This window comes from Lynx canadensis, chromosome A2 (assembly GCF_007474595.2).
Source record: "Lynx canadensis isolate LIC74 chromosome A2, mLynCan4.pri.v2, whole genome shotgun sequence".
Lineage (NCBI taxonomy): Eukaryota > Metazoa > Chordata > Mammalia > Carnivora > Felidae > Lynx > Lynx canadensis.
This window is the reverse complement of record NC_044304.2, coordinates 61,439,725-61,510,212: the sequence shown is the minus strand read 5'-3', so window position 1 is coordinate 61,510,212 and position 70,488 is coordinate 61,439,725. Positions and strand designations below refer to the sequence as shown.

The window sequence follows — 70,488 nt, the reverse complement described above, 5'->3', positions numbered from 1 at the left end:
AGCCCCTTGTCAGGCTCTGGGCTGATGGCTCAGAGCCTGGAGCCTGCTTCTGATTCTGTGTCTCCCTCTCTCTCTGCCCCTCCCCCGTTCATGCTCTGTCTCTCTGTCTCAAAAATAAATAAACGTTAAAAAAAAAATTTTTTTTAAATAAATAAAACATTCCCCTCCCGTAACCCTCTTGTGTCATCCACTCCGCCCCACGTGGAGATACACTGGTCACACGGCCACCAAGATGAGCCACGTGAGTTCCCTTGCTTCTTAGTCCTGCCACCCACCAGTCTGCAGCGGCACCTCTGTCCTTGGTCTGCACAAGTTCTCAATGCCCAACCCACAGGGATGCCTCCCCTTTCCGGATGGGCGATGCCCCTTGTGGTTTCAGTTCGCATCGCCTCCGCCCCGCTAATCCTCGTCAGGAAACCGTATCCTCTGCCCATTTCGTGATGGGATCGCTTATTTCCTTGCTGTGAACTTGTACGATTTGATCCATTCCGGAGACTAGCCCTCTTCGGAACATACAGTTTGCAAATATTTTCTCCCAGCCTGTCATCATTTTCTCCGGTTTACATGGTCCTTCCCAGAGCTCGAAGTTTTAATTCCGACGAGGTCCAATGTATCAACATTTTATGGACTGTGCTTTCAGGGTCAAGTCTAAGCACACTGCTTGGCCCTAGTCCTCAAGATTTTCTTTTTTTTTCCCCAAAAAAGTTGTTGTTTTACCCTTTACACTTAAGTCCAGGGCCGATTTAGGGTTCATCTTATGGTGTAAAATGTAGGTCAGGTTCGTCTTATATGTGTGCCGTGACGGTTCCAGACCCATTTGTTGCTAAGACGGATCTTCTTCCAGGGCGCCTGGGTGGCTCAGTCGGTTAATCATCTGACTTCGGCTAGGTCATGATCTCCTGGTTTGTGAGTTCAAGCCCCGCGTCGGGCTCTGTGCTGACAGCTCAGAGCCCGGAACCTGCTTTGGATTCTGTGTCTTCCTCTCTCTCTGCCCCTCCCTCTCTCATGCTCTGTCTCTCTCTCTCTCTCTCTCTCTCTCTCTCTCTGAAAAATGAATAAATGTTAAAAAAAATTTTTTAAATAAAAAAAATTTTTTAAAAAGACAGATCTTCCTCCACTGAGGGGTTTTTGCACGTTTGTTAAGAGTCAGCTGGGCTCGTTTGTGTGGGTGTGTGTCTGGCTTCTCTATTTTGTTCACCGACCTGTGCCCATCACCCCCCAATACCACACTGTCTGGATTACAGCGGGTATATGTACTCAGGGCTCGTTAAGGCTTACGTGTCCTCCTGTGTACACATGAGACGCTCCCCAGGATCCCTGGGCGGAGGAAGGAGCCTCGGTCCCGCCTCGACAGAGGGGCTTCCCAGCCCAGCGCCACCCGGACCAGGACTCTTCCCACCCAGCTGCTCAGTGGTCCCTGGAGTCTGGGGCCCACTGGCCACTTTTGCTGAGTGGGGTCCCCGGTCAGGGCCTGTGCCCTGCTTTGATGGGAAAGCTCCCTGACGGTCTGAGGGAGGCGTGTGTCACCTGAGACACCTTCTGCTGCCAGCCTCAGGGCTGGGGCCACCTTCCTCTGTTGGGCAAGGAGGTGTTAGACCCCCCTGCTGCTGGACTGCTGTCCGGTCCTCGGGTCCCAAACTGGCCCACCTTGTTCGGGCCGCCTCTTGCCGTATTCCCAGGCGGAGAGGAGCAGGGAGAAACAGGTGTCCGCCATCGTGCCCCGGCTCGAGGTCTCACTCGTACTATTTTTACGTGGCAGAACTTTGGTGAAAACTCACACCTTTTACCCTACTTCTCCCCCTGCGCCCTGTGCCGTGATGACTCTTAAAGGCAAGTTTTCGAGCAAACGGGCGGCCTGACAATTCAGACGGTTAAGGGCTTCCGACACCATGAGCCCCCAGTGTTGTCTCAGAACTTGCGAACGGATCCGTGATACTCGAATGGGCTGCGCTCCCCACAACACCCCGGGTGTCCGCGTGGACCGACCTGCCCACATTGTTGTGAGGTTCGAAAACACGAAAAATCTGCCTTCTCTCAAGAGAAGATGGAATGTGACTTAAAGCCCTTGACAAACGTTCATTATGTAAATCTATTGTCACACCCAGTGTAGAAATAATAAAAATAAAAGAACTCAAGTCAATCTCACGTAGACCAGCATCGTAACCATGACGCCAGGGCTCCAAGCCCCCCCCCAGAGCCCTATAATTAGTGTTCTCACCCCGCTACACCCCCACAGCCAAATGCTCGGTTCTCAGGGTGTGGCTGGAGGATGGGCCCGCGGTGTGTGAGCTGCTATCAAAAACCTTGACCCCAGCTCCCTCCTCCCGACACGCTTCCCAGAAAGGCGGCAGCATATGCCGTGCCTCCCTCTCCTCACAGAGTGTCCAAATGCCACGGATGGAGTGACGGGCCGAGGGTGTCACCAGCAGGCCACAGCGGCACACACAGCTCACTCCTCCCGCTGGTCCGGGAAAGCTCGAGGAGCTTCTCGGAGCCACACACACTGTTGAGGGCGCGCCAGGAGCCTTAGAACCTACAGGAAGACCCACACTGAAGAAGTACTTAGAGATCATTAAACAAGAGTAAACGCTAGCAGCACAATTGCCCCGTGCAGGGGAACAGATGACCAGGCCCCATCTTGGTCTGGGAGTCAGAGAAGCCCAGGCTGAGGGGCGGAAGCTGGACAAGACACACAGTCTGCGAGTGACCAGCAGCCTGAAGGCACCTGTGACTGTCCCTACTCTAGGCCACGGGGCCATCACAGAGTCACCCAGAGCCAGCCTTCTCAGGGTCCCTCCAGGACTGTCCAGACTGGCGTCCCCAAACTAGTCCTTCCCTGATACATCCAGACCAGTTTTCCTACAACTTACCTCAGAAAAGCATAAGCCGACAGATTAAAGAGGCCCAGTGAACCCCAACCTCAAGAATCGTGATGAAAACTACACGAAGTCATGTCATAACGTCTTGCCCAAAACCACCGACAAAGACAAAATCTTAAAAGCAGCAGAGAAATGAGACATCTACACAGAGAGGGAGGGAGGTGAGGGTGACAGCTGGCCTCTCGTGAAGCCCGAGCACAGTGAAGAGACTTGTTGCACATTCGAAGAAGAACGACTGTCAGCCTAGAATTCTTTACCCAAAGAGAGTATCTTTAAAAATGAAAGTAGAATAAAAACTTTCCCAGCCACACCCTAGCCAGAAGAATTTACCTCCAGCAAATAGAAGAAGAATTACACCAGATGGGAATCTGGACCAAAGCAAAGGACAGCAAAGTGACAGAAATGGCAACTCCATGGGAAATTAGAAAGACTTTCAAAATGAATTACCCTTCATAAAAGATGGCTGAATGTGTACACCAATAATACCCATGTATCGTGGGATCTGTGATGTGTGGAAAAGTAAAATAATTATAAGAAGCCACAAAGAATGGAAAGGAAGAAGTAGGAGCATGTTTTGTAAATTCCCATTCACGCCCTGAAGGGTACGGTCCGCTCAGAGGTGAACTGAGATCAAGAACAGGTCATAAACCCTGAAGAAACTAGATAACCCACTAAAGTATCACGACAAAAAATAGCGAATAACCTAACAAAATAAATGCTATGGAATTAGAAAAAGAAATGATGAATCCAAGAGAAGGTAAAGAAACAAGGAAAAGAGAACAAAAGACAGATAGGACATAAGTTTCAAGGTGACAGATTTAGACCCAGTCATGTCCAGCATCAACCTTCAATGTAAATGGTCCAAAACCCATTTAAAAGGTAGAGATGGTCAGATCCAGGGAAAAACACAGCCCAGACACATACCACCTACCAGAAAACTACTTTTTTAAATGGTTTTTTTTAATTTTTATTTATTTATTTTGAGAGAGAGAACAAGAGACAGACGAGCGGGGAGGGGCAGAGGGAGAGAGAGAGATCATGACCTGAGCCAAAATCAGGAGTCAGATGCTCAACTGACCGAGCCCCCAGGCACCCACTACTTTAAATATAAAGTCACAAGGGACACCTGGGTGGCTCAGTTGGTTGAGCATCTGACTTCGGCTCAGGTCACGATCTCACGGTTAGTGAGCTGGAGCCCTGCGTCAGGCTCTGTGCTAACAGCTCAGAGCCTGGAGCCTGCTTCGGATGCTGTGTCTCCCTCTCTCTCTGCCCCTCCCCTGCTCATGCTCTGTCTCTCTTTCTTATTTTTTGGAAATGAAATTTTACAAAAAGGAGAAACACTGGATTGATAGCAGCTACTTTTTGGGTGGGAGAAAAAGAAAGGTTGGGAAGGCTGGGGGGCTCAGTCGGTTAAGCATCCAACTTCAGCTCAAGTCACGATCTCACGGTTCGTGAGTTCAAGCCCCGCGTCGGGCTCGGTGCTGACAGCTCAGAGCCTGGAGCCTGCTTCGGATTCCGTGTCTCCCTCTTTCTCTCTGCACCTCCCCAGCTCATGCTCGCACTCTGTCTCTGTCAAAAATAAATAAACTTTTAAAAAAATTAAAAGTTTATTTATAAAATTAGAATCTCAGGGTACCTGGATGGCTCAGGTGGTTAAGCATCAGACTCTTGGTTTTGGCTCAGGTCATGATCTCATGGTTCGTGAGTTCAAACCCCGCTGACTCTCTCTACCCCCTTCCTCCCCTGCTCATGTTCTCTCTGTCTCTCTCTGTCTCTCTCTCTCAAAATAAATATATACACTTCTAAAAAAATTAAAAACTTAAGTTAACCACAGTCCCAAATGTAAAGCCTAAAACTATCACACTTCCACAAGAAAATACAAGAAATTTCTTTTTTATTTTGTGTTAGACAAAGATTTCTCAGATACAACATAAGTATGAGCCATGACAGCACAAAATGGTAAATTAATCTTCATGAAAATGTACAGCTTCTGCTCTTACAAAGAATAAAAAGACAAGCCACAGATGGGAAGAAAATATTTTCAAAATATGTCTCAGGAAACCACAAAACTAAGGGAAGAAACCAAGAAAGAGAAAGACGGGCACCCTACCAGTCAGAGAGCAAGCAGGAGGGAGCTGAGGTATCTCCCAGGATGCTGGAAGGAAGAAGTCCCCAGGTGGCATTCTGGGGCGTTTAGGGGGTTTGTCGGGGGGCCAAACAGGAGAGATGCCTCCAGGATCAGCAGTATTTGCCACAATGGCCACTGTCTTTAAATGTGTTGAGAAGATTTTTCCACTCGGGATGAATTATTGATGGTGTGGTGGTTAATTTTATGTATCAGGTTGGCTGAGGTATGGTGCTCAGATATCTGGTCAAACACTTTTCTGGATGTTTCTGTCAGGGTGGTTTTGGATGAGATTAACTTTTATTTTTTTTATATTTGTTTATTATTTTTGAGAGAGAGAGAGAGACAGACAGAGCATGAGCAGAGGAGGGGCAGAGAGAGAGGGAGACACAGAATCCGAAGCAGGCTCAAGGCTCCAAGCTGTCAGCACAGAGCCCGACGTGGGGCTTGAACCCCCAAACCATGAGACCATGACCTGAGCCAAAAGTCGGATGCTTAACCGACTGAGCCCCCCAGGTACCCCAGGATAAAATTAGCTTTTAAATCAGTCAACTTCAAGGAAAGCAGATTACCCTCCATAATGTGGTGGGCCTCGTCCAATCAGGTGAAGGCCTGCATAGAACAAAGTCAGACTCCCCCACCCCCCCCCCCGAGCAAGAGGGAATTCTGCTCTTCCTGGGTCTCCAGCGGCCAGCCTTCTCTAGCAGATTTTGGAGTCACCAAGTCTCCACCATCGTGGGGGCCAACCCCTTAAGGTAAATTTATTTACACATACCCACCCCGTATTGGTTCTGTTTTTCCGCTCACACAGACGCTGTCCAGACCGCCACATGCTTGGTCACCACCAATGGCCAGATTTCTAAGCCAAAGTCACACATGAACCACTGTAGCTATGGCAGCATCCTGCCTCAGGAACCCAATGAGTTTGTGTCAAGTAAGCGGCTCTAACAGAAAGCTGTCCGGATGCAGCGGCCTGAAAAATAAAGAGGCCCAGCCCCCCGACGCAGTGGCACACTACGAGCGTTCAGGTGGCTGGGCTGGAACCAGCACAGCACAGCTTCCCCCCGAGTTCTGTGCCCCTGTCCACATGGGCTTTGTCGTTGCCGAAACAGGACACTGGCTTCGTGGAGCTTGTTGTGGGGCTGGGAACAGTCCGAGGTCGCTGTGGCCACTCTGAAGGCCTTGGCCGGCGAGCTCGCTGCTGTGCTCGGATTCCAGCCGAAAGGAGCCGGTCAATGGCCACACTTCCCCGAGAAGAAGGCCAGGAAACGCCATGCGGCCCCAGAGCCCAGAAGACAGGACAGGTGTTACTGAAGTATAACATGTATAATTTATTTTTTTTTCAACGTTTTTATTTTATTTTTGGGACAGAGAGAGACAGAGCATGAACGGGGGAGGGGCAGAGAGAGAGGGAGACACAGAATCGGAAGCAGGCTCCAGGCTCTGAGCCATCAGCCCAGAGCCCGACGCGGGGCTCGAACTCGCGGACCGCGAGATCGTGACCTGGTTGAAGTCAGACACTTAACCGACTGCGCCACCCAGGCGCCCCTAACATGTATAATTTAAAGAAATGAATGGAGCAAGAAGAACCTGAGTGAGAGCCAAGAGAACTTGGGTCCAGCTGTGAGTTTGGGTCGAGGCGCTGCTGGGCTAATCGGGGGCAGGACCGACACTACCCGCCTTCGAGACTTCCCGAAAATCTGCGGCCATCAGTATGACATGTCCTAGGGAAAGGACAGACAGACACAGAACAGGGCACAGAACAGGGAGCCCAGAAACAGACCTACCCAAATACAGTCCGCTCCTTGACAGAGGCAAGGGGGCAAACATGGTCTCTTCCAGAGGCGCTGCAGAAGCAGCCAGACATCTGCGCGAAACTGTGACTCAAGACCTACACAGACCTCAGACCTGCACATCAAATACAGAACCATAACTCCTGGAAGGCACAGCAGAAATCCAGTCCACCTGGGTCTGGGGATGACTTTTCAGATGCAGCCCAAAAGGCACACAATCCACCAAAGAAAGCACCCATCATCGGGATTTCGCCAACGCTAAAGCCTTCCCCATTCCAGAGGCTGCCTTTCTGCCTTGTCAATGGTTTCCCTTGTTGGTCGCCAGCTTTCTGTTTGGGGATCGTCCCAACAGCTGCCCATCAGAGAGGGTGTGATAGGAGATCAATGAAGTACAGAATTTTATAAAATGACTTTCTAGCTTATATTTAATTTCTAGGGTAACCGTAAATAAAACTCAAGACTGAAACAGAAACTGGGGCACCTGCGTGGCTCAGTGGGTTGAGTGTCCAACTCCGGCTAGAATTTAAAAATTCTTAAAACTCAAGGAAACAAACTGATTTAAAAATGGGCCAAAGACCCTAACAGACACCTCCCAAAGAAGGTATCCAGGTAGCAAGGACGCACATGAAAAGATTCTCCATATCATATGCTATGAGAGAAATGCGAACTAAAAGAATGAGAAGGCAGCACTACATACCGATGAGAAGGGCCCAAATCCAGAACATGACGATGCCCAGCTCGGGCAAGGACGTGGAGCGGCAGGAACAATCACTCACGCCGGTGGGAGCACAGAATGGGGCGGTCGCTGTGAGGGACGGTCTGGGGGTTTCTCACAGAACTAATCACACGGGGCACCTGGGTGGCTCAGTCAGTTAAGCATCTGACTCTTGGTTTCGGCTCAGGTCATGATCTCACGGTTCGTGGGTTCGAGTCCCGTGTCAGGCTCTGAACAGGTAAATAGGTGTGGTCCAACCAGACGATAGAGTATTACTGAGCACTACAAAAGAAGTGAGCTGTCGAGCCATGAAAAGACATGAAGGAGATTTACACCGTGTCACTAAGTGACAGAACCAACGGGAGAAGGCCATCTGTGGGACCCCAACCCTGCAACATTGTGGAAAAGACACAGCCATGGAGACGGTAATGAGATGGCCAGCGGTTGGGGGAACAGGAGAAAAGGGATGAGTAGGCAGAGCACAGAGGGTTTTTAGGGCGGTGAAAATACGCCACATGATGCCACAAGGGCGGACACGTGTGGTTATTTGCCGGAACCCACAGAACACACAACACCGGGAGTGAGCCTGTGTAGACCACGTGTTCTGAAGGATGATGATGTGTTCATATAGGTGCACGGACCACAGCAAGTGCACCGTTGAGGGCAGGGGGATGTTGATGACAGAGAGACGGCATGAGGAGCAGGGGGTGATGGGAAACGCCTGTACCCCCCTCTAAACTTTGCCGGGATATAAAACTGCCCTAAAAAGGTAAATGAAGTCTTTCCTAACCAAAAACAAAAACGATGAGCTACTGGCACAGGTAGCAACCTGGCTGTGGGAAAAATCATCTCCCAAGGTTCCATATTGTATTATTCCCTTAAAGTCATGGGGGAAGTTGGATTTAAAGAGAATGAGATACCACTTTCTGTCCATCAAACTGAGGGAAAAAATGTATGAAACTCTTCCTCCAGTTGAGCAGCAATGTTGGGAAAATGGTGCCCTCACACACCCCTGTGACAATGCCCCACAGACAGCCTTTGGGGGGGGGCACTGGCACATACATTTAGGGGTGCCTGGGAGGCTCGGTCAGTGGAGTAATTGACTCTTGATCTTGGCTCAAGTCATGGTCTCACGGTTTGTGAGTTCGAGCCCCACGTCGGGCTGTGTGCTGACAGCTGGGAGCATGGAGCCTGCCTCATATTCTGTGTCTCCCTCTCACTCTGCCCCTCCCCTGCTCATGTTCTCTCTCTCTCTCTCTCCCAAAAATAAATAAACATTTTTTAAAGTAATTTTAAAACTTGAATGCGTGAAAATCCCCAGCCTCTTCTTCCGACCAAGGGCGGGCCAGCTGGCCGTCCAGTCCGTGCTCCATCCTGGGCTCCCTTCTCTCCCCGGGCACGACCCCCACCACCTCGCAGCCCTGCCGGCCCTTCCCGGCCCCCTTCCCCAGCCTTACCCCTCACCCCTGAGTTACATCCTGGACACAGGTGGGTCCCTCTGCTGCCAGCTGGCCGGGCAGAGCCCACCCTTGACGCACCCCCACCTTGCCCTCTGTGCCTCGCTGTCCCAATGGGAAGAAGAGGATTCGGGCAGCTCTGTTCACAGTGGGAGCACGGGGGTCCACAGGTGGTGGCCCAGGGAGGGTGCCCCCATGTCCCTGAGCTACAACCACCGTCAGAGTGCCTGCCCTACCACAGCCCCCCACCAGCAGACCCTCCCGCTGTCCTGGAGCCCTAACGTCCACCGGGCTGTGCTATGGGCTCGGGGCCTGGGCCCCTCCCGGTGCTGCCCACCCTGGCGGGGAGACTCCAGTCCCCAGTGGCCTGCCTTAGCCCCTCGGCCCCTCGGCCCGAGATGCGTGAGATGTGTGAGCCGGGGCTTCCAGAATGTACTGATCACCGGCAACCCCTCCCCCACATCTTCAGAACGGTTAGCACATCGTCCGCAGTGACGTGCACTCAAGAGTTTCCAGGCTCGCTGTTAATAACTTGGAGTCTTGCCTTCAGCATCTGCATTTTAATAAGGGGCATGCTCTTGGCCCCGAGAACCACCACGTTCCCCGAGCGCAGTGAGGACTCCGGGGCATGGTTGTGGCAGAGCCGGGACCCAAACCCAGCAAGACAGCGAGTCCAGCTCAGGGACACGGCCACACACACGGGCCACGCAGGCCCACGTTCTCCCGCCCTGGTCTCCTCCCCAGGCCTCCCAGCAACCGAACCAGACCCTCGGGGTTTCTGAGGATACGTGGGGTGTTGGGGGTCCCTGCCTGGCCTGGCCCCGACCCGAAGGCTCACCTCCTGCTCTGGTCTCACCCTGCTGGTCTGTAAGGCAAGTGTGCGGAGGGCGCCAGGTCCACCCATCCCTGTGGCCACTGGCGCCCTGGTCTCTGCGGCCCAGTGTCACCAAGATGTGTCCATGAAAACAGACGTCAGGAGATCTGGCACAGAAGTCCTCTTAAGGGCAAGACCCCCTTCTCTCCTACAGGGTCGAAGACGGCAGCCTTTTTGTCACCACACCTGGGACTTGAAAAGCAGCAGGCGGGGCTGGCATCCTCCCCCACCCCCAACCCCACTCCCGCTGGAGGGGAAAAAGGATCCAGTGCTGGCTCAGCAGCAGGCCACCACCAGAGGGCAGCAGAGGCCAGGCCAGGCCAGGGCCCGGTGCATCAGGCCACTCTCTGTCTGGGATGCTGGGTCCAGGGTGCTGGGTCCAGGGTGCTCTCTCTAGGATGCTGGTCCGGGATGCTCTCTCTGGGATGCTGGTCCGGAATGCTCTCTCTAGGATGCTGGTCCAGGGTGCTGGTCCTGGATGCTCTCTTGAGGATGCTGGTCCGGGATGCTCTCTCTAGGATGCTGGTCCGGGATGCTCTCTCTGGGATGCTGGTCCGGGATGCTCTCTCTAGGATGCTGGTCCGGGATGCTCTCTCTAGGATGCTGGTCCGGGATGCTCTCTCTGGGATGCTGGTCCGGAATGCTCTCTCTGGGATGCTGGTCCAGGGTGCTGGTCCTGGATGCTCTCTTGAGGATGCTGGTCCGGGATGCTCTCTCTAGGATGCTGGTCCGGGATGCTCTCTCTAGGATGCTGGTCCGGGATGCTCTCTCTAGGATGCTGGTCCGGGATGCTCTCTCTAGGATGCTGGTCCGGGATGCTCTCTCTGGGATGCTGGTCCGGGATGCTCTCTCTGGGATGCTGGTCCGGGATGCTCTCTCTAGGATGCTGGTCCGGGATGCTCTCTCTGGGATGCTGGTCCGGAATGCTCTCTCTGGGATGCTGGTCCAGGGTGCTGGTCCTGGATGCTCTCTTGAGGATGCTGGTCCGGGATGCTCTCTCTAGGATGCTGGTCCGGGATGCTCTCTCTAGGATGCTGGTCCGGGATGCTCTCTCTGGGATGCTGGTCCGGAATGCTCTCTCTAGGATGCTGGTCCGGGATGCTCTCTCTAGGATGCTGGTCCGGGATGCTCTCTCTGGGATGCTGGTCCAGGGTGCTGGTCCTGGATGCTCTCTTGAGGATGCTGGTCCGGGATGCTCTCTCTAGGATGCTGGTCCGGGATGCTCTCTCTGGGATGCTGGTCCGGGATGCTCTCTCTAGGATGCTGGTCCGGGATGCTCTCTCTAGGATGCTGGTCCGGGATGCTCTCTCTGGGATGCTGGTCCGGAATGCTCTCTCTGGGATGCTGGTCCAGGGTGCTGGTCCTGGATGCTCTCTTGAGGATGCTGGTCCGGGATGCTCTCTCTAGGATGCTGGTCCGGGATGCTCTCTCTGGGATGCTGGTCCGGGATGCTCTCTCTGGGATGCTGGTCCGGGATGCTCTCTCTGGGATGCTGGTCCGGAATGCTCTCTCTGGGATGCTGGTCCGGGATGCTCTCTCTGGGATGCTGGTCCAGGGTGCTGGTCCTGGATGCTCTCTTGAGGATGCTGGTCCGGGATGCTCTCTCTAGGATGCTGGTCCGGGATGCTCTCTCGAGGATGCTGGTCCAGGGTGCTGGTCTTGGATGCTCTCTCGAGGATGCTGGTCCTGGATGTTCTCTCGAGGATGCTGGTCTGGGGAGCTCTCTCTAGGATGCTGGTCGGGGTGTTCTCTCTAAGATGCTGGTCCGAGCGTGTCTTCCCTCCACTAAATGCCTCGGGGCCCCGCCCAAGTCCTCACCTCTAGCACAGCCCCGTCCTACGACCTCGTGAGCAATGACCAGGCTTGTGGCAGAATGCTCACGAGACACTGCTGAGCAACAGCCTGTGGAAGGGTGTGTGTGGGATGAACCCACCTCGCTGGGCAGCAGGAGCTTGCATCTGAGAACGGTTCTCACACCCCGAGCCCTCCTGACGGCAGAGGACAGGGCCGCTTAGCGTGTCCTTCTGCCCCGGAAGAGCTGGCCGGATCCAGAGGCCAGTCACATCTGCGACCTCTCAGAGGCTGCTGGCCTTATTTGCAGAACAATGAGGTTCTAGTCTATCCTGTCTCACTGATCAGCTGGAAATTTCCGTAAAAAGGAGCTTTGCATGTAACCCCTCCTCCTTCCTCTGCTGGTTGTCAGTGGCCCTGTGGCTTTCCGCTGGGATGGGACGTCCCTGGCTCATACCCCACTTTCCTGTCTCTCCCCGGAGCCCCTGCCCCGCGTAACGGGACATGGCTTCGGGAGACCGCAGGCCGGGCACAGAGGCAGTTAACGGGTCAGGATTTGGTTTCCGGGCCTTCGTGCAGACAGAGTGAGGAAATAGGTGTATTTTTAAAGGCAGTCCGTGTTCTTGTAGGGAATGGTCAGTGGGGTGAGCACAAGAGGAGCAAAGAGTCAGGAAGCAAAGGTTATTGTGCAGCAGATCCTGTGAAGGGGAGACACGGCACTGGGGCCACAGAGAGGCGCGCCAGCGTGATCAGGAGGAGGGGAGAGCCGAGCCAGCCATCTTTATCGGGGTTTCCACGGGGAAGGCAAGGCAGAGCAGGGGGAGTGGCTTAGGTTTGGCTCCCTTGAATAATTCCAACGGGTTGTAGGCTGTAGGGTGTCCCCAGTTGCCTGGGGGCCCTGGGGTGACGAAGGCAGGGGAGAATTATCCCCTGGGCTGCACGTCCAGACGGAGGAGGAGGTGTGGCTCCAGGATGCTTAGTTCCAGCATTGAAGACAAGCTCCCAGATGAACTTTTGCTGTCCCTAAGAACCTGCTTACCCCGAGGGTCGGTCTCTCCCCAGCCAGAAAGGGGTTTTAAGTTGCCAAAACATCACCATATCCAGAACAGACATTTTAGTATGTGCACGACAAAGGCCCAGCGCATGTGAGTTCATACCGATATTTTGAAATCCAATGCAGGGCCTTGGGGTCTCTGTATTGTGTTACAACTTACCCAGTATGGTGTTTACAACGCCTTTGTCTGCTGTTTAAAAAAAATGTTATTTACTTTATCCAACATTCCACGCACTGGGTTAAATTTGGACTCCAAATGGGTTCAGGACACAAAAACATAAACAGATGTAAGATAGAATATATAATGTATCCTGTTCATCATTTCCTACGTAATATTTAGCCTTCAATAAATAAACATAATGCCTCACACTCTGTCTCTCTCTCTTTCGAAAATAAATAAACATTAAAAATTTTTTTTAAGAAAAGGGGCGCCTGGGGCGGCTCAGTCGGCTAAACGTCCAACTTAGGCTCAGGTCAAGATCTCACGGTTCATGAGTTCAAGCCCCGAGATGGGCTCTGTGCGGACAGCTCAGAGCCTGGAACCTGCTTCGGATTCTGTGTCTCCCTCTCTCTCTGCCCCTCCCCTGTGCATGCTCTGTCTCAAAATTAAACATTAAAAAAAAATTTTAATAAAATAAAATAAATAATCATAATGCATAAAATATAGTCTACGAGGACTTTAGGAAAACACAACAAACAGAATGATTGTCTCTGGATGATCATATACAGGCAATTTTAGTTTTTTTATGCTTTTCTGAAATTCCCAGCACAATATTTAATATGTACAGTTTAATAAGCACTGATCAATGCTCTCCCAAATTGTAATTTGCACCCACGAAATAATGCTGCAAAAGAAAGATGAAACCAAGCCATCGTGAGTAAGTAAAGACCCTGTTGACGCTAAGAGACGTGTTCTGGTTTTAGTTAAACGTGTGGTGTGTGTAAGCGGAACTCACAGGTGCGGCTGTCACGGTGGGCGTCCCCGAGGGTCAGGGTGCCCCCACCCATGAGAATGCCACGGACACCGGGGGGCTCCGGGCTGCGTCCCCTTCCCTCCAGCCCAGAAGGCAGAGCCCCAGGATGCGGGGGGTGCAGGGCCCAGGGTCCCAGCCCCGCTTTACACCATCAACAGCCCACGCCTCCCAGAACACTGAACGGACGTCCTCGCCATTGCCGCGACACACAGGCTTCCTGACCTCGGACCATCCCCTCCTGGTCCCGTCTCCCCAGACGCCCCGCTGTGTCCAGATCCTGTGCATCCTGCAGGGTCCAGATCACACGCCAGGCTCTCCATAGGTGGCCCATCTGTGGGCCCTCCTGCCTGATGGCGCTGGACGCCTGAGAGCCCCTCCCCGTCGGGCTGTGGCTCATTCACCCCTGCATCTCTCAGCACTGAATGCACCATGGGCACGAAACGCACATCCACTAAAGAAACAGAGAACATCCTTCAGGAGCGGCGCACCGGGCTCCCAGTGCGAGATGGGGTGTCCTGGCCCAGAAAGTTCACCATGTGTGGCAGTGTCCACATGGAGCCTGAGGCATGATGGGGTCCGGAGCAGACCCAGCGGCCCAGGCTGGGAGACCTGGTCATCTCGGCTCCTTGCGTCCAAGTCCATGTTGTGACTATTGTCATCAGTTACAAGGTACGGACCACATTAGACAATGGCCCGGTGACCTTCACTAAGAACCACGGAGCTCGAACTGGTTCCACAGAACCTTCTTGTTACCGTGAACACGTGAAGCTGCTGCTTTGAGAGCCTCTAGAGTTCACATCTTCGAGCCAGAACAATCCCTGGCGCCCACGCACCTGCCGGCTCCATGGTGCTCAAGGCCCTCACGGGGGATGAGAACGGCTGGTCACCGAGGGCAGGTCCTCCGCAGGCCCTGAGGTGACACCTGTGTGACCAGGAGGCCAGAGCTGCACCATGTTCGGGGCTGAGCCGGGAGCAGCCATCCTGAGCTCGGCCAGCTGGGCCTGGGAGCCGAGCCTTGGGACAGAGGGCTCGGCCCCTGAAGTGCAGCCCACCAGAAGGAGGCCAGAGTGGAGGGGTGACCCCTCACCCAGCAGGTGCTCCAGGGGCTCCTGGGAAGCCTTGCAGCCACAACCCCAGCACACTGGCGAGTCTGGTTAACATTCTTAGTTAGAATGTAGCACGTAGGGGGCAAAGCACTGCTCACCAGCGCCCTGCTGGCTGGATTCGCACAGGTGCACCCCGGGGGTGTGCTGACACGGGGGGGGGGGGTGGCAGCACCCGAGGATGGACAAGGCGCAGAACCGTGTGTATAAATAAATGCACAAACACGACCGTTAGGACTTCAGCGACAGTATAGTGAGGGTGCCGCAGACGTGAGCCTCCATCCGCGCATTAAATAAAGCAAGACCCACACCGCGCACAAGGCCTGTCACCTTCATTAGTGATGGAAATCAAGCGTACTGAGGTTGTCTGACCCAGCTGTAGCGGGACGTGGAACCGCGTGCGATCTCTCTTGGCGACAAAGTCACGGGTGCCCCTAACAGTACCAGAGACGCCCCTTGCGGGTGCTGACGGCATGAGTCACACCTCTCCTGCCACCTCGTCTGGAACCGACTCAAACACAGAAGCCAGAGTGGTAGAAAACAGGTGTGCGTGTGTGTGCATGTGTGTGTCCACGCACACGTGTCGTGTTGTGTGGGTGTTGGACATATGTCAAGTTCACCACTGGTAAGGGGCTCTGGGGACTCCAGAGCTGGGCCTGCGGCCTCAGCTGGGCTCCTTCTGGTCCCTGACCCCCCCACCTGTCACCCCAAGAACGTGGGACCTTCAAGCACAGAGAGGCTCCCTGACCTGCTGGCCTCGGGGCACCACGTGCCCCAGGCAAGTCTGCAGGGGCAGGCCCAGGGGCTCACGCCCAACCCTCTTTTGTGTCAGAGCAGGGGAAGGGAGGCCTTCCCAGGTACTCCACCAGCCCCCCGCCCCCCCGGAAGCTCGGGTCTGCACGGCGCGCTGGAGTCCTGACTCCTGACTCTGCTCCCAGAGCCCCACCCCACACCCCTGCCCTGGGCACCTGCCGCTGCTTCTGCACCACTCACTGGAGCCTCTGTCCTGGGAAGAGAGGGGACAAGAAGTGAGCATCACCTCCCATCCCCTAAACAAAAACTTCATGTCAATCTCAGATCATGCCTGTGAAGGCACATTTCATGTGTCTGCTGGGCTAGAACTTCACGCTCAGTGTTTGGTCAAACGCCAGTCTCGATGTTGCCAGGAAGGTATTTTTAAGATGACATTAACCTTTACATCAGTGCACCCTAATTATAGCATAACATGGGTGGGCCTCATCCAATCAGTTGAAGATCTTAAGAGAAAAAGGCCGAGGTCCCCCAAGAAGAAGGGAATTCTGCCTCCAGGTGGCTTCAGACTCAAGATGCACGATCAGCTGCTTCCTGCGTCTCCACCTCCCCACTGTCCTGCAGACTGGTCTTGTCAGCCCCATGATTAGGGGAACAGCTCGAAGATAGAGAGAGATGATAGATAGATGATAGATAGATAGATAGATAGATAGATAGATAGATAATAGATAGATGATAGGTGATAAATAGATGATATAGATAGATAGATAGGCAGATAGACAGATGATAGATGGACAGATAGATGATAGATAGATGATAAATAGACAGATAGACAGATAGATGGATAGACAGATGATAGATGATAGGTGATAGATGATAGATAGATAGGTGACAGATACAAACACACACAGAGTGACAGAAAGATGGAGACACGAAGCAAGGGAAAGACTGACAGAGAGACTCACACAGAGAACGGGAGATACAGAAAGGGGAGGAAAGGCGGACAGCATAGTCCTTCCTGGAGGTCAAGGAAGCAAAATGCAGAGAAGGGGCAGGAGCCAGGTGGTCAGGTCCACGAGGGCCAAGCCACGCTTCTGTGTCCCTGGCGCCTTGAAGGGCCCTCAGGCTGGACCCAAAGAGCAGCTCCTGGTTCCCCAGGCCCCACACCCCCGCGGTCCCCCCTGCTGTTCAGGGCAACTTCACCCCAGAGCGGGGCAGAGTTGGGCGCGTCTGCTCCTCTGGGCCGGACCCAGGACTACATGTGATGAGATCAGAAGACTCCCTTCCTCTGTGTGTCACTTTGTCCCGCCCCCCCCCCACCCTGTCCCCGGCCAGCTCCGTTCCCTGTGACACCAGAGGCTGTCCCTGACAAGACCCTAGAGCTGGCTCCTGCTGTGCTAGGAGATGAGGCCGCCAGGCCCCACACCTGCGCTGTGGACACCGGTCTGCACACACTCCCCACCCAGAGACGCTACGCTGACGTCTGTCTCGAGGGTGCCCCCCCGACCCCAAGGCCGTGGCAAGTCCCCTGTTTTCCAGACACAGTTCGTACCCAGCAAACAAACACAGCGTCCTGGAACCCACTCGCCTCCCGCTGGAACCCGCCACGGCCACGGAAAGAAAGGAAAGGGACTTGGTTCGCAAATACAGTCAACCCTCGGATCGTGAGGAACTCTTTCTGCGAGGGTTCCGCAAGACGAGCAAACATTCCTGATAAACTGTAACTTGATCAACGAGCCGTGTCTTGCAACACGAGTCGTACGTGACGCCGAACGTCACATGATCACGACTGAGCCCACGGCTCTTGAAATTCGCTTTGATATACGAGCGCTTTGGGTGACACACGTGTTTCCGGAATGAATTATGCTCGCACACCTAGGTCTGGCTGCATTAGGACTGGCAGCAGTTCAAACTGGTCATGTGATGCATTACGGGCCACAGGGGACGATTCTGCGTGGGGGTGGCGTCATTCCCCAGCACATGCGGGGCGTACACTTTGGCTCATCCTTCTGTCCTGTCGCTGCCTGACCGTGAGCCCCGAACAAGGCTTCAGAATCAGCGTTCCACTGGTGCACCTGGGAGGCTGTCGAATCGAGTGACTTGATCTCGGGGTTGTGGTCCGGGCCCCACAATGGGAGTAGTGATAACTTAAAAATAAAGTCTTTAGGGGCGCCCGGGCGACTCAGTCGGTTAAGCATCCGACTTCGGCTCAGGTCATGATCTCGAGGTCCGTGAGCTCGAGCCCCGAGTCGGGCTCAGTGCTGACGGCTCAGAGCCTGGAGCCTCTTCAGATTCTGTGTCTCCCTCTCTGCCCCTCCTCTGCTCGCACTCTCAAAAAAACAATTTTAATAAACATTTAAAATTTTATTTTTTTTTTATTTTTTTTTAAATTTTTTTTAACATTTATTTATTTTTGAGACAGAGAGAGAGACAGCATGAACAGGGGAGGGTCAGAGAGAGAGGGAGACACAGAATCCGAAGCAGGCTCCAGGCTCCGAGCTGTCAGCACAGAGCCTGACGCGGGGCTCGAACCCACGGACCGCGAGATCATGACCTGAGCCGAAGTCGGACGCTTAACCGACTGAGCCACCCAGGCGCCCCAACATTATAAATTTTAAAAAGGATTCCTTTAAAAAACAAACCAGCGTTCCACCGGCTGGCACTCGGAAGCGTTTACCCTCTGTCCCCACAGGGAGCTGGCGTTACAGCAGGACGTGATCGGACCCTCACTTCCCTCCACCCAGAGGTAATGGAGTCACGATGAGCCCTAGACACCAGGTGTGAACATGTACAAGTGGTGGGGACTGTTCGGTGCTGGGTCACCTCATTACTGGGGATACAGCACTAGCGTTGTGGAAGCACCTCGGTCCCGTGGGCACGACCGGGCCAGCCTCCGAAACCGTCCCCAAGCCAACCGGTGGCACGTGGCTCAGCAGAGAGGGACCAGTCTCTTGACTTCGAAGCCTCGCTCTTTCTATGCGCTGCTTCCGTGGAACCAACGCACAGTGGCCCTTTCCTCCCAGGTACACCCCGGTATGGATTCGTGAGCAGAGACCCCCCACACAACCACCACCCACCCCTCAGCACCTTACCATCCCCCCACCCCCCAACCACCCCACCCCACCCCGACACTCCCCTACCCCACCCTCACACCCTCCCACCCCTAAACTCATATACCCCCTGCACCCTACCCCCCTCCCACACCTCACAGCCCCCACAACTCCCCTCACCACCACAACACCCCACCCCTCCCACCCCTACATCCCCCACACCCCCAACCCCTCCACACCCCCACACCCCACCACCCCACCACCCCCACCCCCCCACCACACCCCCCACCCCCACCCCCCCACCCTTAAACTTCCCCCACCCCTCACACCCCCCATACGCCACACCCCCACACTCCTTACCCCACACTCTCACCCCTCCCACCCCTCACACCCCCACACACCCCCACACCCCCTACACACCCACACCTCACACCCCTCCCACACCTTACAACTCCCCCACACCCCCCACACCCCACACCCCCACACTCCCTACCCCACACCCTCACCCCTCCCACCCCTAACTCTTACCCCCCGTACCCTACACCCCTCCCACCCCTCACCCCCCCCGCCCCACACCCCCACCGCTCACCCCCCCCGCCCCACACCCCCACCCCTCCCACACCTTACAACTCCCCCACTCCACTCTCACAACCCGCACCCCCCACACCTCCCCATACCCCCCTATCAGCCCCAGGGCCCACTGCCCCTCCAGCAGCTGGGGCCTTAAAGGCACTGAGATGAACAAAAACACCTGACTCTCACTGGTGAGACTCCCCGGATCCAGATGAACTAAGACAAAGTCTGTGGCCTTGTAGGTCAGCGCCCTCAGGGAACAGGTCCCCTAGGTGTCTCCTCTGTGTCAGTGGGAGGCAGCTTTGCAGAGCTGTACCATGTGAGCAGAGAGAGAGGGAGACACAGAATCCAAAGCAGGCTCCAGGCTCTGAGCTGTCAGCCCACACGGGGCTCAAACTCACAGACCGCGAGATCATGACCTGAGCTGAAGTCGGACACTCAACCGACTGAGCCCCCCAGGTGCCCCCAAAATGAGTTTTGAACTGGTCCCACCTCTCAATTTTTTGGATGAGTTTGAGAAGGATTGGCATTAATCCTTCTTCAAATGTTTGGTGGAACTCACCCACGAAGCCATATGGTCCTGGACTTTTCTTTTTGGGAGAGATTTTTGATCACTGATTTAATCTCCATACTAGTTATAGACCTGTTCGGACTTTCTATTTCTTCATAATTTAGTCTTGATAGGTTGTACATTTCTAGAAGTTTTTCCATGTCTTCTCAGTTATCCAGTCTGTTGGCATATAACTTCTTTCGTTTTTAGGTTTATTTATTTATTTTTGAGAGAGAGAGAACACGTGTGTGTGTGTGTGTGTGTGTGTGTGTGTGCATGTAGGGGAGGGGCAGAGAGAGAGAAGAGAGAGAATCCCAAGCAGGCTGCACGCTGTCAGCACAGAGCCTGAGGTTGGGCTCGAACTCAGGAACCTAAGATCATGGCCTGAGCTGAAATCGATAGTCAGATGCTTAACGCTGAGCCCCACTGGGCGCCCCAATCGGCATATAATTTTGATAGCAGCCTCTTATGATCCTTTTTATTTTGCTGACATCAGTTGTAATGTGTCCTTTTTCATTTCTGACTTTATTTATTTGAGTCTCACACTTTTCTTTGTTAGTTTCAACTAAGAAATTGTCAATTTTGTTGGTCTTTTCAAAAACCAACTAGTGTCACTGATTTTTTCTATTATTTTGTGTTTCTTATCTCATTTATTTCTTCTCTAATAACATTTCCTTCATTCTGCTAAATCAGGGCTTATTTTGTTCTTCTGTTTCTCTTTGTTGTGTAAAGTAGGCTGTTTATTTGAGAACTTTCTTCTCGTAACATGAGCACTTACTGCCACAACCTTCCTTCTTAGTAATGTGTTTGCTGCATTTCATAAGCTTGGATGTGCTGTATTTCCATTTTCATTTGGTTACAGAGTATTTCCTAATTTCCTTTTTGATCCCTTCTTTGACCTCACCGTTGCTCAAAAGTGTGTTGTTCTATTTCCACATATTTGTGAATTTCCCAGTTTCCCTTCTGCTTTGATTCCTAGTTTCCTTTCATTGTGGCTAAAAAAAGATATTTGATATGATTTCAACCTTCTTAAATTTGTTAGGACTTGTTCAGTGACCTAACAAGTGATCTATCCTGGAGGAAAAAAAAATGTGTGTGCACTTGAAAAGATTGTGCATTCTGGGGTTCCCCAAGGTGGCTCAGTCAGTGGACTGTCTGACTCAGCTCAGGTTATGATCCCAGCTCAGGTTCATGAGATCAAGCCCCACCTCAGGCTTTGTGCTGACTGCATGGAGCCTGCTTGGGATTCTCTCTCTCTCTCTCTCTCTCTCTCTCTCTCTCTGCCCCTCCCCAACTCATGCTCACTCTCTCTCTCTCTCAAAATAAATACATAAACTTAAAAAAAAAAAGAAAAGATTGCGCATTGTGCAGCTGTTGGGGAGAATGTTCTGTGCATATCTGTTAGGTCCATGTGGTCAATGGTGTTGATCAAGTCCTGTGTTTGCTTATAGATCTTCTGTCTGAATATCCCATCCATCACCCTATCCTTATGGATCTGATATCCCATCCATCACCCTCACCTTGTGGATCTGATATCCCATCCATTATGGACAGTGGGGGCTGAAACCTCCTGTTGCTTTCGCACTGCTGTCTATTTCTTTATCTCTCCCTGCCGCTCTATGGTTGTTTGCTGTAGGTATTCAGGTGCTTTGATGTTGGGTGCATATATAATTATTATCTCTTCCTGATGAATTAACCATTTTATGATTCTATAATGTCTTTCTTTGACTTAAAGTCCACTCTGTCTGATAAAAACATAACCATCCCATTCTCCCGTGATTACCATTTGCTTGGCATATCTTCTTTCCTCCCTTCATTTTCAGCCTGTGAGTTTCTCAATCTTAAGTGAGTTCCATATAGACAACATATGGTTGGGTCTGGTTTTCTATGGGAGGAGGGTTCTTTATTTTAAAGAGCAGGGGAGAGGAGCAGAGTGAGGGAGACAGAGAGAGAGAGAGAAAATCCCAAGGAGGCTCCACACTCAGCACAGAGCCCAAATTGGGGCTCAAACCTGTGACCCTGGGATCATGACCTGAGCCAAAATCAAGAGTTAGATGCTCAACCAACTGAACCACCCAGGTGCCCCTATTTTTTTTTAATCTGTTCAGCCATCCAATGTCTTTTGATTGGGAAGTTTGATCCATTTACATTTAAGTTAATTATTGATAAAGGAGAATTTAGTTTTTCCATTTTATTAGTTGTTTTCTGTTAGTTTTGTAGTGGTTTTTTGTCTGTCTTTTCCTCTCTTGCTGTATTCCTTTGTGTTTTGTTGATTTTTCTTTTTGTATTGATTTGCTTTGATTCCTTTCTCTTTTTCTTTTACATAACTTCTATAGGTTTTTTTTGTTACCTTGTGACTCACACAAAATATCTGATAGTTATAAGTGTATTTTAAGCCAATAGCAAATAATTCCATCACATACAAATACTCCACCTTTAACGTCTTCTGACAAATGCATTGTTACTGTTGTCACAACTTATGTCTATTCATATTGTGAATTTTAACATAGTTTTATAGTTATTTTAATACTTTTGTCCTTTAACTTTTATACTAGTATTAAAAATTGTTTACCCACCACCACTACAGTAATGCGGTATTCTGTATTTGTCTGTATGTTTACCTTTACCAATGTGTTTCATGTTTCCTTACACTATCGTGTTACTGTTTAGCATTCTTTCATTTCAACTTGAAAAATGCTCTTTATCATTTATTGTAAGGCAAGTCTAGAGGTGATGAATTCCTTCAGCTTTTGTTTGGGAAAGTCTTTCTCATTTATTTTTGAAGGACAGTTTGCCAGGCATAGTATTTTTGGTGGGCAATTTCTTTCTTCCACAACTTTGAATATATTATCCCACTCCCTGCTGACCATTAAGGTTTCTGCTGAAAAATTCACTGATAGTCTTATGAGGGATTCCCTTTTATATGATAAATTCTCTCTTCATCTTTTGACAATTTTATTATAATCTGTCTGAGTGTAGATTTCTTTGGATTCCTCTGATCTAGTATCCTTTAGGCTTGTTGGATCTAGATGTCCATTTTCTTTCTCAGATTTGGAGACTTTTCAACACTCATTTCTTTGATTAAGTTTTCTGTTGTTTCTTTCTCTTTTCCCCTTCTGGGATTCCCACAATAAGCATACTGATTTCCTGCTGTTTCCCCGTAAGTCCCTTGAGCTTTTTTCATTCTTTTCCATTTTTTTTTCTTTTTGATCCTCAGACTGAATAATTTCCAATGACCTGTCTTCAAGTTCACTGATCCTTTCTTCTGCTTATTCTTGTCAACTGTTGAACTTTTCTCATGAATTTTTCAGTTCGATCACTATGTTATTCAGCTCCCTGGTTTCCATTTGGTACTTTTTTAACTTTTTCTCTATGTTTAAATTCTACTTTGTTCGTGCACTGTTCTCCTGACCTTGATGAGCATCTTTCTGACAGATACTTGGGATTCTCTGTCAGGTGAATCATTAGGGTTGGTTTCTGGATATTTATCTTTTTCCTTCGTTTAGGCATCTTTGCTTGATTGTCCATTTTCCTTGGCTCTTTGTGTTGATGGCGGCACATTACACGAAGCAAGTACCTCTCCTGGCTTTTCTTCATGGATTGTGCTTGTACAGAAGACCTCACCAGTCATCCCAGCCAGAGGTCTGGGGCAGGGGGAGCTCTCCCAACTCTCCCCAAGGAGAATTGAGCAGCTGTGGTTTTGGGATGTTCAAGGGATCTTTGCTGAACTAGGGGGAATCTATGCATCTACCAATCCAAACCTCTATCTGCTCTCCCACAGGCAGCTAGACTGTGTCCAACCCTTCAAAGCCACAAGATTTAACAGACAGGTTCTAGTTCTTTGGGCATCTCCAGAGAAGTTGGGACACTGGATGAATGGATCGATCCTCTCCCCACCCAGAAAAGAAAGATGAGAGCTTAGGGGCTTTTTATTGCCTGTTTACTCTGTGCTGAGCAGGGAAGAGAGTGTACAGCAGCCCAAGCTATTGCCTCTGGCAGCTAATACTCCGGGCAGTGGACTGTGTAAGATCTGCTAGATCCCCAAGACAAAAGCCATTCCTCTAGGGGGCCCCTCAGAAAAGTTGGGATGCTAGACACATGAACCAACCCCCTTCCTCCCCCTGGGTGAAGCTGGGAACTAAGGGGTCTCTTCCTGCCCTGCACTGAGGGCAGGGGCTCCAACAAGAGGGTTCTAAAACCTCTCCTCCACCCTCAGCAAGTCTGGTGTCATAAAATTTTGGCATGCAGAAGCCTTTCCATTAGTTCTGGACTTCTCGCAAAGGGAATTTGCTGCGCATAGTTGCTGAATCAGTGTGTTTGCGGGGAGGGTGAGATTATCCCAGGCTTCCTTTTCCAACATGTTTCTGACATCGCCCCCTCCTTCATTTTTTCTTTCTGGTTCCTCAGACCGAAGATTCTCTATTAATCTGTCTCTGAATTCACAAATCCTTCCTCCTGCCAGCTCAATTTTTTTGTAAACCCCACTAGCAAATTTTTCATTTCAATTATTATACTTTATAACTTCAGAGTCTCTATTTGGTTCTCTCTAGTATTTCTCTATATTTATTGATATTCTCTATTTGGCGAATCATAGCTGTCATATTTTCCTTTAGCTCTTTGCACATATTTCTAACTACTGATTCAAAGCTGTTATTTACAAAGTGCAATATCCAGGCCCTTCAGAAACATCTTCCATTGGTGCCTTTTTTTCTTCTATGTATGGTCCACACTTTCTTGTTCTTTGGGGTTTTGTTGTTTGTTTGTTTGTTTGTTTCATGTCTTCTAGCCTAATTGTTGAAAACTGAATGTTTTAAATTACTTTTTTTTAATGTTTATTTGTTTTTGAGAGACAGAGAGAGAGCGTGCACATGCGCATGAGTGGGGGTGGGGCAGAGAGACAGAGAGACACAGAATCTGAAGCAGGCTCCAGCCTCTGAGCTGTCAGCACAGACCCCTATGTGGGGCTCAAACTCATGAACTGTGAGGTCATAATCTGAGCTGAAGTTGGACACTCAACCAACTGAGCCACCCAGGCACCCCAGAAAACTGAGTGTTTTAGAAAATATATTGTAATAATTCTGGTTAGCTTTCTCTCCCTCTCTCTCTCTCTCTCTGTCTCTCTCTCTCTCTCTCACACACACACACACACACACACACACACAAATATACACGATTTGTTGTTGCTGTTGTTTCACAGTTGTTCTTGTTGCTGAATATTTGCTTCGTGATTTTCCTGGATTAATTCTATAGATTCTGTATTCTCTACAAGCTCTTTTTAGTTCTTGTTTTTATTTTTAAGCCTGACTTCCTAAGAGTCACCTTGGATCCGTATAATTTAGTGATCAGCTAATTATCAATCATAAGATATCCCTCAATGCCTTGCACCACTCCTCGCCTCGAGGATCTGTTTGTAGAGGTGCACCCTGTTCACACAGGGCCCTGAGGCCAGCCTGACCTCTCCCTCCCGGGTTCCTCCTGGGCGTGTACACCTCCCTGAGTGTGCCTGGGAATACATCGGCACTTCTCAAAGTTCCCTCCACTCACCTCCTTCTCCAAGTTTTCCTTTTAAACGTGACACAGGCTTTTTCCACCCCAACTGAAGGAATAGCCTTGTGCGGCTGCGTATCACCAGCAGATCACCCGTTTCCTATAATGGGTTAGGGCTTTTTTTGTTTTCAACTGAATGCTGAGTCAAATCAATCCAGACTGTTCTATGAGAACGAGGACGCTGCAGGTTGTTTCTGGTAGGTCAGCCTGCTGACTCTGCTCTGAGGGTGGGACTCTGTGGAGCTTCCTGAGCAGCCACCCTCTCTGCTGGCTGTGTTGCTGTGGCTTCCCACGGCTCTCATGCCACGAGCTGGGAATGAAGGGCAGGCAGTCGTGGCAGCCCCACCTCACACCCAGCCACCCTTGTGCAACGTCCATAGGGGTGTTTTCCCCAGTGGATGCCTTTCGGCTCGTTCTGTGCCTCTGGTTAGTTTTCCCCATATAAAAGTGGTGGATTCTCATTGCTTTGTCATTATCCGTATTGCTTTTGTGGGAAGGGAGTTTCCTGAAATCCATCGTTCCAGAAGCCAATCCTTGTCAACAGCCTTTATGTTGAAGCTGCCTTGAAATTCTTTAGGAATCAAGCCAGGTATAGAGCATGGAAAGGCTATGATAGTCATCCTATAAAATCATCCTTGAAAAATGTACAGCACTATTAGAATATTTGAGAGACTTTCCAAAGCATTGAGGGGAGATTTTTATAAGCTGTATCTTCAGCCTGAACTATTCTATTTTTTAAGTGGTTCTAGTTTTTTCAACAGAATATGATACGGCATTCGAGACAAGTTAAGACACTTCCGTGAACCTGTGACCCTGACTCAGAAGGACCCCTTGAAACTTGATCAAGAGGCTATTACCTTAAGATTTCCTTGATATGAAGGGGTGTGAGATCAGGTCATGATCTCACAGTTTGTGAGTTTGAGCCCTGTGTCGGGCTCTGTGCTGACAGCTCAGAACCTGGAGCCTGCTGTGGATTCTGTGTGTGCGTGTGTGTCTCTCTTTCTGCCCCTCCCCCACTACACACACTCTCTCTCTCTCTCAAAAATAAAATAAAAACATTAAAAAAAATTTTTTAAGATTTCCTCGGTGCAACAAGAGCAGATGCTTATAACAAAAAATCTGCCAACCAGCTGCAGCCCGTGCAAACCACTGGTAAATCGTGTCTGATTAAAGCGACAGAATGGAAAATCTTGGCACACCTGTGTCTAGAAAGCCACTCTTACCAAGATGCCTAACGAATGCCCTGGTGGAAGAAAATCTGCATCTTCTCTTTGAGATTATTAAGAATAGAAACTGGGGCCCCTGAGGGCTCAGTCGGTTTGGTGTCTGACTTCGGCTCATGATCTCACCATTCGTGAGTTCGAGCCCCGCGTCGGGCTCTGTGCTGACTGCTCGGAGCCTGGAGCCTGCTTCGGATTCTGTGTCTCCCTCTCTCTGCCCCTCCTCTGCTCACGTGCTGTCTCTCTCTGTCTCTCAAAACTGAAAAAACATTTTTAAAATGTGTATAAAAAAGAATAGGAGTGAAGTCTGGAGACAGCCAGTCAACTGCTCTTGAGGCCTGTACAGCTCAATCATCATCATCAGCGAGTCTGAATACTTCTAAGAGGATGGATGCAGGGGGTCCTCAGGAAGCTTGCTTATTGCTTCTCCGAATTTGTAAGGGTGACAGCCCACATCAAGGAATTCACACATTTCTGGGACCAACACCATCAGCCTCGGCCCCTGTTGTCATTTAGGGAAATGATCTGAAGGATTATTGGCTCTTAATTTTGCTCACAGAGAGGAAATCAGCAAAGATACCACCAAAACTCAGAGAGGAACTGAAACCTAAAACTTACGCAGCCAGTGGGGAATAAGAGTCACACCCAGCCGATGTTTATTGAACATGCTCTCATCTGGGCGCCGTCCTTCATTCCAAGGCTCAGGGCAGGGAGGCACCAGGTGACCCCCTCAGCCTGCCCAACCTCCTTACCCCCCAGCTGCTGACACCAGCTGCATTTCCAGACATGCGAGTTCACTGACCACAAAGAAGGCGCTAAACCCTGAGGCCCTCTGCTCCTCGTGTGTAGGACGCTCTGCTTCCCAGCTGCCATTTCCGGCTTGTGTTTTGGGGGCTTTATTAGCTCTCATCTCTGCTTCCAGATCCCCGGTCACTCAGCTACCTAAACAAACGTTGACCATGTACTTGTGCAAACCACTCACTGAAGGCGCGAAACAAAGATGTGGCCAGGGCGGTGCACCTGGTACCACAGAAAATGTGAATTTGGGTTTTATTTATACAAAAATTATGTATAGTTTCTCCTTTGACTAAATTCCCAAGTGGTGAACTCTACTCGGGCAACATCCCTTCACTGCTGCCCACTGCTGGCACCGCTCGGCCCTGACGGTGAGACCCGGACCCCCAGAGAAGGAGCTCAGTACAGGTGCATGACCGGGGGGAGGATGCAAGGGTCACTCCAGGACACCAGGCGGGTTTTATTATGAGGATGGCATACTCATTTAGCACGGAGTACACACAACAGGCTTGTGAGCCGCAAGATTCACCGATAACCCGAAATCTCTACATCCGAGTCCCTCAATGCACACTCACGGGCGTATACACACAGACACATACTTACAGACACACACGAATATGCATGCACACTCATGTCCAGACACACTTGCATACAGGTGCACGCCCATGCCAACACACAGATACACATGCACATAAGTACATGCAAATGTAGGCATACAGACACACAGACAGACACGCGGACAGAAATGAACATGGCGGATGCACACACACACACACACACACACACACACACAGATGCACGCGTACGTGCACACACAGAGAACATACCAGCCTTGAATCCCTGGAGCAAACCTCTCTTTATCATGGTGTATAATTTTTTACATATTGCAGAGTTCCATTTGCTGATGACTTTTGTGTCTAAAATAACAAAGCTTTAGGTGTTATGGTGGTGCTGGCTCATAAATGAGTTAGGAAGTGTCCCTCCCTTCTATTTCCTGGAAAAGACTGGGTCAAGTTGGTGTTAATTCTTTAAAAACTCGGTAGAATTTTCTAGTGAAATCATCTGGGCCTGGATATTTCAATTTGGGGAGTTTGTCTTTTTAATTACAAGTTTCATTTTCTTAAGAGTTACGGAGCTATTCAAATTGTCTGCTTCACACTGGGGGAGAGGCGGTAACTGTGCTTTTCCAGGAACTAGCATCATCTAAGTTTGATATTCTTTTAAGTTTTTTTTAATTTGTTTATTTTAAGAGAGAGACTGTGTGCAAGCTGGGGCCGGGCAGAGAGAGACAGAACCCCAAACAGCCTCCGCACTGTCAGTGCAGAGCCTGACTCGGGGCTCGAACTCACAAACCGTGGGATCATGACCTGAGCTGAAGTCAAGAGTCGGACGCTGAACCCACTGAGCCCCCCAGCCGCACCTGAGTTTGAAATTTCCGTGTGTCGAGTTGTGTATCCCATTCCTTCCCTTCTTATCCCTCCGGTGTCTGAGGGCCTGAGGGATACTCCACTGGATAGTTTGTGTCTTCTCTGTTTTCTTTGTCAGTTCAAGTGCCGCTTACTCCAAAAAGTCTTTCTAAAAGGCTCCCTCAAAATGTATCCTTTTCCTTCCAACAGGCGCGTGAAAAGACCCTTGATATCAAGAATCATCAGGGAAGTGCCAGTCAGAACCACAGCGAGAGACCTCCTCCACCCATGAGGAGGCCTCTTATCCAAACAAGAAGAAGAGAAAACAGCAAGTGCAGAACGCTCACCACGAGGTCCGGGCCAGACCCCGAGGGCTAGCGGCAGTCCCATCCACCCCAAACTCACCCCCATCTGGAAACACGCCGAGCTGGGGGTGCAGGGGGTGTTCCAGAAGGGCCAAAGCCCCAGACATCCAGGAGACGCTCTCCGTGGAGGGCTGTGAAGGTGCCGGGGCTCCGGCTGGAAGGGGGAGGGGGCAGAGTCACGGTGTGGCCACTTCCAGGTCCAGCCCGAAGGACAGAGACGGAAGGGACGCTGTCTGACCGCGGTTCTCGGAGGTGGGCCAGGCTCCTCTGTCATAAGGAAGGACAGGATCCGGCTTGCTATATGTAGTTGGCTACTCCATGCAACACACGCTTGGCTCCAGAAAGTTCTCTCTAGAAGAGGTGACACTGTGATGGTCCAGTTTGCCTCTAGGAAGGGATGCTGAGGATTTAGCTTGTTTCCTCTGAAAAAAATGGCACGAATTGGGAGGCAGGAGTGGGAAGGGGGTCCTGACCAACAGCCAACGCTTTCTCCCTGGCTGAGGGTTGTTTCTGGGGTGCGGCCTTCCAAGACACTGGGATTTCAACTCTGCTGCTCAGGGAGGTGGTGGCCTGGGCACCTGTTGGCCACGGTCCTGCCCCAATGCTCTAGGTGGCCAGGTGACAGAGGTGGGGGCCCTGAGACCCCCCCCCGCAGGAACCAAGGAGGGACATGGAGAATCTGGAACCTCAGGATGGCTCACTCCACCTGGAGCTCTCTCTGTGTGTCTCTCTCTGGGTCTCTCTCTGCATCTCTGTGCGTCCGTCTCTGTCTTTCTGTGTCTCTGAGAGTGTGTCTGCCTCTCTCTGTGTCTCTGTGTATCTGTCTCTGTCTCTCTGTGTATCTGTGTGTGTTCATCTCTGTCTCTCTCTGGGTCTCTCTGGGTCTCTGTGTCCGTCTGTCTTTCTATCTGTGTCTCTCCTTTTGCCTCAGGGAAGAAAACAGAATAAACAAAGTCACAATGAAAAACAGAGCAATAACTAGCCCCACAAAAAGTATGCTGTGGTTACCTTCAGGCAAACAGGACCTTAATCCCCAGGACGTTTTCATTTTCATCTTTTTTTAATATTCATGCCATGGGGGCTCAGTAAACACCGGCTGAACCTGACGAATCAAGACGCTGCTCCAGAAAGCTCAGGTCGGAGCTGAGCGCCGGCTAGCTTCTCCCTGCGTCCTGCCGTCCAGCAGGTGCGAAGTGACAGGTCGCTGTGGCTTTGGTTTCTGTTTCCTTCATGACAGGTGGCATTGGGCTCCTCATCTGCTGGTCACCTGGATGTCTTATCTGGAAAGCCCTCTGCTCAGGTACTGCCCATTTTTTAATGATGGTGAGAATCTTATGTTTTAAACCTTACAATGTTCAAACTCTTCTGAAAACGCTGGGGACTGAGCCTCCTCTAGGAAACAGTGTGTTTCGTGAAATTAAAAACAAGACATTAGCGTTTCTTCCCATGACAGTCTCAGGACATGGGACCATTTGGTCGTCCCCCACGTATCCTCAACATGGAGACCAGCCCCCTCGCGTGGTGGGTCCCTTGAGCTGGTCTGTGTCTGCAGGGGGTCCACGGCTGCGTCCCTGCCCATCCTGGCCAGCTGCACCCCACCATGGGGTCCACGGCTCTGCGGGACCCTCCACCCTACAGCCCCTCCCGTCCCCAAAGGCCCCCTCCTCCACCACCTCCACCAAACCCGTGGTCTCCAGCCGCGTGCTGGGGCCCCCGACAACCTGTCCTCCAACAGAGAGACAGGGATGTAGATGTCCGCACATCCACCTCCCTCCTCTGGGGCTGTCCCTCTGACAACAGACTTCGGGTGGGAGGCTGAACGCGCCCAATCTCTCCCATGAGCCAGGCTTCGGCGCATGTTTGGCTCGTGTTTTCCCTGAGGCCAGACACGACTCTGCAGTGGTCTTGTTTCTGTGGGTCCGTCCAAGTCACAGAGGGGCCCTGATGGATGCTGATTTTTGGTGGGATTGTTTATGTCCGACCGGGGAACCCCAGGCTTAGCTGTGGATACCAGGCCAGCTCCCGGAGGCAGGTGCTTGAAAGCAGCTGTCCCCCATCTGGTGGCCACGGACTCCTGTCCCCAAGAACATGGCCAGAAGCAAACTCATGAGCACGCCCAGGCTCACGTAAGGGTCCCCGTGTCCCGGAGCCTATGGATTTGACATTTTCGGGGAAGCCTTGTTAGCCAGTATTGGTCACCTCCCACGTCATCCTGGGCAGAGGTCTCTGAAGTGCCTCCCACCATCACCAGGGGCTAAAGCCTGGTTTCTGATTCATCAGGAGAACCAGGGAGGCTGGTCAAGAAACACACAGCAGCTTGACCCTTGGCCCACAGCCTGTGGCAGCCGCCTGGAGCCCTTGTCTACACAGTCTGCCTACCAGACAGCCGCTGTCTACATGTCAGCCTTCAGGAGGCCAGTCTGCCACCTCCTGTGACGGTCCAGGAAGCCACACGGTGACCCCGTAATGATTGATGGGCCAGCCCCTCGCCTGATCAGCCATCCTGTGTTCCCACAGTGAGCAGATGTCGCCACCATCACCGTCTTTATCATCCCGAGGTGACCAGGCCTGTGTCTGCAAAGTGGCAAACTTAGGACTCAGATGGTGGCCTGGATCTCAGGGTCTGCAGTAATAATGCGCCTGTTCACAACCAGCTGTTGGGAGGAAGACCCCAGCCCCCCACCCCCAGCCCCCAGCCCCCAGTCCCTGGCCCCCCAGGTAAGCACCCAGAGGCTCTCCTGTCCTCCATCCATCCCAAAAGAACAAGAAGGAGATGATAGTCTCGGGATTCAGCCCAACATAAAGAATCCCGTCCCCACATCAAACGTCTCGTCGAGGCCACTGGGAAACCACATAAGTGACATTATTAAACCATAGAAGTTTCTTTTTAGTGAACAGAGATCCTCACGTTCATGCAAAGAAACAGTCTTGTGTGCTCTGCACACCGTAAAGACAGCTCTGGTGACCATGGACTCTCAGGGGACGAAGACGCCCTCAGACTGCTGCCCACATGGGGCTCTCATTCTCTCTGAAGGAAAATGACCTGAAAGCAATGCCACCAGTGCTGTTCTTGGTGCCGTGTCAGCATTACCAGCGGGTCCACTGAGGCACTAGCCTGGAGCCACCAGAGAGCTCTGGTCACCGCCATCACTGACCAACGTCCACCGCCCAGGTCACCACCGTCACCATCCGAGGTCCACCGCCCAGGTCACCGCTGTCACCATCCAATGTCCACCACCCAGGTCACCACTGTCACCATCCAACGTCCACTGCCCAGGTCACTGCCATCACCGTCCAAGGTCCACCGCCCAGGTCACTGCTGTCACCATCCGCGGTCCACTGCCCAGGTCACCGCTGTCACCATCCAACGTCCACCGCCCAGGTTGCTGCCATCACCGTCCAAGGTCCACCGCCCAGGTCACCGCTGTCACTGTCCAGTGTCCATCGCCCAGGTCACCGCTGTCACCGTCCAATGTCCACCGCCCAGGTCACTGCCATCATCATCCAAGGCCCACCGTCCAGGTCACCACTGTCACCGTCCAACGTCCACCGCCCAGGTCACTGCTGTCACCAACCAATGTTCACCACCCAGGTCACTGCTGTCACCGTCCAACGTCCACTGCCCAGGTCACCACTTTCACCATCCAATGTTCACCACCCAGGTCACCGCCATCATCATTTAAGGTCCACTGCCCAGGTCACCACTATCACCGTCCAATGTTCACCTCCCAGGTCACTGCCATCATCATCTGAGATCCACCACCCAGGTCACCAGTGTCACCATCCAACGTCCACCGCCCAGGTCACTGCCGTCACTGTCCGAGGTCCACCATCCAGGTCACCACTGTCACCGACCAATGTCCACCGCCCAGGTCACCACAGTACCGTCCAATGTCCACCACCCAGGTCACTGCTATCATCATCCGAGGTCCACCGCTCAGGTCACCGCCGTCACCATCCAATGTCCATCGCCCAGGTCACTGCCGTCACCATCCGAGGTCCACCATCTAGGTCACTGCTGTCACCGACCAATGTCCACCGCCCAGGTCACCACTGTCATAGTCCGACGTCCCCCACCCAGGTCACCACTGTCACTGAGGTCCACCGTCCACACGTGTGGCTCCTGGGGATCACGTGCTTCGGGACCTCATGGAGCCATGGAGAGCACCAGGTGGGAAGAAACAGAGTCGAAACCCTGCCCTGGGCTGTGGCCTTTGGCAGCTTCCCAAGTGTCAGTTAGGTGACACCGGCCCCCAAGGCCAACAGGGCAGGGCCAGGCCACACTCGAGGCAGCTACTTTAGATGGCCTTGCTTCCTGTCTCCCGGGTCCCATGCATGCATGGTGTTCCCTGTCCTCCTGGACAATCGGTTTTGCCCATTCCTGTCCTCTGTCCTCCAGGACGACCGTCCTCCGTCCTTCAGGACAACAGTGTGAGCACAAGCTCACACTGGGGCCCAACACCAGCCAGCCGCAACCGCCCACTCAGCAGGCCTGTCCCTAACCCCGAGGTCACCGACCGGCACAGGGTGCCCCCAGCTCCCCACACCTGTGCAGCCCCAGGACCTGCCAACTCAAAGCCCCAGGGGTCTCACTGTGCGGAGAAGCAGCCGGGTCACAACGACCCCGTGTCCTCATGGAGACCTTGAGGTGAGGTCAGAGACGCCGAGGGAGGCCACTCATGGAAATGATGGTGTCCGCGGAACCCAGCTTCCCTGAGGACCGATCTTCAGAGGAACGGTCCCCAGGACGCTGGCAGATACTAACAATAAGATGGGAAGAGGCTGGACTAAATCTCCAAAAGCAAGTGGGTCATTTAGAGCGATTATATCTCTAAGAAATGGCGCTCTCCAAGGTGACCTCGGCATCGCCAATTCAGTAGCCGCTGCAGCCTGCCTCCAGGCGCGTGGCAGCAGGTGGCTCCAGACCCCACAGCACTGTGTCTCCTGGGTCCCCACAGTCTGCGGCTGACGCACTCTCCTCACCCCATGGATGCAAGAATCCCACCCCTTGGATGCCCCGGGACCAGGCCACATCTCTGCCCGAGGCTCAGCCCCTGAGCTGCCTCCCCGACCTGGCCTGGGGGATTCAGCTTCTCCCCCGTGTGGTGAGGGGGCCGGACCCCACCTTCCGGCCATGGGGCCACCAGCTGCATTCTGCTTCCAGTCCTGCTTGGAATTTCCAGGGTCCCACGTCCACACACAGGCACTCCCACTCTGCAGACTCCTCAGTGCACACGTCCTCCCATGGCTGCACAGAGCCTCTTCCAGCCCCCCACCCCCCACTTCGGATATTTCCGAAGGTCAAGGAGCCCAACTGACTCTGGGCACGGCCATTCCCATGTGTGGCACCAGAGGGCACCAGCATGGTCTGGGACAGAAGAGGCTGGAGGGTACAGCCAAGTGGGTGCACTGTGGGTGCAGTGACACTAACTAGGGCAACTCACGGAGCCCCTGGGGGAAGGGGCCAGAAAGGTCCAAAGGGCGCAGGGACCACCCACCAGGCCACGTTCAGAGGGGCTGGGAGGGCTGGTCCCCGGACGCGGACGCGGGGCTCCGGGCTGCAGCCAGCAGGAAGGGGGCATCTGTGGCCCTGACACCAACTCCAGACCCGCCCCCACCCCCCACCGGGCAGCCTTGTCCCAGGGGTATCGCCGAGCATGTCAGAACTGTCCCTGGAAGACAACACGGTCTGGCCAACCCCCCCATCCCCACACCCCACCCCAAAACAACTCAGACTGGAAAGAAGTGGTCAGAAACTTCACCTCTTATGCACCCAAGGTCAAAGAGGACATCCAAGCAAAACAGCACGTCACAGCCAGACCTTCAAAGACAGGGCCCCTCAGGCTACAAACTGGCCCCCGTTTCCAGGGTTCCACATAGCAGGAGTGTCTCCTGTGCCTTCGTGGCAGACGTAAAACTGTATAAAGCACGTCCCAGAAGAAGGGCCTGGTCATTTTTGTCCAGCTCATGGACTCGCGCCCATGAATCTGGGCGGCTCCATGTGGGGGGACGCGCAGACTCAGGAGGGACAGAGAAGCCCATACCGGGTGTGTGTCCGGTAGCGGGAAAGGGTTCTGAGTCCCCTCGCCTATGCTGGCTTTCGCTGCAGGGCCACGGACCCCACCTCGGGCCAGGCTCTCCAGCACCCACGTGTCCCCTCCATGCCCACCCCCGTCCACAAGGCAGGACAGTCCGCATTGTGACCACCAAGACCAGTAGAACTTTCACCCACCCTAGACTTATACCAATATTTGCGCTTTTAAATTCTGGAATCTATGTTAGTGGCAAATCGCATGAACGTTACTTGCGGTTTTCCACAAACCTTAACATCCCAAAATAAGTAAGAATCTGGTCTGCTTATAAATGCATACATACAATGCACTTTTTGTTATGTTAATTAACGTATTTTTGTTTCTGGTCTTTCCTGTTACCCCCACGGCCAGTCCTCCCACAGAGCTAGTAAGGATTTCCACCATCACCGACCCAGAAAAGGGCAGGTATCTAGGATGGGAGCAAGTGCAAAGGCCCTGGGGTTGCAGCCAGCATGGCCTGTCCAAGGATAACCAGAAGCACATGTGGCCTGCATGATGGGAGCCAGGAGAGAGTGGATGAGGTCAGGAAGACCGTGAGGCATTTATTCCAATGAGTCAGGTCAAAGGGCATCTGGCAGAAGCAGGGAGACCCTTCAGGAGACGGTCATACCCAGGGCAGGGGAAGGTGGCGGGACCTGGGCGGCGGCCAGAGGTGGTGATGCCAGCGGTGAGCCAGGGACCAAGGTCGGCTGAAGTATCATTTCCACGGAGCCTGATTGGCTCTAAGTCCTTGAATAGTGAATGATCTTTGATTACCTGGGAATTTTCCAAGCCATGAAAAATCTGCACAGAGGGAGGAAAAAATATCGGGAACACTTGTCCATCTAAAAACAAATTTGCTCTTTTTCGACTTTGCGCCGGGATGGTAACTCGTGTGTGGGGGTGCCTTGCAGGCTGACAAGCTTAAGGCCACTGTGCAGGTGTAGTGGGGCCGTGACCGTCCGCAGTGTCGCGGACCCTGCAGCTGGAACTGTGGCCTGGGGGCTGGACGCCTGGGCGCCTGGTGGGCAGTAGATCGTCCCGGCCTGTCCCCGCTTCTGGGGGTCGCCCACCTGTGGCAGGTGGCAACCTCACCCTGACACCCCGTCTTCACGCGGCCTTCCCTGCGCCCAGATCCCCTCTTGTCCAAGGACACCAGGCACCGGGTTAGGGGCCACATCTCCAGGATGACCTAACAAACTACCCCCTCAGCAGCCTCCCTCGGCACAAGGCCGTGTCATGGGTCTGGGGGGATGCCCCAGCACCAGTGCCCACCATCAGAGCGCCGTGCAGGCCCACCCCATCCCTGTGAGGCCAGCGGCCGTGCTCAGGGCCTTCGGGGCCGGCCTCAGGGGGTGAGGAAAGTCCGTCTCACAGGCAGGGACATCGGGGACAGGCCCCAGTCCCCTCGGAGAACCTGGTGGACACAAACGGTGTGGACCTGGTGGAGGGGAGTGAATTAGTGAAGCTAAAAACAAGTTTTCTGGACCCTGGAGCCTCCACAGGGGCACCTGTGTGACGTCGGGGGGCAGAGTGGAGAGCAGGGCCGGGCTGTGCTGGCGCTCACCCTTCACCCAAGCAGAGCTGCGGGCGCCAAATCGGCGGGCGTTCTCTGCGAGCTGCGGGAGGATGGCGTAGGGAGCCCCTCCCCAGGGCCGTGGCAGCCGCGCACTGACAGAGGACGCAGGGGCAGCAATGGCACCACGTCTGATTTCCTCGGCAGGATGAGACTGAGTCACACGCTGGTTTGCAGGCGAGGCCTCCGGGGACTAAGTCTGAGGAGTCTTTAAGGAAAACTTTCTCCAAACTTGGAAAACAGCCCTCGGGCTTCAGGGTTTCCTCCTCTTGGGGGAAACTTTCCTGAGCCGTGGATTTGGCCAAGGATGTTGTGAGGTTATCTGCACCATGAGGTTGGACAAGATCCAACAAAACATCACAGAGAACAGAGGCTTTCTTCAAGGACACGGCCCCGCAGGGCCCCTCGGGGTCTCAGATGATGAGGGGCCTCCCCAAGGGGGGCCGGGCGGTGAAAGCCCAGGGACAGCCCAGGGGACACCGTCTGTCCATGGTGACTAGCTCAAGAGCAGGTGGGGTGAAGCCCAGGCTGGGGCTGGAGCCTCGTCAGGACTAAGTGACCTTCCCAGCTGCCACTGAGGGCTCTCTTGGGGTGTCTCTAGGGGCTCCTCTGCCCTGAGCACAGTCTCCAGCCCCTGGGAGGACTCCCCTTCCTGCCCTCCGGCCACCCAGCCTGGGGAATCCTGACTCGCCTGCTTCCTACCCTTGCTGGCAGGCACCAAACCCCATTCCTTTGTCAAAGGAACCCCAACTTTATTTGGGGTACCCATATTCCAGATGCAAATGCCCACCCCCAGACTCTCTCGCAGCCAGGAGCACCTTGAACAGAGCCTGGATACTGACACTTGGGTGAAGGTCTGCTGAGCCAGATCTCCTAGGAAAAGACGCAGGTCCAGGTGTGTGCGCGACCCACCCCCCCCCCCCTTCCTGGGATGCCACTGGTATAGAGGCCCCACCGTGGCCCGGAAGCCAAGATCTCGTGTGTCCCCTGGACCTGCTCCCGATCCCTCCCCCATGCTGTGTGGCCCCTGGACCTGCTCCTGACCCTTCCCCCATGCTGTGTGGCCCCTGGACCTGCTCCTGACCCCTCCCCCATGCTGTGTGGTCCCTGGATGGGCTCCTGACTCCTCCCTGCACTTCAAGCCCCTGATCACTGCTATCCACCCCCAGGCCAGCATTAAACACCAGCAGCCCCACTGCCACCCCTGAACAGACAGCTTTCTCTCTGTCTACTGACATCCAAAGCCCCATTTCCAGGATATTTTTAAAGCTTGGGGAACAAGGATGTTTTTGCTCTCATTATCTGAACAATTTGGTCAATTGCCACCTTCTGTTTGCTGATGCAGACCAGGTCTGGCTCCAGAGAGACACCATCAGACCTTCTCATCTGCAGAGCCTGAACCCCCCGGCCCAGGCCCCAGGGCAGGGCGTCTGCAGAGCAGAAACCAAACCCCCAGACCCTGAGGCAGCCCGGGGTCCCCAGGGTGGGACTTAGAGGTTTTTTACTGAGTCCAGCCCAGAGCCAAGAGTGATGGGATGTGAGAGGGATGGGGGGTGAGCCCATGAGCTGTCCTTCTGTCCTGACTGAGGCCTCTCCGGTCGTGCACAGAACAGGCTCAGCCTACGTGTGGGCGTCGCTGGAGCCCAGGATCAAGGCCCTCGTCTCTCCCTCAGTGCTGCTGGTACCCACCTCCCAGCAGGCACGAATGGATGAATGAATGAATGAATGAATGGGCTTCCCCACACTTTCAGACAGGAGGCCTGCCCCCATCCCCGACACACTTGACACGTGCCTAGGCCCTGTGTCCTCACCGTCTGTCCACCAAGTGAACAGCTCTCGGCTCTGGGGCACACAGGTGCGGAGGTCCCGGGAAGGACAGCTCAGCTTCCACAGCGGACAGCCCAAGTGTAAATGGAGTGAGGACGCCTGGGCACACGGGTGACCCTTGAACAATGTGGGTGTTGGGCACCAACCCCCTCCACGTGGTTAAAAATTCACATCTAACTTTTTTTTTTAACGTTTATATTTATTTTTGAGAGAGAGAGAGACAGAGCATGAACAGGGGAGGGGCAGAGAGAGAGGCAGACACAGAATCCGAAGCAGGCTCCAGGCTCCGAGCTGTCAGCACAGAGCCCGACGCGGGGCTCAAACTCACAAACCGCAAGATCATGACCTGAGCCGAAGTCAGACACTTAACCGACCAAGCCACCCAGGCGCCCCTCACATCTAACTTTTGACTCCCGAAAACTTAGCTACCGACAGCCCCCAGTTGACCGGAAGCCTTACACACCGTTAACGCATTTTGTAAGTTATACGAACCACATGCCGTATTCGTGAGGAAGAAGAGATACACCTGCAGTGTGTACTGTATGCCTAAGTGGACCCATGCATTTCCAGCCCAAGTTTGGGGTCAGCTGTCTACTTGAAGAGGCCAGTGCACACCAGCCAGGCCCTCCGTATGCGCTGAGCGCCGCTGTGGCCGAAGGCAGCGGTCATCTCCGCAGGGCCAGAATCAGGCTTGTACGTCTGCAGAGAAAACTCGTTCGTGGTGGGCACACCTGAAGGGTGCTGGGCCAGGCAGCCCCTCTTGTCTGGAGAGGCTCCTGGAGGGGCGGGGCGGGCTCCGGGGGCCTCCACGAGGGTGTCCCCGCGTGGCCAGGCGCTGGGTTCAGCACAGCCTCTGCTCTACGGGCCCCGGGGAAGCTGCAGGCGGGCAGTGATGCCGGGCGGTCAGGTGGCTGATGGGCCCGGAACACGGCAGACGGCAGAGCCCTGGGAGTCGGACCAGGAGGGCTCCTAGGGGTGCAGGGGGCCGGGCGGAGCAGGATGGAGCTCGGGGCGGCCCGCACACCAGAGGACACTGGACTGGACAGCCGGTCTCCCCACTGGATTACATGCTTTTTGACCGGCGCCTTCCAAAGCTGAGGAAATTGTACCTCTGCTCTCAAGCAGCCAGAAAAACTGGTGGATCGGCTTTTGGCTAAAATTATATGCCATTTGTGTGGGAACATTAGCTACCTGCCACCAATTGAAAGAAAAGCATGGCCACCTGACCCGCTGCATGTTCAGGGACATACGGTCAGGATACCGGGGGCCTCCTGGTGGAAAGGAGGACACGGGGGCACAGGTGTAAAACCACAGGGCCACCCAGGTGCACACGCCGCGGCGGCCTGTCCCCCAAGCTCTGACCTGAGGGAGGGAGATTTCCGCTCCCCGTGTGACCGTCCAGTCCTCCAAACTGGGGGCGCTGCAGCCAGGATCATGTCCCAGTCCCTGGGACAGTCGTCAGCCCCCCACCCACACCCACCGACCCCCCGACTTCGGCACGCAGCCCTGTGCCCACGGGCAAGAGGGGTCCGGGGCTGTCTGGGGGCCCACCTGCCAGGCGGAGAGACCCCCTGCTTGTCACCAACCTCACGTGCAGGTCTTGGCGCGTGTTTGGCAGAATCAGAACCGACACCATTTATCATGTGGAAATGTCAGCCGGCTGAGGGTCGTCACAGGCGCTTAGCACGCGTGGAGGGCAGGCCAGAGCCTCTGGGGGACCCGGGATGTCGGGGTCTGCTCGAGTCCACAGTGCACTGGGAGGGGCCGCCATGGGGGCTGGAAGGCGCCGCACTAATGCCGCCCTGCCATGCCCCTGGCCACGCCCCTTCCCCCACCCGTCCCTCCCTGGGACCCCCCCCCCAGGACACCCTGCCCGCTGGAGCCACCTGCTGTAGGAGCATGACGGGAGTGCTGGGGGGTGGTCAGGACGGGAGGCGGGTGTGTCTAGTGTGACGCAGCATGGCGTCCAGTGACATCCATCTTTCGGCCCCAGGACTTCCTGAGGTCAAAACAGGCAGGGCGCCTGAGAGCCCCGGGACTTTCCTTGGGAACCACACATTTCCTGGCAGTGCGCAGGCAGCCCCCACAGTCCCCTGCCCTCCTGCAGTCACCGGGGCCATAGATGTGGCCAGGAGACAGCAACGTGAGCCGGCCAGAGGACTGGACACCTTAGTGTGGGGGTGACCTCAGGTGTGAGGGTGACCCGGGTGACAGGGTGTAACCCTGGGCATGAAGGGAGGATGTGCCCTTCTGAGCTCCCCAGGCTGCACGACACAGTAGTTGAGGGGGGCGGGACAGGCAAGGGTCCAGGCAGGAGTCCCGCCCCCGCCCTGTGGTGCACCTGCTTTCACATAGGGTCAGCCAGTCTCTGCAGAAAAGAAAAGCAACAGTCTGTCCCATAGAAATGTGCGTCACAGTAGGGTCCGGGAGGCGCTGTCACAGGCGCCCGTCTGGCGACAATGGCCCTGCACACACCCCCACGCTCACGGCACCTCCCGGGACATCAGCATCTGTGGTGTCACGACGCCCCATGAGCCAGGAAAGTCCGTCCCTTCCACGGGGAGGATGTAGCCACCAGCTTGTGCAGCACAGCCTGGAGCTCCTGACCCCTCTGAGCCACAGATGAGCCAACATCCTGAGATGCATAATATGATCAAATGGCTTTTCCTCGAGAGCTACTTCAGATCATGCTTTTCTCATCTCTCAGGCAGGACTTTGTAAAAACAACGGACTTGAAGACGTGGCCTTGGCAAATCCCTGGCCCTCCCTGGACCCAGTTTCCATCTCCCCATCCATGGCTTCTGGGACGGGGTTTATTCAACCAGCGTTCACCAAAACACCCAGCCAGCCCCAACTTTTCGGGGTTCTTTGACGGCCATGGGAAGGCAGCCAGTGGCCTTTCAGATGGATCCCGGCTGGTCTTATCTTCTCAGACAACTTAGGAAGTCAGCTTGGGGTGAGAGGCAGCGGGACGGACTGGGGACAGAGGGCAGGCAGCCGGCTTCGCCCAGCGCTCCCTGTCCTACGGGTGTGGTCACACCCTCCCTGGGCACGGAGGGCCCACCACCTTGGAAGCCCGGGCGTCCGCCTTTGAACTGGCAACAGACACGAATCTTCTCCTCTGAATTAAACCCCAGAAATTCAGATGTTGAAAACAGCCACCCGAGAGGACTTTAAATGAGATGCTTTGTCTCTTTCTGGAAGGAGTCCTGCCCTGAACGACGGGGCACCACGAGCAAAACCCCAGTCTGTCTGGGCCCCAGTTTTCTTGTCTCTGAGGCAGAGAGAGCCCTGCCTGGAAGCTAGAGATACAAACAGGGAACCTCGTCCAGCACGTGTTGTGTCATGTACTAGTTCCCGGAAATACAAAAATAATGTGTCTTTTCCCTTCTTTCGGAAGCTCCTCACAGTGGGTTCTGGCTTCGCCCTTGGTAGTTGAGTGACAGGTGCCTGAGCCAGGGCCCTGGGGAGGGTTGCTTTGCACGAGAAATGGGTCTGCTAACAATTCAGATTCCCCAACCTGAAGTGAACACCCACCCCAAGGGGAACGCCCAGTGGAAGGAAAGTTGCAAGGCCAAGTCCAGGGAAGGAGGGACCACAGTCCCAGCCAGTGTCCAGGAGCAGCTGCCCCAGGGATGGCTCCGCTGGGTGGGCGCTCTCGGGACCTCTCGCCCCTGATGCCCTGGAAACCATGCCTCCTGCTTCCACTGCCCGGAAGCTCCTCCCTCCTCCCAGCTTGCTGGGCTTTCCACACATTGCTGCCGAGTTTTGTTTTCCACATCCGCATGAGTTCTCTCCTTCATTCTGAGAATGTGGTGATCTCTGCTCATTTTTTTTTATTGTTTATTTTTGAGAGAGACAGAGCGTGAGCATGGGAGGGGCAGAGAGAGAGGGAGACACAGAATCCGAAGCAGGCTCCAGGCTCTGAGCTCTCAGCACAGAGCCTGATGCAGGGCTCGAACCCACAAACCGTGAGATCATGACCTGAGTTGAAGTCAAACATTTAACCAACTGAGCCCCCCAAGCACCCCTGCTCGTTTTTTAATGTAAAACCAACCTTGCATTCCTGCAATCAAACCCACCTGGTTAGGATGTGTTATCCTTGCTCTACAGCTGGATTCGATTTGCCAAGCGTTGCTAACAACTTCTGCATCTATGTTTATGAGGGATAATGGTGTATAATTTTCTTTTACTTCCCTTGTTCTGTATCAGAGCTCTGCTGTCCAGTGAGAGGAGTCGGGTAGCAGTCCTTACTCTCCATTTTACTAGTTTAAGACTACTGTTAGTAGTAGTCCTACCTCATGCATTTGACAGGATTTACCAATGAAGCCATCAGGTTCTAGAGTTTTTCTTTCTAGGAAGGTTTTTTATTAAGAATTTAATTTCAGGGGCGCCTGGGTGGCGCAGTTGGTTGAGCGTCCAACTTCAGCCAGGTCGCGATCTCGCGGTCCGTGAGTTCGAGCCCCGTGTCAGGCTCTGGGCTGATGGCTCGGAGCCTGGAGCCTGTTTCCGATTCTGTGTCTCCCCTTCTCTCTGCCCCTCCCCGTTCATGCTCTGTCTCTCTCTGTCCCAAAATAAATAAAAAACGTTGAAAAAAAAATTTAAAAAAAGAATTTAATTTCAGAAGGGCGCCTGGGTGGCTCAGTCAGCAGAGTATCTGACTTGATTTCGGCTCAGCTCATTATGTCAACAATTCATGAGTTCGAGCTCCGACTCGGGTTCCGTGCTGACTGCTTGGGATTCTCTCTCTCTCCCTCTCTCTTCCTCTCTCTCTGCCCCTCCCCTGTTCATGCTCGCTCGCTCTCTCTCTCTCTCAAAATAAATAAATGCTTAAACATCAAGTAAAAAAATAATTCAGTTTCGGGGTGCCTGGCTGGCCTCACCAGAGAAGAATGTGACTCTCAATCTCAGGGACATGAGTTCAAACCCCACGTTGGGTGTAGAGATTACTTACATAAACAAACTTAAAAAAATATATTCAATTTCTTGAGCAGCTACAGACCTATTCAGATCTACTGTTACTTCTTGTGCCTAGTGTTTCAAAGAATTTGTTCTTGGATCTAAGTTGTCAAACTTACTGGCATAAATTTGCTCCTAATATTTCCTTATTACCCTTCTAACATCTATAGGATTTACTGTGATGGCCCCTCTCTCCTTGACACCAATAATTTGTAGATTCCTTCTTTCCTTCTCCATCAGCCTCGCTAGGATTTTGCAAATTTTACTGATTTCTTCTGATGGCCAGGTCTTGGTTCTCCGGATTCATCTACCAGCCATGTGCTTTCTGTTACCCTGATTCCCATTCTTGTCTTTAGTATTTCCTTCCTTCACCTTATTTTTGGGTTTAATTTGCCTTTTTCCCTAGCATCTTCAGATGGAACATATCGATAATTTTTTTAACATTTATTTATTATTGAAAGAGCATGAGCAGGGGAGGTGCAGAGAGAGAGAGGGAGACACAGAATCTGAAGCAGGCTCCAGGCTCCAGGCTCTGAGCTGTCAGCACAGAGCCCGACACAGGGCTCAAACTCATGGACCATGAGATCATGACCTGAGGCAAAGTCAGACGTTCAACCGACTGAGCCACCCAGGCACCCCAGAACATATCAATAATTTCAAATTGTGCTTCCTTTCTGACGTAAGCACTCAAGGCTACGAATGCTCACTCAATGCCGTTCTGGGGTGCCGCACAAACTCCGATGTGTTTTTGTTAGGATGAGACATTTCCTAAGAATACCCAGGGATTTTTTTTCTCTGACCCATGGATTCTTTAAAAGAGTTTTGTTTAATGTCCAAATATCTTGGGGGGGTTTCTAGATCTCTTACTGGTTTCTGGTATAATTTCATCAGAGGAGAGGAGTGCACTAAGTATGATTGTAAACTTTTGAATTTTATTGAGCTTGTTTTTACGTTCAGGTAGGGAGTCCATGTTCTGGAAGGTGCCACATGCCCTTCTGAGTGTCTGTTTCCACGTTCGCAGCTCTGAGGATACCAATGAGGTGACTATGACAGATGCTACTGTTCAAATCTTCTATAGTTTTGCTGATCTGTTGGCCTGAGTGGTTTGGCCATAAAAGAAAGAAGGGTGTCAAATATCTCCAGACACAGGATTCAACTCTCTCCTCCCCAAATGATCCAAAGTAGCCATGACATTTCTGTGCAAAACCCTCAGTGTTACTTGGGAAAAAGCAGGTCAAAACTGCAAAATGCTAACGATATCGGAATTAAAATAGAAATGAGTAATTAATTAAAAATAAGTCAACAGGACTGCAAAACGCCTGTAAGAAGAGGAGACGTGATACGCCGCCAGCGACACAGAGGCTGCGGGCCAGACCCACGGCCGCGGGAAGACCGGACTCAGCGGCCAGAAAACCCTCGGATTCTGAAGGTGGTCCAGGGCCAGCATCGCACGGGGAAAGCAGGATTTGAAGGAAGCCCCCTCCCAAAGGCCTCATGGGAAGGAGAAGGTCCACTGGACTTTGAGCAAGGAGAGGAGTGGTGTGTGCAGGTGACCCACAGGGGGTCCACACCCCCTTCCCCCAAAGCAAACTCCCACCAAAGGACCGTAGTCCCCAGACGCGCAGGAAAGGCCAGGTCTAACTGCAAACTTCGTGCGGAATAAACAAGGAGATGAAACGCACAGAGAAGGCGGCCGGGCGGCAGGAAATGAACGCACACAAATGGAGGGAAGAGAGTCCGCCCGACCTCGGAGGAGGCGGGAAGAAGACGGAAGCCAACGGCATGTCTACACTCGAAACGGAATTACATACTACCACCCAACAAGCATCTGAAGACATGAAAACCCAGCCCAAATCTCAGAGCACCTGGGTGGCTCAGTCGGTTGAGCATCCGACTTCAGCTCAGGTCATGATCTGGCAGTTCGTGAGTTCGAGCCCCACGTCAGGCTCTGTGCTGACAGCTAGCCTGGAGCCTGCTTCGGATTGTGTGTCTTCCTCTGTCTCTGCCCCTCCCCCACTCATGCTCTGTCTCTCTCTCTCTCAAAAATAAACATGTTTTTAACAAAAGAAATTAAAAAGGCAAAGAATTAGATTAAGCCTTTCAACCATGGCCAGACTAAACGAGACAACCACAGAGTCGAATTTCTCCAAAACCGAGGGGGCGGGAGCACAGGTGAGAATTTATGTCCAGCCAAGCGGTCCCTTGAGTATCAAGGCCACAGGAAAACACGTCTCCACACACAAGAATGAAGGGAATCCTTCACCCATGGGCCCTTCCGGAGAAATCCCAGTTCTTTTTCTCCTGAGTTGAAAGCAAATACTTCAAATCCTTGACACACGAAGGGAGGAGCCTCCCAGCTGTCACGTCACGCCCCTTCCCAGATGCACATGAGACCCCGGGGCTCCCGCACGTGGGACAGACAAGAGGTTGGAAGCGAAGTGGGAGGACAGAGTTTGTAAAAGAGAAGGACGGAAACCCTTTATCCCTTCACCAACCCTCCCGGGTAGATCAGCTTCAGGAAAGACCAAGGGTCTGGAAATTGGCTGGTCAGTCTCCACGTGCGCACATCCTCAGGAAGGTCCTTGTGAATTTCCAAGTCACACATGCCCAGACCCAGGCGACAGTAAACGAGGTCCTCAGAGGTCTCTAAAGAGAGGCTGACGCCTCCCCACCAGAGCCCTGATCCACCCAGAAGACACTAAAACCCTGCAGGCCGGCGGCTGTGACCGTGTGGGTTTTGGGATGCAGACGCACAGACCTCCTCTCTAGCAACTCTTTGTAAACCCTGTCTCTGGGCCACAAGTGGGCGGATCTGGAGCCACGGTGGATGCCCGGCTGCTGGTGGCTCAGGCACCATCCCTCGAGGCCGGCCAGCTGGGGTGGGAGTGTGCCCTCCATGAGAGCTCCGGGCCCCCTGGTGCAGAGTCTCCTGCAGGCAGATTGGCGCCCGAGAGCCGACCCAGTGTGCCTGTAAGACGAGGGCAGAGGACCTATCATAAATAAAACAGCATCAGGCACAGAGTGGGGCAATGACCAGCCAGGGTGCCGGGGACGGCCCCAAGTCCACTGCTCCCCTGTTCCCAGCATCCCCTGAGACTCGTGTAACGTCTAGGACCAGGTTAGAGTGAGCGGACGAGCCTATGCTCCAAGGAGCCTCCACAACTCCAGGATGCCCCTCGGTGAGATGGTCACCACCCGGCGACCGGGAGGGCCAGTCGCTGCCTCCCTCTGTGAGGAGGCTTTGGTGACTCTCTTGTGCCCAAGTCAGTAGAGGGATGGTCCAGGGCATTGAGGTCAGATAAACCAGGGTTTAATCTTGTCTCCACCATTAGCCAGCCATGTGGCCTCGGGAACGTTACCTCACCACACCGGGGCCTCAGTTTCCTCATCTGTAAAGTTGCAGTAAAAGCGGAGTGGACCCCGAGGGTCACGAGGGGATCACAGGATGCCGGGCACTCGGGCACCATTCCCAGAACGCAGGAAGGACGTGCTATTATTATGTTCCAGGAAGCCCGGGTCCCACGTTTCTCCTCTGGTGGCTTTGTTATTGGAAACATTTTCATTTCCGGCTAGAGAAGCCGCCAAGATCCCTGCCCCCTCCGCCCCCTCCCCACATCCCTGTCCCTCCTTCCCTAACCTCTCCCAGCCCCCAGGTCACCCCGCTTTCTCCCTGCCGGGAGCCCCCTCACAGGACCTGAAAGCGGCCCCCCAGCCCCCAATCCTGGTGTCTCCCAGGCATGTTGTGTGAGCATCACTCACGGCCCGAAAACAGGCCAGGAGGAGACAAAAGGGAGGACTCAGGAGTCCAGAATCCCCCAGACGCGTTCACTTTGTGCCTGAGCTGTCCTGGAGTCGTCCTACTCGTGAGCGACAGTGGCCCATTGGACCCGGGTCCTTGTTCTGCCGCAGAGGCCAGCGCTCAGGGAGAACACGCCTCTGCCCACCCTGTCTGCAGTCATGCCCGCTGCTTTGTTCACGGACTCTTTCTTTCAAATGGTATTGAAGCTTCTGCGTCAATTATCACCTGTGTGGCTCGGTACGTGTCCCATGAAGTCACGGGCCACGGAGGGGCAGGGGCCAGCCAGTGACGGGGCCTCCAGACCACTGGACGGGACCCCGCTGCTCTTGAAGAGACCAGCTACGGGTCTTTCCCAGGGCACTTGTCCCGTCGTAGGGCCGAAGGAGGAAAACCAGAGAGGTGGTGGCTTGTCCCCAGGGACCCTGCAAGGCAGAGGTGAGGCGGGCCTGCCCTGCCCCCCACCCAGCCCCTGACTGAGACTTCAGGGGCCGCGAAAAAAATACCACAAACCAGGCAGCTCTAGAAACGTGAGTTTACTCCTCACCGTCCCAGGGGCTGAAGCCCGAGATGCAGGCCTCCCTGAGGGGCCTCTGCTGGGCGAGTGGACGGTACGCTCTCCCCGTGTCCTCCGTGGTCTGCGATCTGTGCTCACTTCTGGGGGAGGGACGGGAAGCCGTAGGGAGCAGCGCCCAGGTCCCAAGGAACTGGAAACCCGATTTCTTGACCTGGTGGCCGTGGCTCTGTGTGTTATTCTTCCTCTTCAGTGTGGGCCCGCACTGATGTGCTATGTGTCTTCACGTCACACCATAAGTTCTAAGGGCCTTTTTCGGATGTTCTGTGCCCAGAGCCGGTGCAGACACGGCATCCAGGGGAGCTGGCAGCCGTGTGCGTTCCCAGGCCCCCTGGAGGCCCTCCATGCCCCGATGCCTCCCTCCGTGGGGTCCTGAGCGGTCCTGCCGTCGCCGGCCCAGAGCCCACAGACCTCTCAGACCCCAGGGCTCCCACCCCGATCTATAAGGATGCCGCTGGGATTCCTGCTCCCAGAATGGGAGCAGGGGATTCAGACAGGCCTCAATACCTGAGAAACACCACTGCCCCCCAAACGGAGCTCTGAGCAGGCGGAGGGGCTGGCCCTGCAGGGAGTGGGGGTCCCTGGGAGGCACAGAGACGACTCAGGAACTCAGACCCCGAGTGGCTTTGAAACCCTCCCCAAGCCCTGCACTGGGGGCGAAGTGGGGAGGGAGGGTTGCCTAAAGGTCGTGGGTCCACCCGGCTTTCTGCTCACCGTCACTGGGGACGTGTCTGGGCCAACTGGTCACCCCACACAAGCAATCCAGACGTGACAAAGGGCAGAGAAGAACACCATCCAGCTACGTTGGCTTTGGGCCTTCCCAGAAGATGCAGTGTTCCTGGACAGCAGGGTCTTATATGGGAGACATTTCACAAACGTGTCATTTTCCAGCCACGTCCCGTGCCAGCCGGCCTTCCCTGAATGGTGGGAACTTGCCAATAAACATGCTGGGTTTTTTCCCAAAAATCTTTATAGATGTGACTCCAAGGCAAAGCCCATCCTTGTGTTCGCAGTTCAGGGATTCTGGAACCGGGTGGGCCCAAGTGGGAGGCAGGGAGGCCCAGCCTTTCATCTGCCGCAGCCGTCCACACCTGGCCTGGTGTCCCCAGGGCTCCAGCAACGACGTAGCCCCGGGCAGGTCCCCGTTGGACAGGTGTAACAAGCACATGCCCGCCAGGACAGCCCTGACCGCTGTGGTCTGGCTGGCCGGCCAGGGTGGGGGTCTCAGGCCAGATGCCTCACAAGCCTCACACATTCACCATCGCAGAAGCCCCAGGGCACACAAACCACACACATGAGGTGTTCGTGCCCTGTTTAAATAGCTTAATCAGGGGTGCCTGGGGGGTTCAGTCAGTTGAGCGTCCAACTTCAGCTCAGGTCATGATCTCATAGTTTGTGAGTTCGAACCCCATGTCAGGCTGTGTGCTGACAGCTCGGAGCCTGGAGCCTGCTTCGGATTCTGTGTCTCCCTCTCTCTCTGCCCCTCCCCCGCTCATGCTCTGTCTCTCTCTCTCTCTCTCTCTCTCTCTCTCAAAAATAAACATTAAAAAATTTTTAAACAGCTTTATGAGGTTCATGCATAAAATCAGCAGCCTGGCCCTCCACCATCTCCTCCCTCCTGCTTTGACCCCTCCTGCAGCCAATTATTCTGGTATTTTTCCAGCTTTAGGGAGATACGATCCACACGTAACACTGTTTAAGTTACACCATGTAACAATGCTGATACATGGTGTACTGTACGTATGTGTAGGACATTCACTTTACCATACGTGGACGCTATACATTGTGAAGTGACCCGTCACCTCACAGAGTTACAATTTTTTTTATGGTGCAGAATTTTAAGATCTAGCCTCATAGCAACTTTCAAGCACACAACACAGAATTATTAACTCTATGCACCATTCTGTGCCTTAGGTCCCGAGGACGTACTCGTCTTGTAGCAGGAAGCTTGCTCCCTTTGAGATCAACATCGCCCCCCCCCCGCCCCACCTGCCCTTTCCCCCTCGCCCTCCTCCCTGCTCCCTCCTCCCCCCGGGGGGTCTGGAAACTGCCTTTCCAGTCTGTCTCTCTCTGAATTCAGAGTTTCTTAGACTCCACATGGGAGCAGGATCAGATAGAATTCATCTTCTCTGTCCAACTTATTTCACGTAGAATAACCCCCTCAAAGCCCACCCATATTCTTACCCATGTTAGCAAGGCAGGATTTCCTCCGTCTTGCTAAATACCGCACTCACAGGTGCTGCCTGGTTTTCTGTATGCATGGACTCCCCACCATAAAGGAGGAAGGTTCTGCTCTGTTTTGTTCCGCGGCCCCAACACCCACGGCCTCATCCTCCTTATGGCCTCATCGTATTCAGCTGAGACTGGAGGCCAGGATCCCGTGATGAGAGCCTCGAGGAGCCAAATACAAACTGGGCTGGACCCCCCTCTCCTGCCCCCCAGGGTCCCCCACTGAGTGCAGTTCACCGATGGCCCCTACGCCCTCTGACAGCCGGCACCTTCCTGGAGCCGCAGATCCCAAAGCCCTGGTCAGCCACGTCTAGACCAGGATGCCCCGGGGGGTGCCCCTCCTCACAAGGGTGTCCTGGGTCCTGGCCCACGCCCCCTTGTGGGCTCCCTCGTGCCCAGAAGCTGGACTCGGGCACTTTGGTGCCCGTGTCCCTATCTGACCAATGACGGCACCACAGACGGAGCTTTGCCGAGGAGCGTGTTGGTAGGTGTGGGGGCTTCCGGAGAGCAACCCAGGGGTCGGTCCAAGAAGTCCTGGCCAGCCTCTCACTAACCTCCTTCCCAGAGCGTGGAGCCCGCTGAGCCCCCCAGCCCGCTTCCCACGCCTCCGCCTGCAGCAACCTTCCCGTCACTACCCAGCAAACTCCTCACCAGGCCCCAAGGCCAGATGGGCACCCGTCCTGTGAAGGCTTGCTGTCCTGCACCATGACCCCTCGGAGTCCTCGGGGCACCACTCTGCATCTCTGTACAGAGCACGTTGCTGTCACCAGGGAGAGACACCAGCTTGGCGGGCTCACTACCTGTTCCACAAGCTGCAGCATGTGCCGTGGTCTGAATGCCATCCGGCCCGCTGTCCAGCCACTCCTCCTTGAAGGACGTTTCTATCGTTCCTATCTGTCGCTGCTGGAACAACACTACAGGACAGGACGGACTTGTCACGCCTCTTATGCTTTCGTATCCATGCCCCCTAGGGAGAAGGAATGCCCCCTCCTCCACGGAGACCACCAAATCACCCACCAAATGTGATGCACTTACTTATTGTCAAACCAGGACCCTTTCAACACATCCTGCCAACACCTGTTACTAACCACCTGTCATTTTCATGATGAATATTAATATCTCATGCTTTAATTTAATTCCCCTGAGACTTAGTTCCCCCTCGTATCCTTGTGGGCTGTTTCCACGTCCGTTTGCACTTCCTTTCCTATCGATTGCCCATGTAAAAACTGGGTTGTCTTTTTCAATTGATTTCTAGAAGCTCTTTATATACGTATAGGTACTAGGTCTTAGCTGTCTGGTAAACAATCAGCTGTCCTATTTGGTTCGTTCCTAGATATTTTACTGTTTGTGGCCGCTGTGCATAGGGCACCTCCTACGTGAATTTATGTTTGAACATTGCTGTGATCCACGTAGATTGTTGATTCTGTATCCAGGCTTTGCCCCATTACCACCACAAAAACTCATTGGTTCTAATTATTTGTATTGATTTTCATGGATTTTCTAGGTAGATGGTCACGTATCTGCAAGTAACTGACAGTTTTGACCTTTCCTTTTCAATACATGTCCCATTTCTTTTTGACGTGTTTTTTTGGTTTTTTTTTTTAGTCTTACTACACCGACTAGTACCAGTCTCGAATATGAGCATCCCTGGTTCCTTCCTGACATTAAGAAGGACACGTCTGGGGCGCCTGGGTGGCTCAGTCGGTTGAGCGTCGGACTTCGCCTCAGGTCATGATCTCGTGGTTCGTGGGTTCAAGCCCCGAGTCGGGCTCTGTGCTGACAGCTCAGAGCCTGGAGCCTGCTTTGGATTCTGTGTCTACCTCTCTCTCTCTCTCTGGCCCTCTCCTCCTCTCTCTCAAAAATAAATAAATAAACTTTAAAAATGGTTTTTAAAAAAAGGACGCATCCGATGTTTCGCCACTAGGACACACGTGAAGTAGGTGTCTGGGGGCCGCCAGTCTGTGCACCCCCTGGACCCGTCCTGCTCCGCTTATGTGACAAACCTGAGGCTGCTCATTCCCTCTCCTCTGTCCCGTGTTTCTCCTCTGGAACATTGATTCCCAGCCTGTCCTGCAGCTACAGGTGGGCCCGTGAGACGAGTCTGGCCAAGAGTCACAGGGAGAAGCCCTGGAAGAGAGAGATTTCCTGAAGAAAAGGTGGAGTCCTAGGGTGCCTGGGTGGCCTAGTGAATTAAGCATCTGACTCTTGATTTCTGCTCAGGTCATGATCTCATGGTCGAGAGTTTGAACCCTGCGTCTGACTCTGCACTGACAGTGCAGACTCCGCTTGGGATCCTGTGTCTCCCTCTCTCTCTGCCCCTCCCCTACCAGCACTGTCTCTGTCTCTCTCAAAATAAACAAATAAACTTGGAAAAAAAAAAAGGGGTGAAATCCCAAGAAGAAACTACCTCTGCCCTTCCTTACCCCCTGCTTTCACGCAGGTGAAATGCTCCAAGATGAGCAGCCGGGCAAGTTCAAGGAAGGAGGTCATGAAGCAGGTCCCCTCATGACATCCCTGGGTCACTGCCCCAGCCACTGGTCGTGTTCTTCAACGGGATGCCAGTCGGTGTGCCACAAGAGGAGATGCAGGAGAGGCTCGGGAAACAAAGGTGATTGTACCAATAGGGCCCAGAGACGGGGAGGCACCAGGTGGTCAGGTGGGGGGAGCCCAGGCCGGAGTCTTCTCTGGGATTTCCACAGGGCACAGGTTAGCACTCACAGGGCAGGCTAATCAGCTCAAAATTGGCTACCTTGAATAATTCCAGCAGGTTTGAAACTCCGGGCTGTCCCCAGCTGCCTAGTACCTGGCCCCGGGCTGATGAGGTTCAGGCACTGCCTCCTTGGTCCACACAGGCTGGATCTGGGCTGGCCGGCAGGCACATCAAAGGCAGGACTCCACTGGGACCTGCGCCTGCCCTGAGAACCGCTGGCCCAGGGGGGCCAGCCTCCCAAGCCAGAAAGAGTTTGTAAGATGCCAGAACATCGTAAATCACAGAAAATGAAAAGTGTGCTCAATACAACCACACACGTGGTTAAGCCGCTTCTTGTCAGTCAGGCCCCTGCCATCTGCTACCTTCTCAGACCGAGTCCTGGTGGGTCAAGGTGGCCCTGGACAAGCACCATTATTTAGGGAACTTCCGTCTTTGTCTACGATCTGGCAGAAAGTACTCACAAATCCGAAAGGCCTGCGGTCCTACTTTAGAGGTGGAATCTAAGTGACTTTCCAACCTCATCTGCGGAGACCATCCTATTCAGGTTCCCCACCACAACTCCGAACAAAGACCCCGTTTTATTGATCAAAGCTTGTCTGTCTTTTCGATTTCATTACCTCTGTTTCCATCATTTCTTATTTCTTCCTACACTTTCCGTGTTTCCTTTGCTATCTGTTGTGTATTGAGTTGCACACTTAGTGAATTTTATTTCCATCTTTCATATTTCCTGGAAATGCACCTGAGGCTACACACTGTTGGGTCTGTGCTGCGGTTTGGGGCCCTGTCAACACTCGCCAGCGCTTACCTACCCGTGCTGGGCAGGGGGCTGGTGTAGGAGGGGTGCTGCCCACTAGGGGACCCCCTCAGTCACACTGGGCACCAGACACCTCACACACCCTCCTCACTGCCGAGCACAAATGCAGCCCGTGTGAGCTGATGCAGATGGTGCTTTTAGCGGTACGGACTCGAAAATGATTGTGATTTCCATCTTTATTACCCCTTGAACCCAAAATTACACAGAAAGTTTGTTTGTGGGACGCCTGGGGGGCTCAGCTGGTTGAGCGTCCGACTTCAGCTCAGGTCATGATCTCGCAGTCTGTGAGTTTGAGCCTTGCATAGGGCTCTGTGCTGACAGCTCAGAGCCTGGAGCCTGTTTCGGATTCTGTGTCTCCCTCTCTCTGCCCCTCCCCTACTTGTGCTCTGTCTCTCTTTCTCAAAAATAAACATTAAAAATTTTTAAAAATGGGCAGAAGAGGGGTGCCTGGGTGGCTCATTTGGTTAAGTGTCTGACTTCAGCTCAGGTCATGATCTCATGGTCTGTGGGTTCGAGCCCCGTGTTGGATTCTGTGCTGACAGCTTGGAGCCTGGAGCCTGCTTCGGATCCTGTGTCTCCCTCTCTCTCTGCCTCTCCTCTGCTTGCGCTCTGTCTCTCTCTCTCTCAAAAATAAATAAACACTAAAAAAATAATTTAAAATAAAAGAAAGTTTGTAATTTCCAAGTAAGAAGATTCTTTCTTCCACTCTTCAGTCCTTTTAACCCAAGACTGTGGCCAAAATCATTTCAACCTTTGTCAGTTCCCCTTGGGTGTTTCAAAAGGATGAATATTTCCACTTGGGAAGGACAGACAGGTTGATAGATAATCGATAGATAATAAACATTAGATGCAGATTGTGTCAAGCTTGTTAGCGGTTATACGTCCCCACTTTCCGTGTGTGTGTTTATGTGATCTTTCGATTTGGGGAGATCTGTTTAATGTGCTCCGTTTCTCCTCGTACCTGTAACAACCCTTGATCCGGGTCCTCGGGTCCTCGGAGGCTCCAGGCTGTGGAGTCCTGCTCAGCCTCTCGCTGCGGGTTCCTGGACCTTACAGGGCTGATCCCGCCCCGGCCCCCCACCCCACTCCCATCTCTCTGACGGGAGCCCTTGAGACACTGACCACCTGGTTAATTAGGGCTGGGTAACCAAGAGAACAGTGTGCTTCCCAGATACCTCATTGATCATCACTAGTATCTATTTGGTTTCCGTTCCTTGATTGAGAAGTCGATTCTACAACTGTAGACTAAAATAGAGCTCCTAGAGGAAAGCAAATTCAGGGGCGCATAAGCAGCTCAGTGGGTTGGGGGTCCGACTCGGTTCAGGTCATGATCTCGGTCCGTGAGTTTGAGCTCCGCGTCCGGCTCTGTGCTGACAGCTCAGAGTCCGGAGCCTGCTTCAGATTCTGTGTCTCCCTCTCTCTCTGCCCCTCCCCCATTCACACTCTGTCTCTCTCAAATATAAACATTTTAAAAAATTAAAAGGGAAAGCAAATCCATGTAAGAGAGACACCATGAATGCACCGTATTGGGACCACAGCCACAGAGCGCTCTGCAAAAACTGTGATGTCACGTTTTATCTCGTCCTGACTGTCCCCTGGCATAGATGGGGCCACTGAAGAACAAGGTCCCTTCCACATCTGCTGAGGTCAGAACATCTGTGTCCTCCCCAGACTCCTGTGTTGACTCCCCAGTGCCCTATGGGATGGCATTCACAGGTGGAGTCCTCGTGAAAGAGACCCTAGAGAGCCCCCTCACCCCTCCCGCTGAGAGGGGACACAGGAGGACATCTGTGAGGCAGAGGCAGGCCCTCAGCAGATACCTTGCGGAATCTGCAGCCGGGATCCTGGACCTTCCAGCCCCTGGAACCATGAGAAATAGATTCCTGCTGTTTACAAGGCACCCAGTCTGTGATATTTTGCTGTAGCCACCGACACAGACTAAAACGACATCCTTCTAAACACACAGAGCCCAGAATTTCGACCAAAGCAAGCAGCCTCTGGTGCTCAGGTGACACCCACTCAGCATCAGGGATGAGAGACCCAAGGCAAAGCCAGGGGCGGGGGGTGCTGAGAGAGGCCGAGGTGGGAAGGGACGGAGTCCAGCAGGGTCCCCGCTGACAAGCAGCTGACTGAACAGAAGTTTGCCAGCTCCACGGAGCTTGGGTTAGAGGTTACTACAAACAACTGCACCGGGGACATGCCACAGCCCAGGGAGACCCAGAGGAACACCCGCCCGCCCGCAGCAGGGGCCACACATTCTCTCCTTCGGTCACCGAACATGGGACTCTGAGACCTCCCAGGCTGCTCCGTGACCTGTCGTCCCCATAAAGCTGAGCAGGGGACATTCATACCTCACCTCCAGCCAGAGATGATTCTCAGAGCCACGGTGGACAGACAGACGAGGGTTCCCCAAGGCAGGGACCCAGTCACACAGCGGGGAAGCAGGGAGGCTCTGGTGGCCAGGTGAGGGCAGAGAGCCTTTGGGAGGGGACTGCCACATCCCAGCCCACAAGATCCCAACCCACGAGATCCCAGCCCACGAGATCCAGCCGTTGCCTGCTCCATTCTGCTGGGACCTTGTGGTGAAGGTCACCAAGAGCCCGGCTGGAAGACGAGCATGGCCTCGGGAGGACAAGGGACCTGCCTGCCAGGTCTCTCTCGCCGCCCTCGGAGCCCAGCCCCACCACTCACCCCAGCAAGGAGCCACCAGCCGGCATCCCAGAGACCACCCTGGGACACGGCCAGCCACTCCCCATCTGGAAAACAGATATGAGGACTTGTCAGCCCCAAGAGGCGGGACTCTCTCTGAATACCCCGAAATAAAACAGGATGCCCCACAAGCAGGATGACTGTTTACTCAGAGAAAGCACACAGCACAGACAGAGCTCAGCCAGCACTGGGGCTCACAGGACCCCAGCTCAGAGGGCCTGGCTCGCAGGGGCCTAAGAAGGAGGCCTGCACCCACCGCAGCCCAGTCTCTGGTTGTGGGCGCAGACAGGGGGTCTCAGGCGGTACACGGCCCCCGGGGGACTCCGGCCTGACCCTCAGTCTCAGGTTTTCTAGCCGCAGAATGAGCATGGGCTCTCAGCCAGGAGGACTCAGACACAGGGCACCAAGCAGTACAAACACCCAGCTGACAATCTACCCCACCCAGTGCAGGTGGGGGTGGGCAGGCCAGACCAGGGGACCCACAGCAGTGACAGAATAGGGTGAAGCCCGGACAGGGGGTGGGTAGGTCAGGAGGTGGAATCAGGGCCAGGGGTGGGGTCAGAACAGAAGGTGGGGTCAGAGCTGGGGGGTGGGGGGGGAGTCAGAGCAGGGGGTGGGGTCAGGACAGGGGGTGGGTCAGCGCAGGGGTTGAGCTCAGGTTGGGAGGTGCGGTCCGAGCCAGGCCGGGGCTGGGGTCAGGGCAGGGTGCCTGGGCAGGGGTCAGGAGGGCCCGGAAACCCTGGAGGCCCCAGCCCAGCGCGGGCGGAGCTGCACAGCTGTGGCCTGCACAGCTCCGGCCTCGGTGCGCCTTCTTCCCAGGCCCAGAAGAGGACAAGCCCGGGTGAGCCACATAAGGCTCGCAGGTAGCCAGACGGGATGGGGTTGGGGGGGGCCGCCGCAGCCTCCGCCGGCTCTCCGGCCCCCCCCCCTGCTTCCCCCCGCCCCTCAGGGCGCCCTCACAGCAGCTGGCCAGCGCGTTTGCTGCGCCACACCACCAGGCCGGCCATGGCCACGGTCAGCAGGACGGGCACGACGATGAGCGGGATGAGGACCTCGTCTGGAGGGTCCTCCCAGTGTGCCCTGTCCACCGTGCAGTTGGAGAAGAACTGCCTGTGGATGCCGGTGATGAAGCCTTGCGCCAGGGGGTTGGGCCAGTAGCAGCCCACCACGTTGGTCTCCACCTCGGTGCAGTTGGTAAAGCTCTGGTAGTACCTGTGGAGGCAGAGCAGTGACCACCCGGCTCCCTGCGCCCCCTCCTGCCGGCCTTAACCTTGGAGGGCAGGGGAAGGGGGCACAGTTCCAGGGGGCCAGGGGGAGGAGGGCAGGGGAAGGGGGCGTGGTCCAAGGGGGCCGGGGGAGGAGGTGTGTCTGGACTGCAGAGACAGGAGCGCCCTCCGGGCCCTGTCAGACCTGCTGGGACCCAGGCATCCATTCTTTACCTTCTTGCCCAGAGGCAAGGGTGAGGGGACCCTGCCCTGCCACAAACCTTTCTGCCCCGGGGCTCAGCCCCACTCTCCCCGAGCCTCACCACCTCCCCCAGGCGCACAGCTGTGCTCTACTTGGCCTGGCAGGATGCCCCCACGCCAGTGGCGATGACCTCTGCACAGACCCCGGCATCCTCCAGCCCAACCCCGAACTTGGCATCTCAACGAAGAGCAGCCAGAGCAAGGAAGCCCCAAGGCTGAGTCCCGCCCACACCTCAGGTGGTGACCGGCTCCCCATGAGGCCGAGAGCCCCCAGAGCCTTCCCAGGTCTGCCCAGAGGACACAGGCCTGCCCCTTCTCCAAGGCAGACGCTGCACGACCGGCAGCGCCCTCATCATCTGGACACTCTCTGAGCCCCAGGGGAGGGTCTCTCTGAGGCCAAGCGCCAGCTGCCTCATTTGCCAGGTCAGGAGGGGACAGCCCCCTCAGACAGGACAGGCTGGAGCCGCCTCCCCCCACGGGCCTCCCTGTCCCTCATCAGCAAACCACCCAGGGAAAGCCTCATCTGTCCAGTAGGCGGGCTCTGGACGGTCTCCTAACAGTTGACAAGGTGCAGCCACCAGGACCCGCCTGGCCCTGGACACGAGTGGCCTCTAGAGGTGGGGCCTCGACTGCCACCCACTATCCAAGACGCTCTGGAGAGAAGGCCAGACGGACACCTGCTGGGGTGCACCCGCTCTGTCCACTGCCTGTGCTGCCGCCTGGCTGAGCCCCGCATACAGGGCGGGAGCTGGAGGGTGAGTGCAGGCTGGGGTGAGGCTGGCCTGAGGCTCTGCACCCCATCCCCAGCTTCCCCGCACTGTCCTGGGGAAGGTGGCCTGGCCTGAGCCACCAACAGGAAGGAACTGCTTCCCACAAGGAGTTTCCTGCACAGACGCCATCTGCCCAACAGACAGGAGATGGGGGCAGCAGACCCACTTGGCCAGGCCCTCCCGGCGCCCGGCCCTCCTGCCAGCACCAGGTAAGGCCTACGAGGAAGAGCCCACAAGGCCTAAAGAGAGCCGGAAGCAAAGGGAACGGCCTGAATCACATCCAGAGCCTGGGATGTGCCCAGGACAGGTCCGCGGGAAGCCCAGGACCCCCAGACCATCCCCTGCATGTCCAGGTTCAGCGACCTGCCGCCCGGGAGGCATCTGACCTGACACCCGGCCAAGGCCTTTGCCTGGAGCAGCCCCCGTCCCCGGGTCTGCCAGGAGCCCTGTGTTCTGACTCCCTTGCCTCCCAGAAGGCCACCACCACCCTCCCCAGGCTCCGGGGGGGGGGGGGGCGCTGAGACGAGGTAGGGACACAGGCAGTGGAGCCCGACCCCACGCCCCCAGAGGGCAGCTGGGAACAGTGCACCAAACAGGCTTCCTCCAGCCACATTTCTTATGTCCCTGAGCCTCAGTTTCTCCTCTGTAAGTGGGGCTCCTAGGACGTACCCAGTAGGGTAGCCAAGGGGCCACACGTGCAGGTGCACGCAGAGCTGAGCACAGGACCCATCTCCGTGGATCAACTCACAAGGGCCACGTGCAAAATGCCCCGCCTGCTGCCTCTCAACGCTGCCAGTCGGCTGGGTACACGACGAGGGCCAGTCGGCTGGGTACACGACGAGGGCTGCGGACAACACGGCTCCCGGCCTCCTGCCATCCCCGCAGCCCCAAGCCCTGTTAACTCACCAGCCCCGGCTCAGGCTGGACACAGAACTGGGGGTGTTGTTCACAAGGAAGAAGGTGTTTGCACAGTATCTTTCATCCTCGCATCCCCTCGTCACCCAGGGCCTCCCCGGTCCCCCCCTGCTGCAGCTCCCAGAGCCTCCCTCCCCTCCCGGGGTGCAGCTGTAGCCCAGACGGCAGAGGGGTGCACACAGCCCAGAAGCTCCCCGCAGATGCCCTCCCCCACCAGGCAGACACGTCCCCTGCTTGGCTCCTTGCTGCCTGTGCTTTTGCTCAGAGGCAGCAGAGAAGGGCATCTGGAAACCTCGATAGCGGCCACCCCTTGACAGGGTGGATGGGGACGCGGTGGCAGGAGTCTCCATCCTCCACGAGCTGGTTGCAGGGCAGGGACAGAGCAGTGACCTCAGACATGGAAGGCCCTGGTGCAGGCCGCCCTCCACCCCTCGTGCTCGCTGCCCCTGGGACCCCTTGGCCCCTCGGGGGCTCCCCCTCTCTCTCCCACTCTGCACTCATCTGTGGGGGGAGGGGGCACAGCCACCCCTGTGCCTAAGCAAAGGTGCCCAGGAAACACGAGGTAGGAGCTCTGCGTGTCTGACGGTGTCTTCGTGAGGACAGATTGGCTGGGAAGTGCATTCTAGAATTCCGAAGCCCCGGCCTGCCATCTCCTGGTTTCCAGGGCTGCATGGGGCCTGATTCCTCACTCATGTGTCCAGCCTGCTCTTGTCTGTCTGCACACGTGGCCCTACCCCTTCGTGGCCCGCTCCCTGGTCCATGCCCTTGGTGCCCGGAGAGCCCTTGGGGTCTGTAGACCCTCATCCCCGCCTGGCAGTGTCCCTGAGTTCCTTCTGTGTCTCCTTACTCTCTTTCTAGAACTCCTGCCCCCAGGGTACCAGGCCTGGTGGCTGGCCCCTGACCGCCCCCTGCTTCCTGGGAGACTTCCTCCCACATTCAGCTTCAGCCCCATGCTTCACTCCCAGTGGCTCTTTCTGTGTCTGGAGCACTTCCTCTCTTGCTTGTCACTCTGTCTTTGAGGCACTAGTATGGCCTTGGGGTACCCCTCTTGCTGTACTAGGGTCTCGGGTTTCTGTCCCATGGGAGGTTCCCAACCAGGAAGGGCCACGGCAGGTGGGCGCTCGGGCCTGGGAAAGGGTTGCCTGGAAACTTCCCGGGCTCCACCGGGCCCTCCGAGGGGACCCCCGCTCCCCTACGTGTCAGAAAAGAAGGCTCACCCAAGGGGTCACCTCCTGGGTCCAGCAGGGCACCAGCCACTCTCCCCAGGTTCCCGGCTCAGTCCCAGCAGCCCGGAGGACAAGCCTTGGTGAGGGGCTCTGGACCCCCAGCGGCTCCCCAGATGGCCCTCAGGTGCCATGCTGCCCACTCAGGGCTCTGGGGATCAGCCCCCCTTTTGGCGTGGGGCCGGGCTTGGCAGGTGTGGGAAGTCAGCTCCCGCTGGCTCTCCGACTCCAGATGGCCCCCGGCCCTGTCCTCTGGCCCCAGGGCTGGACGTTTCCTTGACCACCTCGTCGAGGCCTTAGCGGTGACATCTCACCCTCCCTGGCCCTACTCATGTGTCCACTCCAAGCCTGACGTCCGAGCTTCCTTCTCCAGAAGCTTCCTCAGGGCTCCCAGGACAAGAAGGAGCCTGGGATCGCACTTTGCATCAAACATCAAGACACGCTGGCTTTTACCTCCTAGCAGATGGTCAGCGATGGGCCGGCCACCCTGCCTGCACCCTCCCACTTCAGCTTCCCGCTCTGCTGGCGACCACCACGGTCTTGCGCTGTCCCTGCCCCATGCCTGCCGGGGGCCCCTGCCCTCCCTAGGAGCCCTGGGTCTGCTCAGCTGCATCAGCCCGTATTCCTCCAAACCACCCCCCCACTCTCCATCCCCAATGGCTGTTCTAGGGGCTTCCATACCCAGTGCCCCGGCAGACAGTGGCTCTGGCGGCAAGGTCCACACCCACACCCCCTGCACCGACCGGCACAGTCGGTGTGAGGGAACTGTTCCCGAACCAAACAGAGTGAAGTTTCTGCACCTGCTGGGAACGGGCAGGGGTGGGCAGGGGAGGGCGGCAGGGCCAAGACCACCTCCAGGAGGGCAGGGGAGGGTGACAGGGGCAAGGCCGAGGCCGGGAGGGCAGAGGAGGGCAGGGGTGGGTACAGAAGGGTGGCACATGCAGGGCTGCAGCCAGGAGGGCCAGGAGGCAGCAGGGGCGGCACCGGGACACTCACACGATGAACTCAGACAGGTGGCACCACTTCCAGACGTCCACTGTGTGCATCATGTCGGCGAAAGCCTGCCCGCACTGGGGCAGCTTCTCCAGCATGCGCGTCTCATTGCAGCCCCCCACTCGGAGACACCCACCTAGAGAGGGGACAGTGTGGTCCTTCCACTGCTAAGAATGGTTTGCAAGGTGACCCTGGGGCCCTCCTGTGACATCCCCCCCACACCCCGCCCTGCAGGCAGCTGGGTCTTCCTCCCTCACCTGGCCTCCCGTGTGGCCCAAGGAGGTGGAAGCCAGTGCAAAAAGGGCTCCACATGGGTGTCACCAAGACAGGACCTCCCATGGCTGTGACCTCCCACAGGGTGGGGAGACAAGTCAAGGGAGGGCAGGGGATGCACCTCCTGGGGGTCCAGGAGGCCAAGAACAGACAGGGGTGTGATGGGGGTGGGGAGTGGGTCCCACCAATCAGGGATGGCAGAGAGGCCCCACTGCAGCTCGAGGGTCGAGGGTGCCCAGAGCATGTCCCCAGAAAGATCCGCAGGGTCTGCTGACCGTCCAAGACTATGAGGGCATCGGCAGGGGCCCTGCACATGTGAACCAGTGCCCCGGATTGCATGAGGCCCAGGGCCAACGTGACACAGGGACTCATGTTCCAAAAGCTGAGGCCAGATCTTTGGCCGCCCTCCCCCCAGGCTCCCCCAGGATTCCCAGCATACCCCTCCCCCCACCTCTGCCCCCAGATCGGATCCCTCCACCTCTACCTTCCCCCAGCTCATCTCCCCACCTACAGTGCCCACCTGTATCCTTCAGGACCGGCCACCCTCCCTCCCCAGGCACCCTTCCAAGTGTCAGGCCCCCCTCATAAACTTCCCTCCCATGACCCCTGCAGTGTGTGTTCTGGGGTGTGTGCATACGTGTGCACGTGTATGTGTGCACACAGCCCTGCCACCTGTGTCCAGGTATCTGTGAGTGTATGTGTACATGCGTGTTTGTGTATGTGTGTGCTTGGACGGACGGCCCTGTCGTGTGTGTCCTGGCACAGGGTACTGTGTTGCAGGAGAAACCACGGGGAAGGAAACAGGAGAAAGGCCCACACCCAGAACCGGGCAGACCCACGCTCACACCCAGCATCACTGGTCACCAGCTCACCTCAGTTTCCCCATCTGTAAGGTGAGGGAAACAGGCCATGCTGCACAAGGGGGCTGTGCTGACAGGCATTAGTCATGTGCCCACAGAGGCTCCCGTCTTCACCATGTCATTACTGTAGGTGTTTGATAATTGCCGGCTGCTCCCTCACTCCCCTAACCACCAGCGCCTCATTGGTATTCCGAAAAGACTTTTCGAGAGAATGAATGAATGAATGAATGAGCAGGTCCTGAGGGCAGCAGCGCAAAGTTATGGTCACGTGTTCTACCGAGTGCTGCTCCCTCTAAGCGCAGGAAGTGCAAAAGAAATGTCTGTTACCAGGAAAGACAGGTTCGGAACCACTCCGATTCTGCCCTGCAGGCCAGGTAGTCCCCATGGGAGGCCACAGTCCTCCTGATGCTCCCACCACACAGACCCAGAAGCTCTTGCCGGCTCAGGGAGGGGCTGTGTGTCATACAGAGGGTGGGCCCGTGACCACAAGGGCACTTCTGGGGGGACAGAGGAAGGGAAGAGTGAAGAGGCCAAGGCAATGAGAAGTTTTTCTTAAAAATTAAGTCCAGGGGCGCCTGGGTGGCTCAGTCGGTTAAGCGTCCGACTTCAGCCAGGTCACGATCTCGCGGTCCGTGAGTTCGAGCCCCGCGTCAGGCTCTGGGCTGATGGCTCAGAGCCTGGAGCCTGTTTCCGATTCTGTGTCTCCCTCTCTCTCTGCCCCTCCCCCGTTCATGCTCTGTCTCTCTCTGTCCCAAAAATAAATAAACGTTGAAAAAAAAAAATTAAGTCCAAAAGGAGACAGATGAAAAAAGAAGAGAAAAAGCACTGATGGTAAAAATGATAGATTTAAACCAAACCACGTCAATAGTCAGATTTAGAGTCGATAGTCTAGCCACTCCAATTGAGAAACAAAGATTGTTAAATGAGATCAATATACAAGCCCCGACCATAGCTGTTCACAAGCATCCTACTTTATTTTTTTTTTCAACGTTTATTTATTTTTGGGACAGAGAGAGACAGAGCATGAATGGGGGAGGGGCAGAGAGAGAGGGAGACACAGAACCGGAAACAGGCTCCAGGCTCTGAGCCATCAGCCCAGAGCCCGACGCGGGGCTCGAACTCACGGACCGCGAGATCGTGACCTGGCTGAAGTCGGACGCTTAACCGACTGCGCCACCCAGGCGCCCCATAAGCATCCTACTTTAAATAAAAAGACTCAAATACATTCAAAGGAAAAGGATGGGAGAAGACATATGCTGCTACTAATCCAAAGAAAGGTGGGGTGGTTATATGAGTATTGAACGAAGTGTCTTTCAGAGCAAAGAATATCACCAGAGATAAGGAGGGGCTTTCATAATGATAAATGGTTCGATTCACCAAAAAGACACAGCAATGCTAAACATGTATGCACCTAATAACAGCATCAAAACACAGGAGGCAAAAATGGACACAACTGCAAGGGGAAAAATGAGAAATCCACAATTATAGCTGGGAATTTGATACTCCTCTCTCAACAATTTACAGAACAAATGAATAGACCAAAAAATCAGTAAGAACAGTGGGAAAGTGCCTAGTATAGATAGGAGGCCATGAAGTCAGAAGGCACTGTGCTTAGGGGGGTGGGTGTCCGTGGTTATTAGGGGTGAAAGAGAGGCAGTGTGGTTGGAAAGGTGGCTCCCAAGCCAGACTGGTGTGCAGGCCTCCCAGGGCAGTTTTCTCTTTATTTTAATGTTTATTTCTTTTGAGAGAGAGAAAGAGAGAGAACACGCAGGTGCAAGTGAAGGAGGGGCAGAGGGAGAGAGGGAGAATCCCAGGCAGGCTCCACACTGTCAGCACAGAGCCTGATGCAGGGCTCGATCTCACAAACTGTGAGATCATGACCTGAGCAGAAATCAAGAGTTGGACACTTAACCAACTGAGCCTCCTAGACACCCCAAATTTTCAACCCCAGTGCTCTCCTCCTGAACCCAACCTCAGAGACTTTGCATCACAGGGTCCCAGGCAAGCAGCAGCCAAGACCCAGGCTTACGTGCCTTCAAGAGGAGCCTCGCCATTTCCACAGAGTGCCCTGTCCTGTCAAGTCTCCCTCTCAGAGGCACTTAAAGACAGGGTCACCACGCGGGGAAGGGCACCCACCTGCCCAGTAACACGATGGGGAGTCCAGCCCAAGCCACCTACCTGCAGAGCTGCCCCCAGGGGCATGTCACACCAGCCTGGACTTGACACCCTCATGCCAACCCCATCCTTGATTTGCCTGAGGAACAGCATCATGCCTGCTGCCCCCATCCCCCTGGTTTAAAGACCCAAAGGAGGGGCGCCTGGGTGGGCCCAGTCAGTTAATCGTCTGGCTTCGACTCAGGTCATGATCTCATGGTTCGTGAGTTCGAGCCCCACGACAGGCTCTGTGCTGACAGCTCAGAGCCTGGAGCCTGCTTTAGATTCTCTCTCTCTCTCTCTCTCTCAAAAATAAATAAACATAGGGGCGCCTGGGTGGCGCAGTCGGTTAAGCGTCCGACTTCAGCCAGGTCACGATCTCGCGGTCCGTGAGTTCGAGCCCCGCGTCGGGCTCTGGGCTGATGGCTCAGAGCCTGGAGCCTGTTTCCGATTCTGTGTCTCCCTCTCTCTCTGCCCCTCCCCTGTTCATGCTCTGTCTCTCTCTGTCCCAAAAATAAATAAACGTTGAAAAAATAAATAAATAAATAAATAAATAAACATAAAAAAACAATATGCTAAATATCTCTATGTAAAAAAAAAAAAAAAGGCCACAGGAAAAGTGACTTTCCCACAGCCAAGTGCAGTCAACATGAGCCAGGGTGTGCAGGGGGGGCCTCCCCCCACCCTGCCCAGCTGCACTTGCCCAGCCTTCTGGCAGGAAGGCAGCCCCGGGTCCAGGGCCATGTAGGCCAGGTGTTAGTGACTCTGAGGAGTGCAGGCCCCCAGGGGCCACGCGGCAGGGACAATGATGAAGCCAGCCTGTGTTCCTGTCTCCCATTGCCGCCCTATTCCAAAGGCACCTTTCTCTGCAGCTCCCCAGTGGGTGTCCCACCATGGGTGCTGGAAGCCCACCAGCATTCCCCACACCCGGTGCTTGGAGCCATCCCTGGGCCTGGCCTTTCCCTCGTGGGATCATCTCAGCATCCCATCCAAGTCTCCCACACGGGTCCATGCCGTCACCTCCTGCCAGCCACTGCCACACCTCCCAGCAAGAGCTTGCCTGGACTGGACCCCGACACCAGGACCTGCTCCTCTGGACCCCCTTGTCCCCAGGACCTGGACCCGGAGCCCCTAAGCCTGGAGCCCCTGGACCCCCCAGCGTGCCCTAACCACCTGCTGTCAAACCACTAAGACCCAGCTCAGCGCTTCCTCCCTCTTGTTCTCCTCTTCCCCCTGCCCTTGGGCCCCCTTTCTTCCCTCCCTCCTCCTCCTCCTCCTACCTGGACCAGAGTCTCCATACCCCACAGCAGCAGGAGCTTGGGCAGGGCTGGTCGGAAACGTGCCATTAAGGACCACAGGCGCGCTGTGCAGGTGCCAGGACAGCGCCACCCCTGGGCCTGCACGAGGCGGACACCGCAGGACACCTGCCGGACCAGCCAGAAGTGTCCTGGGTGAGGGAGGGGGCGCTCTGGCATCATTTCTGGTGCACAACCTGGGCTCCCGGAGAAACCCAACAGCCCAGCCAGGGTTATAACAGAAGGTAGAGACGCAGCCTCCTGCCAGGGAGCCGCCGGCTACATCAGTGGCGGGCTTGGGAATTCGAATGAAACACAAAACTGCTTCCAATGGTCCGTCGGGGAAACAAAGAGAAGACAGGTCTGTGCTCCTTCTGTCTCAGGGTCTCCCGGGCTCCAGGAAATGAGAAGCAGCCTAAAGGATGCGTTTCCTGGAGGAAGGCCTTTTACGCCACTTGGAAATGAAATATGGGAGCCCTTCATGCTCCCTAGGTGCCCATAGCTTCTGGAAGGTTCTGCCCCTGCCCCTGCAGTCTGGGCAGGGTCCTCCTCATCCCGGGCCTCGGTTTCATATCTACAAAACGAGGAGTGGGCTCAGGAGACCTGCAAGGCACCTCTCAGCCACCATGTCTGCGCGGTCACTGTGTCACTGGGGTACCTGGGCCCAGCTGAGTCCTTACAAGTCAGAGTGACAGGAGAGGACGGGGCATGAGGACACCATGACTCTTACCACCAGCAAATGTTCGGTGCTATGTTCACACCGTCTGGGGGTGCCGTGAGCCCCTGGAGCCACAGCCGCTGCCCGACTCCGCTTCCCACGGTGCGTGAGCCAGGCGCTGCCAAGTGCTCTCCCCGGTCTACGCCCAAGTCCCCCTACGCAGGCACGGGGTATGGAGACTAAACCGACAGACTCCAACTGAAGGTCACAACAGTCCTTCCCAGGTTCCTCTTTCTGTATCCACACTGCACCAGGGGAAACTGAGGCGGTAAGTGCCTTACGATCTTGAGGTTAAGCAGCTGCAGAGAGGCCCTGGGATTCGCACTCGGACCAAAGAGCGCAATCGGGGACTGGGCGCAGGGGCGAGCCCCAGCCAAGTGGGCCCAGCTGGGCGTCACCAATACCACACTAGCTGCCGTGTCTGAATGGAGTTCTGGAATTTGCCCAAGAAACCCGAATTCACCTTCCTCGCCCGGCCCTTCACGGCCAGTGCCGGATGGGCCTCCGCCGGCAAGAACCGGCCCCCCAGCTGGACCTGCTCCCTGGATGGCCGGGCTCCCACACCACAGAGATGTCGCAGCCCTGGGACCCTCCTTCCCAATGCAGCACCATCCGGAGCTCAGCCCCACCTCTGACACACGGCATGTGACCATGAGCGGGCATCTCGCCCACCCAGCAGCCACTTCCCAAGACCCTGGCTCTGGCAGGACCAGCGCTGGGCTGGGTCTGCAGGGAGGCTGGCCTGGCCCCACCCTGGCGGGGGAGGGAGGCCCCAGACCCACCCCGGGCGGGCCAGGTGGCCCTCCAGACACGAGCCCCGTGTTGGTAACGCGGATGTGTGTAGGGTCTGGGTCTGGTCCTTCATGATCCCATGCTGAAAGCAGGTCCTGGGAATAAAGCAAGGGTTCCCTTCCCTGGAGGAGCCAAAGCTCCAGTCCAGGGGGCTCGCTTTTAGGCTTCCTGCAACCCCAAGTCAACGTGCTCCCGATGTCCCAAAGCCGCCACGCACCAGGCTCTTGCCTTCAGCCAGAAATCCACCTGACCCCAGGCTCTCACCCTGCGAGGTGAGGCGAAGCCACAGTCCCTCCACCCAGACATCTTGGGGGGGGGGGGACAGCCCAGAGACTGGGAAGCCGAGGGGCTCACCGGTCCTTTCTCACAGCTGCAGCCAGTTCCAAACCAGCAAAGCCGACAACGACTCCACACAGGCTCAACTTGGCGTCTCACAGCCAGGGCGATGCGCCAGAGAGGGCAAGGCTGATGCCCCAAAGGACCCAGGGGACAGTGGCCCCTCAGAGGGGCCCTGGGCCCCCGGCCCCGGGGTCAGGCTGCCCACCTCACCTCAGCAGCCTGCCCAGCAAGCCTCTGCAAACAAGCCCTCCCCAAAAGCACACACACCCTCTTACTTGATCTTGGATCATCTCTCTACTAAAATTTTCCTAAGCCAGCTTTTCATTCAATCCATTCCTGATTCGTAAACAATGTATCCTCCATGGAGCCCCATTTTCTTGCTGGAGAAGGGATCTTGAGGGAAGCCTCAGAGAGCCGCCCCCTTCCCTGTCCCGCTCACACACTGAAGGGCTGTCCTCCGGGGAAGGGACGAGCCCTACGGGGTCTGGATTCCTCTCACCCACGCCCTGAGAGTGGTGTGCACGCGAAAGCCCCAGGACGGGGAGCTCACTACCCAACAGGGAAGCGGCAGCCGACCGCCTCTGCTCACTCGGTGTCGCGACGGCAGGCCGTCCCCAGCCCTCTGGCGGCGATTCCAGGGACATCGCAGCTGCGAGGAGCCGACCGGGCAGATCCTGCACGACCCCCCGTGCCTCCCTTCCCAGCGCCGGTCGGTCGCCTTCGGCTCCTCCGGGGAGAGCGGACAGGACCCTCCCGCGGAGGCTGGGGACGGCGCCGGTGTCTCCCCTCGCCCCTCCGGAGCCGGGCGCGCCGGGCAGGCCGGGATCCGTGCAGGGCAAAGGCGCGGCCAGGCGCGGGTGCTGGAAGTCAAAGCCCGCGGGTCCCCGTGGCCCCGGAGGGGGTCGGGGCGTCCCGGAGCCGGACCCCGCGTCCCCTTACCGCACAGCAGCTGCAGAAGCAGCGGCAGCAGAAACCGCGGGCGCCGCCGCTCTCGCGTCTCCATGGCCGATGGCTGTGGCGCGCGGTCGGCTCGGTCCCGGCTGGGTGCGTGGGGGGCGCCCGGGGACGCGGTAGAGGGTGGGGCAGCCGAAAGCCCGCCCCTAGCTGCGCCCTCCCCCTCGGGGACGCGCCCACCCCCTGGGGACACTCCTTCCAGAACGCGCGCTCGCCCAGGACGCGCGCTACACCCCTCCAGCACGCCCTCCCTCCAACAGGACTCGCCCCCTATCCCGGACGCACAGCCCCAAGACATTGCCTTGCACCCCGGGTGTGATCCCTGGCCCTCCTGTTCTGGGGGTGCTGCCCGCGCGAGCGCGTGGGTTAACAGGCCGGGGGCAGGCTGGGGGCGGGGGCTGGCGGGGTGATGGGGGGCGGCCTCTGGGAGCGCGCCTGGCGGCGGAAAGGTGTAGGCAGGTGTCGGGCGGGAGTACTGTGCTCAGAGCCTGTGAGAGGCTCTGCAGGGCTGGGGGCGCGAGGGCGGCTCCAGCCCGAGGACAGCCTGCAGGCGGAGGGGCGGGGAGCTCAGTGCGCTGGTGCGGGAAGGGGCCACCGGAGTGCAGCGGCTGATCCCCGAGTCCTTGTTGGCCCCAGGCCTCCAGGATCCTTTTCTGGGGGCTTCCCTGTGCCTTTGCACGCCTCTGTGGGGTGGAGAGGCATGGGGACCTGGGCAGGTGCAGCGGGCGTGCCTACACACACACACACACACACACACACACACACACACACACCTGCCACCGGTGGCTGGAAGCCTATCCTCAGTTCCTGGCCCCCGTCCTGTGACCGCTGGGAGACCTCAAAGGACAAAATGAGGGCCAGGAAAGTGACTGGCTAACCCAGAGGACCTGACGGCAAGGAGTGTGTCATGGGCCTGGAGTGGGGGAGGGGGACTCATCTGGTTTGGTCACCTCTGTCACCTTCAGTCCCTAGCACAGATCCTGGTCCCAGTGGACACCTAGTCACGTTGTCACAGGTCGCTGTCACTCCTGAGCACCTTGCAGGGAGGGCCCTCCTGTGCCCACAGTCCAGCCCAGGGAGCATGTACTGGTGCAGGGGCTCACAGAGCGGGACCAGGATGTCGGGGTGCATCCCAGGTCAGGGGTACCGAACCAGTGGGCTCCTCCTCCCCAGACAAGCCTCCTCCTCTCTGAGGGCTAGGGGTGGGGAGTGATAACACCTCATGGGCTCACCCCACGGTCCAGGTTGTGGTGGCAATAACAGCACTCCTGGCCCTGTGAGCGGATTGGACCTTCCTGTGTGAGGAAGCCGCTCAGTAAGGGATCGAAGCTTCCTGTGCCTTTTCTGGCAGAAGCCAGAATTATTTCGACAGAGGCTTAAAGCTAATTAAAATTGATCAGCCTTCCTGCCAGCCTGCTCCCAGAGGCAGTGGGGCGGGCAGGTACCGGAA

The 70,488-nt window shown here is 55.1% G+C and overlaps 1 protein-coding gene across 1 annotated transcript; it reads right to left on the bottom strand.

The window, feature by feature from the left end:
* Positions 1 to 56,884: 56,884 nt before the first annotated feature.
* On the bottom strand, positions 56,885 to 69,118 carry RAMP3 (receptor activity modifying protein 3). Its single transcript, XM_030307622.1, has 3 exons — positions 69,024 to 69,118; positions 61,657 to 61,789; positions 56,885 to 57,498 (listed from the first exon to the last, which is right to left on the bottom strand). The coding sequence occupies exons 1-3, from the start codon at positions 69,085 to 69,087 to the stop codon at positions 57,243 to 57,245; spliced, it is 453 nt and encodes a 150-aa protein (XP_030163482.1). The 5' UTR covers positions 69,088 to 69,118; the 3' UTR covers positions 56,885 to 57,242.
* Positions 69,119 to 70,488: the final 1,370 nt, after the last annotated feature.

What these genes read in the sequence shown, in the direction of transcription:
- RAMP3 (XM_030307622.1), bottom strand. Translation starts at nt 69,087, where the DNA reads ATGGAGACGCGAGAGCGGCGGCGCCCGCGGTTTCTGCTGCCGCTGCTT. An exon ending in GCTTCTGCAGCTGCTGTGCG is followed by an intron (nt 61,790 to 69,023) that starts GTAAGGGGACGC and finishes TCCCCTCTCTAG; the next exon opens with GTGGGTGTCTCCGAGTGGGG. An exon ending in CACCTGTCTGAGTTCATCGT is followed by an intron (nt 57,499 to 61,656) that starts GTGAGTGTCCCG and finishes CTGCCTCCACAG; the next exon opens with GTACTACCAGAGCTTTACCA.